Raw genomic sequence first — 71,849 nt, 5'->3', positions numbered from 1 at the left:
GAACTGCCTCAGTTTACCCTGTGGCTGTGGGCTCTGATGTCTTACTTTGGGCAGCTTCCAGCAGAAAAAGGAGCCTCCACACCCACCCCATGCTGTATGAATTTGGGGATCTGTAGTTTTCTGAGACTAATCAGGCTCTCCCTTGCTCAGTGAGGGAGATGAGCCTCAGATTTCTACTCTAAAGGTTTTGCATAGAGCACATTTGAATATTACCAAGTCCTAAACAAAACTGAATGCAAATCTAATATACAAGGCTCCAAGACTCCAGGTGGCTAACACCATGTCTTCCAGCATCTGGTGTTTATGATTTCACACTGGCTCTGTTGACCCCCAAGGCTTCTGTTTATGCTGGGTCTGCACAGGGACATCTCCACCTGGGCATCTCACAGTCTCACTGCTTGATTCCATTCAACAGGGCAGCAGTGGTCTTTGTCTTCTATTCATCACGTCCCCGTCCTATTGAGAGTCAGCAACCTTAACCTTTCCAAGGGAGACGGTGTCTGCTCACTGAGACCTCTGCATTTCTCCTTCCCTGACTCACATCACTTCTAAATGTGTGCTATTCTTGGACTCTGTGGCCCTCGGCACTCCCATGTCAGTGTCTGCCAGTATTGATGAAGAGATTGGAAATAAAGTTCATTTGTATTCAAAACTATGAATTCTGTGCTCTCTTTTTACATATGTCATGTAATAAATATTATAAATATTAAAAATTGTAAGAAGTTCCATGGGGGTTTGGAGGAAATGATGTACCTGTATTAATATAAAAAAAATTTAAAAATATTGTAATAAAAATAGTGAAGCAGATTCATAACACAGAACAGTTTAGATATCTGATGAGAGGATCAGCAGTTAAACAAATGTACTGACTTTCAAAAAACCTGAGTTTTATTTCTAGAACATCAAGTAGCTCAACATACAAAGAATTCTTACTCCTTAGGAGCCAACTCTTTTGGTTTCTTGGGGCAACTACAGTCTTGATCATGTACTCATACAAAGACATTGACAAATAGCAAGAATTATAATAATTTGATTATAGACTACTTTAATAATAAATCAACTCATGTGAAAAATGTCACCCTTAAATAAAATTTCTGGATTCATTTCTTGTAGTTTTGTAACAGACAATAAAGAATCCAATGAAGAAACTGCAGCAGAGACCATATACACTGGATAATTTGAAATCCCATGAGAAGACTTGCTCATGTCAAACTCATTTCTGTTCTTTTCTAATCCCAAAATAACAAGACTGCTTGACATTAAAGGAATCTGACTCAACCTACTTCCCACATTTGATGCTTGTAATGAGACACAAAGAGCAACAGTACATTGACCAATAGAAACATACAGGGCCTGGAGTCATCAAGAAGCTTTGCAATGAACAGGCATCTGAGAAAGTAGAGATACTAGGGGTGTCTCACAAATGAGGTAAAGTGAATCAGAAGTGAAGAAACCAGTGGTGTTTGAATGTGCATGTGGTCTGTGCTGATAGTGTGGCCTCAGGACAAGCAATTATAACATAGTGCAAAACATTAACTGTGGGAGTGAGACAGGAAACAAAAAAATGCGAACCAGAGTGCTGTGTACATAAACCTGACGTTTGTACTGTGTGGGGTCCTGCCAGCTCCAAGGTCCTGCAGTTTCTTCTGCACACTGGGCTGGAAGAGGAAGCCAGGGCTCACAGGAAGTGCTTTCTGGCCTTCTGTGCATCTGCTCAAGGATACAGTTGAAACCACGGAGTTTGGCGCCCCCTGATGGAACACTGTCTCCCTGCAGCATGCTGGTCACTGGCTGATGGTCAGAGCATCATGGTGGCTCCCTGTGCCCAGAACAAAGACCTGTCTCAGAGACACTCCACAATTTGGATTTGGGAAATGTTATGAGCACTCCTTCCTGACAGCCTGGTCCCAAATGAACACTCAGACATCATATTAATTATAAACGGTTGGCTTATTGGCTAGTTTTGTCTTTATTATTAACCCATTTATATTAATTGAAGAATTTCTACATGGTCTTATCTTAGTGGAGAACGACTCACTCATGTCCTCATCTCCCTGGGATCACAAGATGACCGTTCTCTGTCTACACTTCCCAGAATCCTCCACATCTCCTAAACCTGCCTATCTTGCTGCTCTGTTGGCCACAGTGTTTTATTCATCAACCAATAAGACAAACATATTTACAAAATGACATCTCCCATCATCTCCTCTTTTCTGTCTAAATAAAAAAAGGTTTAAACTTTACAGAGTCAAATTATATATAACAAAACACTTATGAAGCAAGAACTATAATTTTAGTATCTCGTCCATTAACATTTAGCAAGATTTAAAGAAAGTATTCTATCATTTATCCTGCCTTTGTGAGTCTAAAGTCTTTTATGCAACTTATCTTTTATCATAACTAAGGAAAACCATAACTATCTGTCTTCAACCCCTTCAAAGACCATAGAAGAATAGTTTATAAACTCTAGAACTGACAAAGACATCTCATAATCTGGACATGCCTCTGTAATGTTGGGGCATCCATTTCCTGCCCATAGGCCACATTGTGTCTGGCAGACTTCTTAGTGAATCAGGAAATTTTGAGCTGTCTGCCTGTATTGGTAGTTTGTCATTCATTTTTCTCTGTGTCCTTCAGAATGTCTGACAGACTTTTCCACGAAGCAGGAACCCTGCAGCAATGTCTCATCTGATTTCAGCAGTCACTTTCCTGTGGATCCTGTATGTCAAGTTTACACAGAACACAGTCAAACAATCTGGCAAGAGCAGTTTTTTTTTTGCCCAAATGGCTAGTCTTACCATATTGAAAGTAATTCTGTAAGGCGTCTCTTTGATGCCCTCCTTCCTTTCTCATGCAGTTGGTATTGCCAGGAGCAGTTGTGTCTCACTGTCATGAAAAACCCTAAACCACTTTAAATGCCATATACTGTAGGTCTTTGAAAGGTTTGAAAAGTGCATATCCATTTGAAATATAACTCTATATATGTAGAAAACCTAGATAACCTAACTATAAGTTTTGAATATTATAGGTAACCATCTAATTCTACTTATTTGTACATTACATTTTTAAATGAGCTATACAAACACAATATCCAAACAAGAGGAGAAATATATATCTATCAAAATTGATGCTAAATTTGTATCAATAAATGAAAACCCATACCAATACAAAGTGTTCATTCCTATATAATATTTCCCCATTTTTTAAGAGATTGGTTATGACCTTAACCATTTACAACCAATCACATTTCAGTGAAAACAAACGTTTATAAACCATATTTGGGAATTTGGCACCTTTCAGTACAAATTGTTTCTGTTGGTTGGTGACATGAAAGCAGTCTAATGAGCACCCACCCCAGGGCTGCTGCTGATAGAATTAATCCTCTTACATTCTGAGCTGGGGATCCCACTACCCTTTCCCCATTGCCACCTGAGTAGGAGCCCAGCTTGTTGTCAAAGCAGCTGTGACTCCAACAATTGATTGTAAAGTGTAAGCATATTGTCATCCTTCTTTGGGTGCTTTTGGCCCAGTTAATGTTAGAGTTGGTCACAGATAATCTAGAGGCAGCACATTTGAGGGACAGGGCCCGTGGGGGGTTCACCAGGACAAATATGACTCCTGTAGCTACACCTGGACAGGAAACTCGAGAACAGTGAACATCACCATCGGTCACACACACTATGAGAACAGTGAACAACACCATGGGTCACACACACTATGAGAACAGTGAACGTCACCATCAGTCACACACACTATGAGAACAGTGAACATCACCATCGGTCACACACACAATGAGAACAGTGAACGTCACCATCGGTCAAACACACAATGAGAACAGTGAACGTCACCATCAGTCACACACACTATGAGAACAGTGAACATCACCATCGGTCACTCACACTATGAGAACCGTGAACATCACCATCAGTCACACACACTATGAGAACAGTGAACATCACCATCAGTCACACACACTATGAGAACAGTGAACGTCACCATCAGTCACACACACTATGAGAACAGTGAACATCACAATCGGTCACACACACTATGAGAACAGTGAACGTCATCATCGGTCACACACACTATGAGAACAGTGAACATCACCATCAGTCACACACACTAAGAGAACAGTGAACGTCACCATCGGTCACACACACTATGAGAACAGTGAACATCACCATCGGTCACACACACTATGAGAACAGTGAACGTCACCATCGGTCACACACACTATGAGAACAGTGAACATCACCATCGGTCACACACACTATGAGAACAGTGAACGTCATCATCGGTCACACACACTATGAGAACAGTGAACATCACCATCGGTCACACACACAATGAGAACAGTGAACGTCACCATCAGTCACACACACTATGAGAACAGTGAACATCACCATCGGTCACACACACAATGAGAACAGTGAACGTCACCATCGGTCAAACACACAATGAGAACAGTGAACGTCACCATCAGTCACACACACTATGAGAACAGTGAACATCACCATCGGTCACTCACACTATGAGAACCGTGAACATCACCATCAGTCACACACACTATGAGAACAGTGAACATCACCATCAGTCACACACACTATGAGAACAGTGAACGTCACCATCGGTCACACACACAATGAGCCACATGCCCAGTTGCCTTTCCTTAAACCCTGTTACTGTCACTTCTGAGAACAGCCTTGAGCAGAGAAGCAGTCCTGGACACACCCACTTTAATGGAGCTCCTGTGAGAAGGAGATTGGGGTCAAAGGTCCGAGATGGGCTATGCGCCTGAGGCTATGACTTGAGGCTGCTCTCAGTGGTTGAGTCTGCAGAGGAGACAAGAGGGGAGAACACTGAATGTCAACCGTGCCTCATGGACAGGATGATTCACCCTGAGTTTCCTAGAGGAAACAGAGGCACAGACCTCAGGGGTATGTTCTTTGTATATACTTTATTTGTTCTTTTAAATTTCATTTAACATTCCAACCACATTTTTTCACTCCCACACCTCCTCCTACCCCATCCTCATCCCCCCAGATCATCCTCAATCCACTCTCCTCACGGGTAAGGGCTCTCATGGGGAGTCAACAAATTCTGACACAATGGTTTGGGGCAGAGCCATGTCCTTCTACAATGCATTAAGGCTGAGCTTGGAATCCTATCATGGTGACTGGGCTCCAACAAGCCAGCTCATGTACCAGGATTCTATCATGATTCTAATGTGCTCCTGCTGCCACTGAGCATGGCATCCACCATAGGGAATGGCCTCTAAGGAGCTAGTTCATATACCAGGTTGGTATCATGGTCCTACTGCCAGGAGACCCTCTGATGGTTCAGGCTTCCCAACTGTCTCCCATTTACAGAGGGCCTAGCTTTGTCACCTGGAGTCTCTATAGTTTTAGGTCTAGAGTTCATTGGTTTTCACAAGCTTGGTTCAGCTGTCTCTGTGGATATCTCCATCATGATCTTGACCTCTTTGCTCATATTTTCCCTCCTACCTCTCTTCAGCTGTATTCCCAGAGCTTGGCCTGGTTCTTGGTTATGGATCTCAGTGCCTGGTTCCATCAATTACTGGATGAAGGCTCTATGGTGAGACTTGGGTTATTCAGCAATCTGGTTACAGAGGTAGGCAATTTCTGGCATCCTCTCTACTATTGCTAGGAGTCTTAGCTGAGGAAACCCTTGTGAAATCTTGGGAAGAACTCTGGCACCAGTTTCTCCCTAACCCCATAGTGGCTCTCTCTACTAAGATATCTCTTCCCTTGCTCTTTACTGCATCCCTTCCGGCTTCCTTGACCACGCTGCTCTCTCATGTGCTCATCCTCCCTCCCTTCTCTCTAACCACCCTCTCCCATCCCCAGTTCACCCATAGATCTCACCTAATTTCCCTTCTGGATACTTTCTTGATCCCAACCTATTTGCCTGCTCCCACACAAATGGGACACGAGGAGGATCATACCGTCCTGACCCTGCTCTGTGAAAATGAAGATGACCAACTATCCTTTGTTCATAGAACAAGCTGCACCGTCCTTCCATGACCACTCTGCACTATCGACCCCCTTATCACTCTGTGTCTCATTCTGTAGGCATCCCTTCAACTGCTGTGTGTGAGCAGGCTAGGGTGAGCTGTAACACACAGATGTTACTGAGAGTGGAGTGCGCGAGCAATCAAAGTGGAATCAGATTTTTATGTGAAAAGTACTGCCGTGTGAGATCAGCAGAGTTCTAATAAGTTGTTTTCATCAAAACATATTCCTAAACACAGAGAGAGATACTTCAGCTGGTAAAGACTTTGTCCACATTCAAAATGACAAGAAATATTACTGTACAACATGTCCTGAGAATCACAGTGAGACACAAACAAATGTTACTTCACATAAACACAGCATTTCAACATCAGAGAGAGAAAAGACCCCTGTCCTTCTCTCTGCATAGAGGAAAAGTGGAAAGCAAAGGCAGAGGAAATCATGCGTTTTTCTTTCCCTGCTCTAAAGACTTACAGTTCCTGTGCTTCCTTAGGCCTCAGCGACCCCTGCTGGCCAAGAGGTCCAATGCAGGGAGGTTTTTGTCTGGGCTCATGCTGAAGTCCACTCACTGTGTGTCTTGCACAGAAATATGTGGCTGTGTCCTCAGTGGTCACAGAGTTCAGCTGCAGGAAGAACTGGTTCTTGATTGTGTCTCTGGTGATGGAGATGCGGCTCTTGAGGGATGGGTTGTAGTAGGTGCTACCATCATAATATATGTACCCCATCCACTCCAGCTTCTTCCCTGGGAACTGCCTGATCCAGTTCCAGTTATAACCACTGGTGGTGATGGAGAAACCAGTGACAGAGCAAGTGAGGGACAGCGACTGTGAGGGCTTCACCAGGCCAGGTCCTGACTCCTGAAGCTGGATCTGGGACAGGACACCTGCAGACAGGAAGAGTCAATTCTGTCAATCACATGTTGTCACATCCCCTCATGGACACATGTATGAAATGGTCACACTCACCAGGAAGGGCTGTCACCAGGTACAGAAGACCCAACAGTCTCATCTTCTAGGCTACACCCCCTTTTCTCAGAGGTCAGCCTCCTGTGAAAGAGATGTGAGCTCCCACAGCTCAGGAGGGGATTTAACTTAGAGCTAGAAGATGCATTTGCATGTGGGGAGTCAGCCTTGTCTTTATATATGAGGAAGGTGGATTCCACTCCATTCCCTTCTTTCAATATGGCCATCATTGCCTCTGACTTCCTAAAGTGTGAGTCTGGATGAGAGAGCATGGGGACTGCAGGGATCATAGGAAACACATCTTGGCATGACCCCACCTCCACTCTCTAGCCCAACCTCTCACCAAATTATTCTCCTGATTTTTTTTTTAGTTTCTTCATGCGTTTATTTCTTAACATTTTATATATTTATTTTAATTAATTAATTTAATTTTTACATTCCAACCCCAGTTCCCCCTCTCTCTTAACATCATGGTCCTCCACTGCCCCCCATCTCCCATCATCTCCTAGAGCGGGTAAAGACTCCCATTGGAATTCTAATAATTTTGTCCCATCATCTTGTTGAGGCAGGACCTCGGCACCTCCCCACCACCCCATATGTCTGTGTCTAGACCACGCAAGGTACCTCTCCATATCTAATGGGTTCCATGATGTCAGTGCATTAGAGTTAGATCTTGAACCCACGCCTGTGACCTCATATATTGTCCCAGCTGGACCATTATCACCTATATTAAGGGAGTCTAGATGGATCTCATACAGGTTTTCCATTTGTCAGACCGAAGTCAGTAATCTCTCACTAGTTTGTGTCTGCTGATTCTGTAGATTTCCCCACCATGGTCTTGACTCCTCTGTTTGTAATATGGGTCCACCCTCACTTTGATTGTACTCCAGGAGCTCAGCCCAATGTCTCGTGGGGGTTTCTGCATCTACTTTCATCTGTTTCTGGAAGAGGGTTCTAACTTCTCTGGGGTTGTGGATTGTAGGCTGTGTATCTTTTGCTTTATGTCTGGTATCCACTTATGACTAAGTACATACTGTTTTTGTCTTTCATGGTATGGGTTACCACACTCAGGATGTGTTTTTCTAGTTCTGTCCATTTGACTTCATTGTTTCTGACAGCTGAGTAGAATTCCATTATGTAAATTTACCACATTTAGTTTGTCCATTCTTTGGTTGAGAGGCATCCAGTTTGTTTCCAAGTTCTGGATTTTATAAATAATTCGGCTAGGAATGTAGTTACTGCTCCTGTATTTTTAAGGTGTCACATCACTGCTAACCATTTTTTCACACTTGGGTTACCAAGTTTTTCATTTCTGATCAGGAAGTCCACACTGCTCAGGTTTTTCTTCCCCTTTCCACCCACGTGATGTGATTCCGTATATCCCAGAAAGTCAGCTCGCTGTCATCTTGTTGTAGCACAGGGTCCACACCCACTGTTTGCTCCATCAGGCTGTGGAATGTAGAGGAAACACCAGCTGATGTAAGCAGCTGCATCCCGCACTCCCTCCTCCTGACTCAACTCACAAGGCTTCACTATCCTCACACACCAACTTACTGTTTTCGTTTTATTACTAACAAGCTTTTAGTGAATAAAATACAATAAAGTACAATGAAGTCAAAGAAAAACTAACACCTTGGAACCAGAAAAAACAAATATATTCTGAAGAAAAAGAGCCCAAGAAAAGTCACAAGAAACAGGTGTGGATGCAGAGACCACCTGAATCCCATAGACACACAAAATTAGAAGCTGTAGTATATAGTCAAAGAAAATGCGGGATAAAATAATAAATAAATAAATAAATAAATAAATGTTAATAAAACTATGTGATCTTATGAGACAGGGAAATCCCAATTGCATTTGAATGGGTTCCTGATGACCTCAGGAGATGTACCCCAGCCTATGCTGAGTGTGTTTCCTTTCCTCAATTAGACTCCCTTAGAGGAATCTCATTTTTCATTTGAATATATTATAATTGGAGACAGGTTCTGGTTACATGTAAACTTCTCCTTCCTGCTCTTGAACCCCATATGCTGTTGACCATGCAGGTCCAGTTTTCCAACAGAGAAACTTATTCCACTATGAGATAAATTGTCTTCATGATGATGGTGAGAGTCTTTGAACTGGGTCATTTCTGTTATTGTAGCATTCCCAGGAGAGCGACACAGACACTAGGAACTAACTGATCTTGTGTCCTTCTAAGGGAGGGTTCTAACTGCCATAGGAAATGGTCTCCTGGGCCTTGTATGTGGTTAACTGAGGAATAAACTCTGAGTAGAGTCAGGAAACACCTTTGCTGGCCTCTCTGCACCAGTTCCTCAGGCTCTGCATGAATGATTTATTTAGGTTTTCGTTTTCGCTGTCTCATGCATGAATATTTAACAATGTTAGTGATCATACACACTAAACATCACACTCTGTCCCACTGTGTTTATTTGAAAGAAAATAGTCTCCAATAGGTTAAACTCATTCCCATGTTGGATTGCTCTGAAATGTTCATAGACAGATTTATAATGTCTCCACATGACGCCCAGGTCAGGAAGATTGTCCTAGGAATCTTCTGTGACTGTGAGGCATCAGGGAAGCCACCAGATGGAGTTCTGCAGAGGATGAAACCTGCACAGCTCCTTGAGAAATCCATTCTGTCCCCATAGAAGTCAGCCCTAGGAACCTTGCATGAGTCCAGCTAGTTCACATCTAACAACAACCCAACATTCATGCTAATTTTAATCTTTCTCTTGACTGTTCCCGAGAATTCACATATAAAGGAAACACTCTTTCCTTTCTGTCCTCACTCTGTGGTTTATATTAGAACAAGACTGTTCATGATGGTGTTGATATTTTACTTTGCAAAACTGGAGGAGGAGGGCACTATGGCTTGGAGGACAAGGAGATTCTGTCCACCTTTACCTGGTGCAGGAGACACTTCCTGAGTATCATGTGATCTGATGGAATAGGTCCAGAGGATAAAGAAGAATAATGATGAACTTTGAGAAGAAATTCTAGGAGGAAAATAAATACACGGGCAGGAAAACAGACAACCAAATCAACTCTCAACCTGAGAGTGCTCATGTTTGTGCAAGGAGCCAGGTCATACGGAAAAAGAAAGTGAATTTGCTAGCAACAGAGTTTGGTTTAGACAGCTTGTTGACTCTATATGAGTTAAAAAATTGTAAAAGCCAGAGAATCCCACTTTGAAGTTGTTTTTGTTATTTTTCTCTTAATATAGTCAGATTGTTGCCATGATATCAAGACAGAATTATTTGTGTTCCTGATATTCATTGTTTGTAAAGTCAAGGTTTATGTGCATTCTCCTAGGTTAAAAAACAAAACAAGATCAAAAAAAGCATTCATAGACAGAAATGATTGGATTCAGACATGTCAGAGTTACAATAAAGCAAAGATCAAGAGATGTCTTAAGTGTTCCTTGTTGCTTCGTAGAATAGAAATATTGTGTATGGGAGGGGTATTGTGCACCATACAAGCATGTCCAATATATGTCAATTAATGTCAATCTATACCCCGTGTCAAAGACTATCCATTTTCATGAAACAGGGGAGTGAGTATGCTGAACTCCTGATGACGTGAACTCATCTCTTACATTGTCAGCTTGGAATCCGACAACTCTGGCCCCAGTGTCATCTGAGAAGGAGCTCAAAGTAACAAAAGCCACACCCCGAGGACTCCACAGGATGACAATCATCTCCGTCTGTAATACTAAAACAATAAGAAAATTGATTATTACTACCAAAAACATTTCAATTAGACTTACTTATGAATAAATGTCTAAAATTAGATTCATGAGGAAAGGTAAAATGACTCCCAATGTAGGATTTTCTTGGTGGTTGTGGAATCAGTCTCAAGTGGCACCCTAAAATAGTCACTCTGTGTTCGAAAGGAGACTTGAGAGGTAATTGTTTAATTAAGTTAGTTAATTAATTGATTAATTGATTGATTACTACAACTGTCAGAGAATCATTGTTATGGCTAAGAGATCTTATGGACTATGACATTATTGTTTCTTTGGCACTTGCAGAAAATTGGCTTCATTTAAAGTAAGTAAATGCAGTGAGTTGATGATCTGGAGTCATTTCTGCTTTGAGTCCCTTGATGACCAAATTATTTCTCTGACAGTTTTCACTAATTTAGCTTGGTTATTTGTGGGTAAGCAACAGGAAGAAACTCCTAACAGATGTGGTGACCACCCCCCCCAGCTGTTCTGTCTTTGCATCTGTTTCTTAGGACCCTGAATGGCTGAGGTGTGGCCATCCCTGCCGCCTGTGCTCCACATTCATCAGGTTGATCTCTATGGGAGTTGCTTCTGATCATGAGTAGGGCTGATCTATAGGATTCATCTCTGTCTAGAATGTGGATATCAGACATCTGCTACGTGGTCTTTGTTCATCTCAGTGGGTTTCTTCTCACAAGACCAACTGGACAACACAACACTCACAGATTCTCATAGATATGATCCAGCAGTGGCTTATGCAACACAACACTCACGGATTCTCATAGATATGATCCAGCAGTGGCTTATGATTTGGCTCAGGTTCCCCTATTGTTTTTAACATTTGCACACTGGATTTTTGGATTTAGTGGACCATAAAAAACTTCGTAATAATTACTGTTTTTCATGCAATACATTTTTATCATATACCACATCAATCTCTTGCCAGATATTTCTCCCCAATATCCAGTCATCTTTAAGTTCTCTGTCTCTCTGTCTCTCTGACTCTCTTTGTCTCTATGTATATAACTCTCTTTCCATCACGATCTCCCCGATGCTTCTTCTCTGTTCTTCTTGTTCCCGATAGATGCTGATCCACTCTTACAACATCTCCCAAACTCTTACCCTGCCTAACATGCATTCATGCAAATTCTATGAAGACTGGAGTGAGAATACAGATGCGGGGATGGGAAGAGGGACAGGGAGAGAGGTGGAAAGAGAAAAAGACAGAGACAGAGACAGAGAGACTCCAGTATCTGCATATTTTCCTTCTCACACAATGACAGCAGTATAGTTTGTTGATTCCAAGTGGCCCTAGGCGACTTTTAACTTTAATAGCATCCTAACAAGCCATATTCCAAAGGAGACTCCATTGTCATTTAATGTTTCCCATGTTTGATTTGTAGAGTTGAAGTTTAGCTTATACTTCAATTGAGGGGCAATGAGAATCTTGTCATATCTGTTGCTCAAGTTGGAAAAGGAGATCAAATGATATTTGATGAAGACAAAGTTCCAACTCATTATCTCCATCCCATCTACAAAAATAATGACATTGTTTTCTTATGGCCTTTACTGCCACCTGAGGATATGTGAAAGCAGAGCCACAAAGCCAAGGAAGTAATGTGCCTAGGGGACAGCATGTAGTTGGTGGATAAAAAACTCCCCAGCCCACAGGAAGTGGGTGGTCCTTCTTCACTGTCCATGCTTCTGGGCTGAGACCAGACTGCATGAAAACTCAGTGCCCGCTGTCACAGAGGCACTGCTGTCCCCTGCAGGAAGGCTTGTTTATGTGCAGGCTCACACTGAAGTTCCATCACTGTGCCTCTTTGCACAGCAATACACAGCTGTGCCTACAGTGGTCACAGAGCTCAGCCTCAGGGAAAACTGATTCCACGATAAGTCTACTGTCATGATTATTCGGCTCTTGAGAGACGGGTTGTAGTAGGTGTCTCCATCGTTATAAATCTGACCCATCCACTCCAGCCCTATCCCTGGACGCTGACGAATCCAACTCCACCAGTTACCACTGCTAATGCCGTAATCAGTGACAGTACAGGTGAGGGACAGTGACTGCGAGGGCTTCAGCAGACCAGGCCCTGACTCCTGCAGCTGCACCTGGGACAGGACACCTGTGAACAAAGAACAACAGTGAGTCAGGAGCTCAGAACCAGCAGAACAAGGTTCTCCACTGCTTCCCTGTGGAACTCACAGCTGGGAGCAGGAAAATGAAGACCCACAAGTATTTCATGTCCATTGTGGTGAATTCAATGCCTCCCAGAAAATATTCTCCAGGGTGTAGGAGGCTCTGAATTTAAGCAGGTGCTTGACTTCTGGTAGCATTGCTACAAATTTGCATGTGGGATGTTCCTCTAAGTAAATGTAGGAGAGCATGCTGCATGACCACTTTCACCACACGTGTGAGAAGGCTGCACGCTTGTCTCTCTGAGAGCCCAGCTCTCTCTCACTCAGCAACTCTCACAAGCTACTGACATGAAAGGGTGGAATGTGCACAGTGGGATTATCTGGGGCCAGAGTGGTCACTGACACACACAATAAATAAATGCATGAAATTTCACCATTCACCTGAGGTCTCCCAGAGTGGCCACTGGATGACCACATTTGAATCACCAGTTGAACTATTAATACTATTGTCTCTTTTGGGAAATAGCAGTGACTTTAGTCTCAGCTCTGAGTGGATGGCCCTGCTTCTGCTCATATCATAACTCACTATAAGGAAAGTGACATCAATACCATTATCCCAGAGACATACTTAAAACATGCCCTTATCTGTGCTCAGTCCTCTGAAGTTCCATGTTCATACATGTTCCTACCCTCTACAGTGCAGCCAGCCCGTAAATAATATGCATCATGTGTACTAAATTAGAGAGAGAGAGAGAGAGAGAGAGAGACAGAGACAGAGACAGAGAGACAGAGACAGAGAGAAAACCTGAGAGTGGAGAGCCAATCAGATCAGTTGAAGTGGAGAGAAGTAGAGAACAGTGTAATTCAGGACAATAAATTACTCATGTATGAAATCTCCCTAAAATTAAATAAAACAAAATGTTATGCTATTTGAAACAGAATAAAAGGAGGAGAGAGGGTGAGCAGAGGCATTTTCATAAGCTATTGTATATATAATTGATTGTCTTGTTTCCAGATCTGTTACCTGTAATTCTATTGCCCTGGTTACCCTTTGTAAGAAGTCCTGGAACTTTTCTGTAGGTTGCTGTTCTATTCTGGTATAAGCTTCTAGGCATTCTCCTGGCTCACGAACCTTATCCCAGTCATTTAATGCTGATTTCCTGCATACGGAAAGTATATGGATGTCATATTCAGTGTGAGCCTGTGGGTTAGCATAAATACCCTCACCATGAATATTATCTAAGAGGGCTTCAAAACCTACCTTTATGCCTTGACGCTCAAGGAGCTATGCTCCCTCCCTGACAAATACCCTCCATTGGATTTGGCATGAATTCTCAAGTACAGCTGCCACCAATCATTTTCAATTTGTGGGTGTCACCCTGTTAAAAGTTGCCCATGAATGTAATAGCTGATTTACATATGGGCTATGGAGACCATATGAGACTGGTTCTTTAATATTCTTAAGATCCTTCAGCTGTATAGGTTGCCATACATAAGTAATCTTTCCCCAAGGGTGTTTCTTAGAAGACGACTTTTCTACCATGGTGGCTGGGTAGACTAATGGTGTACGAGTAACAACCTTAGGAGAATAGTTATGATACCTGGGTGGAGTAGGTGCCTCAGATTGGAGTGATTCTGCCTCTGATGTATCCCGATGATATTTAAGCCTAGTAATGATATCCTCATGAAAAGTTTCAATTCCCTGCATCATAAAGATTCCAAGCATGTTAGTGAATCTGTAAATTGCTCTAACTGCTCGTCTACACGTTTTGCTAGGTCTTTAATTGTGTTATCCATAGACAGCATCTGGATGGTATGGAAACTGCCTTCTAGGTATTGGAGTCTAGATTCAAGGTCATCATTAGCTGATTTTGAGACCTCAGCAATCGACTGTATGGACCTATGTAATCTGTCAGCCCTGTACTCGAAATTATCTTCTAAACATTCAAATCTAGATTCAAATTTGTGATCTGCTACCTTAGATGCTTCAATAATTGATTGAATGGCATTGTCCAATTCTTCAACCCTATCCTGGGTATTTTGCACCTTTGCATCTAGTTTCTGGGTCACAGAGACTATCTGAGTTTCTAGCTGGCTACAGATATTCTTTAGTTCATCATGGTCCTCTGACAACCTAGCCTCTAATGCCTCAGACAAGGAGGATCTCTCTGTGTTTATCTTATCATAAATAATCTGCATCTCATCTTGGGTAACAGACAGCTCTGTCTTTAGTGTATTGGACACAGAGCCAAGCTTATCATCCAATTTCTGTTCCACTTGCTGCACAATTGTGGCCTGACCTAATCTGTTCTCTAAAACCTCATTTGGTAAAGCTGTTATTTTCTGCAAGCAGGTGGTGAGGTTATCTGTCCCTGTTCCTGAGGACTCTGGCAAGTAATATTATTTGTACCAGCAAGCTAACTGCCATTACTGCATATAGGCCAGTAATTGACAGATTACCATCCTCCACAAACACTGAATTCATGTAATAAGCAAAAAACATTACCAATTTTAGCAAATGGTAAGTATTCTGCCGTGATTTTACCTGATTATTTCTACTCCAGATACAGTAACTATCTTTGACCAGCAGGTGGCACAGGTGTACAGTAAGTCCGCATGGCTTTTGAGAGCGGTCGGTCAGGCAGGATGGCAACAATGGTGGAGCTGAGGTCACACAGGTGGCTGCGCTTAGCTTAGAGAGTGTATGGCCTTGTGGCCTCAACCACTGAAAAAGACTTTCGCTGCCTGGGGAAGCCGCAGACCCTGCTGAAAGCTGAGGCCTACTCCTGAGGCCCACTCGGCTCAAGGGCAGGAGGCCTCCAGGCCTGGATAGGCTATAGTCCAAACTGTTTCCATGCAAGAAGCTAGAAACAGTGACAGTAACCATGGGGAGGTCTGTGGAAGTCTCCCAGCTGGGCGGGCTGGGAGTCGGGAGCAGCTGTGGAGACAGGAATGCTTTCCCAGCCTAGTCTGCTGTCCTGGTGGAACCTGCAGGCTGAACCAAATGGGGCCTAGGTTTACAATATCCCCCTTCTGACAACCACATAATGTGGAAAATTACCAATACAGAGTCAGGTAAAAATACAAGGGAATTTAATAGGGAAAAGCCTTACTGACAGAGTGACCTAGCCAGCCTGCAGGCAGCAGTAAGTACAGCAAGGCAAAGATGAAAGAGAAAGCAGGGCCCATGTAAGCATCCTCATTCTTAAACTTTCCCTATGTCACCCTAACCACACCCCCGCAGGCGTGGTCAGGCACACATGTAGCGGGCCCCTAAGCAGGCATGGCTACAGCATCCCATCCCCTACAGGCTGTGCTGGAGGATGTGTCTCTAGTCAGTGTGACTTTGCCATGGTACTTCTGTGCGGTGAGGACCTGTGTGCTCAGTGACTGTGGAGAGGACACTGATCGTGTGTAGTTGGTGGTGTGGACATCCCTGTATTTACCACATAGACTCACATGATTTGCATATTCATGAGCAGGGCACTTAAGATAATGACCTAGTGCGGTTGTAGAAGAAGATAGAGGACACCTGGGTCAGGCAGCAGGAACCTGAGGTCCCAGTCCTCATCCTCTCTGAGGATATGTATAGCATCCTTCTTCTGTGGACTCTCTGCAGATGCTGAGGAAGTAACATCAGGACCTAAGACTTCTGTAGATTTCAGGCCTGAGACAGTGGCTCCAATGTGTGACAAAGTTATAAGACTGATTTACAGGTGGTGGCTGCGATGACGATGGCAGTGATGGGAAATTTAAAACTTGCTAAGTTTGAAGGTTACAACCTCCTTTCAGATATATCCAATTAATATTTGCCTTTCCAACAAATTATATACAAAAACCTGTCCCCAATGAACCAAAGCAAATATATATCAGAAATATTTGCACCACAGTGATTATTTGAGCAATGTCAAAATAACTAAATTATGCACATAAACTATGTATCTGTCAACAGAGCATCTCATCAAGAAGTCATGTTTATATAGAGGACACAACACAAGTTTTTCATCCACAGGGAATTTGGAAATTACATCAGTTATAGAAAATGAATGCAACTGGAGATAAATGTATTAATTAAGTCCATCTCAGAAGTCAGACATTAAATGAGACTCTCATTTAATAGAGTTTTTAGATATTGCATGCTTACAAACAAGTATGGATACAAATAGATGATGAAGCATGAGGGAAACCATCTAGCAGAATAAAAGTTAGTAGGAGGGAAATGAAAATGAAGGGTACAGATTATGGGTGAAATACCCAAGTGTATGAGGTACACGTTTATGAAAATTCTAAAAATATAAATAAGTCGACATTTTTACCTTTTATATTTTATATTCCTTGAATTTTATTCCATGGATAAAATATAGTATGATCATATCTATACCCAATGTGTCCCACTGGTTCACATTGGAACCTTCCAATGAGTCTCTGCCACATGTTGTGAGCTTTTTCTTATTTGAATACCTAATAGCAAGGTGACTCCAATCAGTTCTATCTGTGTACACATAGACAGAGTCTTTTTTAACAGTAACCTCCAGAAATTATACAAAGAAAACTGATCATATTTTCCTCATCAGAGATTCTCAGCTGGGTGTGGGTCCTCAGGAGTTTCTCTCCTTCCATGTAATAGTTTTAAAAATTATTATACTATCTCTAGTGGTGTGCACAGGAGAGAGAGACACCAAGGTGTATGTGTGATCCTCAGAGGACAACTTATAGAATTCAGTTCTTGTATCCTAGCATAGGGGTCCAAGCAAGCAAACTGATGTTGCCAAGTTTGCCAGTAGACACCATTACCTCCACAGCTACTTCACAGGCTCTGACAAAACAAAATGTACTCAAAGCTATTTTTAAAAATGTTTCCTCTTATATCAAAATTTTTCTGTTTCACTTGGCTTTTGACTATATATCATGGTTATAGAGTTCTGTTTGTATTTTAGTGTGCTGTTGTGTAAGAGTATTTACTGTATTATTTTTGTTTGTGTTAATCCCTGTCCTAAAATATTTTTGTCTATTTGTATTTTTCCATGATAGAGAAGGACAGGGTGTAGAGGTAGATAGGAGAGGACACATGAAAGATCTAGGAGGAGTGCAGGGAGGGGAATCAGCGATCAGAATGCATTATAAAAACTTTTCCAGAAAACTGTAAAATGTAAATGCAAATAGAATAAAATCAGCAAGAAAATATGTCACCCATAAAAAGTTTGACAAGGAATCTTTACTGTGTTTGAGCATGGAAACATCACACCTCAACCACAGCAGGTCCAGGTCAACTAGTAGACTCAAGAAAGGAAACCATAGAGGATACAGAGTCCATTCCACACCAACCTCATCTCTGTGCTGGGGATTCTTGGTTTCACTGTGCCCCCTGCTATTTCTGAGCTCCTTTGCTGGTTGATTTGTCATTGCTTACACTAAAGCAGCACTGTCAGTTTTGATCAGTAACACATCCCTGAAACTTCAGTGCTCACAGAGCTCAACTGCAGGGATAGATGGCTTTGTTTTCTGGGAGATGCAGATGAGATGTTTCAGAGATGGATTTCATGTTGTGCCAATATTACTGTCAGTGTCCCCCTCAAGCCAGGCTCCTCCCATGTTTCAGTAGTATCCAGCTCTAGCAGTTCCCAATATAATAAATGACAAGACCATAGATCAGGTCCTTTTCTGCCTTCATCAAACTATACCTTGGTCTGAGCACCTGAAGTCAGAGACACACGGTAAGCCTTCAGGTAATATGGAGCCCCTGTATTCATTTATGAATTTCTGAAACATTCAGATACAGGAGTCAACAGGAGGAGGCAGTACCTTGGAACTCACAGATCAGTTAACAACACTAAAAATATATTAAATTGAGAAGGAAGAAGAAATCAAGCAAATGTACACTGAATATCAAGTTATTTTCCATCCTCCATTTGGGGGAGGAGAGGACATTTCAAGATTCCTCAAGGATGAAGGTCCATGTCCTTAGACAGATCTCTCTATTTTTCTCTCAATTGGGCTTTCTCTCTCTCTCTCTCTCTCTCTCTCTCTCTCTCTCTCTCTCTCTCTCTCTCTCTGTCTCTCTCTCTCTCTCTCTCTCTCTCTCTGTGTGAGTGTGTGTCTCTCTCTCTCCTATTCCATGTCAATTGTCCTCTTATTCATGGACAGGGCATGTGTCATTAAAGCTCTCCAGGAGTTGACAGTGTTCATTCATGAAGGATGGATTTGGAAGGTGCTCCCAGGAATGAGAAAAGCTAATATAACAGTGTATAATGTTGTTTCCAATTCAGTATGAATCTCTGAATTATTGTTACACACATTAATACAATAATATATGCTACAGAGAGTCAGATAACTCTTGTCTGTTTAGCTCTATCTTCAATATCATAAATCAGATGGACTTAATGTTGAAGGAGAGAAGCAGCTGGAGTCAGTCGATTGCATGGCTTCTGTTCTATCAACACCGCAGTCTCTGAATGTGATAATTCTGGCAATGAAATCCACAAAGGCTGCTAGAATCCCCTCTGTTATGATAAATCTTTCTGCCAAAGCCACCTGAGCCCCACCACCACGTGTGACCTTTATGCCAGCCGCCTGCCTGAGTTAGGGCCCAAATGAATACACAGAAACTTGTATTAGGTTCAAAGCTGCTTGGCCAATGACTAGGATTCTCATCTGCTAGCTCAGTCTTAACTATCATAAATCTATATATAAGACTTATCTTATCCGAAGCCTTATTGGTGTCCATCCTTGCTGGTGGATCACATCCCGCCGCTGGAGAAGGAAGAGGAAAAAAGGGCCCTCCCTGTTTCTCCTCTTAAATATGAGTCTCCTTGCTATGTCACTTCCCACCTGGATCACCACTTCTCTACTACATTTCCCAGAATCCTCTTTGACTCCTGGTCCCATCTAAATTGCTGTCTCATTGGCCAAACAGTATTTTACTTAACAATCAATAAGATAAACATACACAGTACATTCCCCATCATCTCCTCTTTTCTCTCTAAATAAAAGAAGAAAAACTTATCTTTCATAATAACTGAAGAAAACTATAACCCTAACTATCTGTCTTTAACTCTATCAAAGACCACAGAAGGATAATATATAAACTCTAGAATTGACAGAGACATCTGCTACCTGGACAGTCACCCAAAGTTCCTCTGTAACGTTGGGGCAACCCTCTTCAGCCCATAGGACAACTCAAGGTGACTGCTGAGACTGAGCCTGGCTCCCCTTTCACTTGGTTCCCTCTGATTTAGTAAAACTGTTCCTGTCAAGGGTCTGTTCTAACCTCAGGATGAGGCAAAAGTCCATCTGAGGTTCCCAAGCTTCCCCAGCAGCTGATCCTGGTGACCACAGAGAATCACTCTTCCTCATAGACACTTTCTGTATTAGGTTCAAGTAGGACTAGCTGACATATTTGTTTTAAAAATTGCATCAAAATAGGACTTGTTTATCTTTAAAGACATAATCAATTCCTAGATTCTATAATTGTTAAGAGGATGGTCAGAAAAGTGTCAGATGGAGAAGGCATCTTCATAACACAGAAAACAAGCCATTATGTCTGAACCTGGGCTTTATGGATGCTGAGCGCCCCCTGCTGGTCATGGGTATCTGCCAGGGAGGTTTTTGTCTGGGCTCACACTGAAGACTCCTCAGTGTGTTGCTTGTACAGTAATAAGTGGCCGTGTCATCAGTTCTCAGGTTGTTCATTTGCAGGTCGGCCATGCTTCGGGAATCATCTCTGGAGATGGTGAATCTGCCTTTCACCGAATCAGCATAAGAGGTTGCATAATTGTTACTTTCAGTGCTTACATAAGCAACCCACTCCAGCCCCTTCCATGGAGCCTGGCGGACCCAGTGCATGTTATAGTCAGTGAAGGTGAATCCAGAGGCCGCACAGGAGGGTTTCAGTGACCCTGCAGGCTTCACCAATCCTCCACCAGACTCAACCAGCTGCACCTCACAGTGGACACCTGCAAACAGAGAGGATCCTGATGAAGAAACTGTCACAAAGTCTACTGTTTCTCTCACTCGTGTCTCCTCACACACAGTATCCTGCGTTATCTACCTTTTAAAAGAGCAACAAAGAAAACCCAGTGCAGCCACATTCCCATGTTGAATGTCGTGTTTTCAGTGCTGATCTCTGAATGAGAAGACAGGGCTAGAGTCCTCTGCCTGACCTGCGGGGTCAGGACAGGTCTTGTTTTATGAGCACAGAGAGGCCGTATTTGCATATCTTCCTGATATATCTAATTCTCTGGGTGTGAGCCTTAGAGGCAGCAGCAATGGTGCAAATGTCTGAGAGAAAATGAAATAGTGACTATCAAGTTTTCATTGAACTATTATTCATTATTTGTTTGCAAAAAGCTTCAACATCTTTAATTTATTTATTTTTACATGCATTCTTTAATTCTTAACTCACCAGATACCACACAATAAGTTCATCGAAGTTTAAACATTCAAAATTACAATTCTATGATTCAAGGGGGACTAATGTAAACATCAATGAATAGTGAGGTATGCATGAATTTACTATAGTAAAACTGGACAGCATGGGGGAAATTTAACATGAGCCAGGACACACCTTTGTCCTCATTATAGAATACATATGAATGTATATATAATAAATATACATATTAAATAAACATTAATGATATAGAGGCTATTCCTTGAGAAATCCTATAGACATCACAATCTGCTATTACACCTCGGGACAAATGTTTGTGATTGGCATATGTTAGTTAACACCTTTGGCATCTGTACCATTATTTTTCCACAAAATGAATAGGCTCCTTGTGTGTGGTTACAACAGGAAGGAGAGGAGTCTGTTACCTGGTCTGTAGTGCCATGGTTTATATCTTCCCATCTCTTCCACCCTCTGAGGATGTAGGGCTGCCATAGTGGTTGTGGGATCACTCTTTAGAGACCCCTTTGAATGGCCATCCCTGTAATGGAGAGTTTAGAATTAATTGATTAATGAAGTCATGTTTTAGAGAAAGTTTGCTATGGCTAAGAGTCCTTATGGACCATGATTTTATTGTTTCTGTGGCACTTGCAGGAAAGTGACTTCATTTAAAGCAACTAAATGCAGTGAGCTGCTGATCTGAAGTCACTTCTGTTCTGTGTTCCTTGATGACCAAATCATTTCTCTGCCAGGTTTCACTTATTTAGCCTGGTTATGTGTGGATAAGCAAAAGGAAGAAACTCTAGACAGATGTGGTGACCTCCCTTGCTGTTCCATCTTTGCACCTGTTCCTTAGGGCTCTGATTGACTGAGGTGTGGTCAGACCCTGCTGGCCTGTGCTTCAAATGCATCAGGTTGATCTGTTGTGGGAGTTGCTTCTGATCAGGAGTATGGATGATCTATAGGATCCATCAAGTCTGGAATGTGGACATTAGATTCTGCTGCATTGTCTTTGTTCATTTCTATGCCCTTTTCACAGTGAGACAGTGACATCTCAGTGGGTTTCTTCTCACAAGAACTGCTGGAGGATACTCACACACAGTTTCTCATAGTCAGGATCTAGTAATATTTCTTGCAGCAGACTGGAACAAAAATAAATGCACATGAAAGTAAGCATGAATTTTAGGATCGGCCTCATCACATTTCTAAGAAATTGAAGGTATATAAAATATTATATTGATTCCATAACTACAGGAAGAGTTGCATAAAATGACATGATCACTCTTTGCTATTAGCTAGCAGAGTGGTTATAAGAGCAAAGCATTAGGGGAAATTTCAGCAGATGTTTCCCCAGAATGATTTCAGGGTCCTAGTGCCCAGTTGTTCTACAAAAAGAACCGTGTTCTCAGCCCAGACACCTGATGATCCAGGACTGTGTTTTGTATCCAAAAGACTGAAGAAAACTAATTAAATAAATATAGTTTATTGATAATATAAACAATTGGAAAAACTACTTGCAAATATTTTTGATGTTTCTGTATGTAGTATGTTTGTGTAAACATCCTCATTAATCAAGTTACTATTTATTGTCTTCAACATAAACACAGGACTTATGCCTGCCATCATCACATGATGGAGAGCAGTCTGCCACCTGGACACTAGGGAGGCCATGTATTGGCTGCTTGTGAGGAAGACTTCCTTATTAAGGGATGAAATAGGGACACACACTCATGAATACAGAGGGACGTGACACTGTTGCCTCTTCCTATGCCAGGGAAGGATGGAGCAAAGCACATGACCAGGTGCATGTTGAAGCCTTCAGCTTCCAAGGTAGAGAGAGCACAGGATTCCTGACCTCAGGATTTATCTGGTCACTAAGCAGAGAGAACCACGCCCATAGAGGGAAAACCCCAAGTGTCATTGGCTAATCAGACTGAGCTCCCACAACAGCCATGCTCTAATGTTCCCACATTCTCATGTCTACCTGATGACATGACATTTGAAGTGTTTGGGCACTTCATGGTGACTCAGCAGCATGTAACAGACAACCCCTTGTATCAATGTCTTACAGCAACCTGACAAATGCCTTCCGAGTACATTGAAGTTTTGTTCGGTTCAGAGACCAGAATGGGAAGATTCCCTTGCCTTCTTATCATTCCCCAGTTACCACTGCAGAAGAGAGGAGGTGCTTTATGAAGTCTTCAGTATTTCAAACAGTATTTTAAATTCACCACAGATCTGAAAGGTCTCTAACACAGAATTGGCACAGGTGATTTATGCCTGCCAACAAAATTTTATCATATGAGGCTTCATCCATATTCAGCTCATGGCATTCAAATTTCAAGGTTAAGTGTGTTTGCTACAGGAACATGCAAAATTAAGACTCTCTGCTACAGAGACTTCTTACTGCATCCAAACATTGAGATTATCAAGTACTTAAGGCCTCCATGCTGCTCATTATATAAAACCAAACACATTATAGAGCAAGGGTGACTTCAAGATATCCAGGACGGTGAAGTATGTGGGTGTAACAGAGTAAGGCGGTGTTCTGTAAATGCTTGAGACTGTGGGTCAGGGTACAGGGACTGGAAAGGCAGTAAACTTGAGACCAGATTATTATGAATAATTTTAAACCTATTCTTAATTAGCATGTATATACATTGTGTTTGATGAAAACTAATTTAAGATACACTTGTTCAACTTACAATAATTACACTTTTGTGGCAATGCATAATGACCCAAATATTTCATTCATTGTAAGAGACCAAATATTTCATCTTCTGGATGACACAGGCTGAGATAAAAACACACATTCATGTTACTCAAGACTCTGAGAAGAAGACATAAGGGACCAGGAATGTGGTGTAGGGAGAAGAATAGAGAAGACTGAAATAAGAGATTCCATCAGTTAGGGGGCCAGTATAGGTTTAAGAAATCAGGCACTAGGGAAATTTCCAGATCTACAAGGATGACACCAACTAACAGTCTAAGCAACAGAGGAGAGGCTACCTTAAATGCCCTCCCCTGATAATTAGATAGATGAGTAACTTATATGCCATCCTAGAGCCTTCATCCAGCACCTAATGGAAGTAGAAGCAGACACCCACAGCTAAACACTGAACTGAACTGGAATCCAGTTGCAGAGAAGGTGGAGTGATGAACAAAGGAGTTAAGACCAGGCTGATGAAACCCACATAATCAGCTGAACAAGGGTGAATGCTTGCTCCCCCCAGACTGATCATTGGGAAGCCATCATGGAAATGAAAAAGACCCCATAAATGTGGGTGTCAGTGAGGAGGCCTCAGAAATCTATGAGGCCTCTTGTAGTAGATCAATACTTATTCCTAGCACAGGAATGAATTTTGGGAGCCCATTTCACATAGAGGGACACACCCTTAGCCGAGACACACAGTGGAGGGCCTAGGCCCTATCCCAAAGGATATGACAGACTTTGAAGACCCACCATGGAAGGCCTCACTGTCTCTGTGGAGCAAAAATGATATGGGATATGTAGGGTGTTGGTTTGGGGTAGGGGAGGAGACAAGGGAGAGGGAACCGGGATTGACATGTAAAACAATATTGTTTCTAATTTAAATAAAAAAGACTATGAGAGGATATTTGGCTTGGTGTGATATCATTTATTTGTACTTTACAGGTAAAAAATTTTATTCAAAGCTACTACAACAAAGCTCCAGTCTCTGAGAGCCCAAAGATATTATTGTCACTATGCATTACCACAGTTTTCCCTTTAGTGTTTTATTACAGAAGGAACATGTACATGGAGATGGTCACTGGACCTCATTCAGCATCGTTTTATTACAGTTGAAACTTAGAAAACTTGACAAAGACTATTGAGACTGTGATGGAGGGTCAGAAAAGTCGCCACTCAAGTGATTATTTCTGAGCAAGTCTCCAGGCTGATCTTCTTTGTCATCTCAGTCCCAGGGAACTTTCCTGCCACTCCACGGTTTCTGACACACTCAGGCTGTGGTTGCAACACTGTGTGTCTTGCACAGTAATAGACTGAAGAGTCCTCAGATGTCGGGCTGCTGAGCTCCTTGTTGGCTGTCCTGGAGGGTTTGTCTGCAGTCAGTGTGGACACTCCCTGGAACTTCTGATGGTAGCTAGTACTGCCATCTCCAGGAAAAAATCTCCAATCCACTCCAGGAACTGTCCAAACCTCTTCTTCACCCAGCTCATAACATAGCTAGTGAAGGTGTAGCCTGAAGCCTTGCAAGACAGCTTCACTGAAGACCCAGGCCTCCTCAACTCAGCTCCAGACTGCTACAGCTAGACCTGGGAGTGGACACCTGTGGGGAGAAAGGCAGAGTGGATGTCATTGTCACCTGAGTAAATGGCCCCTCCTCAAGTCTGGGACTTAAGCACTTACCTGTAGCTGCTGTCACTAGGAAGAGGATGATCCAGCTCCATCCCATGGTGTGGACCTGTGTACTCAGTGACTGTGGAGAGGACATTGATCATGTGTTGTTTGTGTGGACATCCCTGTATTTACCAGCACAGATTTCATGATTTGCATATTCATGAGCAAAGAATTACTTTAAATAAGGACCTACTCAAGTTTGAGGAGGTGGAGGACACCTGGATCAGGCAAAGGATGCTGATGTCCAAATCCTAACGTTGTCTGAGGAAATGCATTCTTTGTCTTAGCTCAGGGCTGTACCGATTCTGTGGGTGAAACACCAGGACCTAAACTCTCAGTAGATTTCAGGCCTGAGAGAGTTGCTCTGCTTTGTGACAAGGTTGTCAGATTTATTTAAAGATGGTTGTGATGATGATGGTGATGAATGGAAATTTCAAAATATGATAAATTTTGAGAATTTGCATGCTCCTGTCAGATGTATAGAACTAGTATTTGTCCTTCAAGTAGGCTACATACAAACTGAATTGACTTCTGAATTGGCCTAAAGGGAACATATCTCAGAAACATTTGCACATTGATATTTATTGCAGCACTGTCAGCAATAAATTATTGAGCTTTACTTCACGTCTGTCAGCAGATGACTGCAGCAAGAAGACACGGTTATATGTGAGACACAATGGGAATATTTCATTTGAATGAATACAGAAATTATATCATTGAGGAAAATAAACATGACCTGAGATAACTGTATTAATTAATATCATCTCTGAAACATATTGTATGAGACTCTAAGTAGGTTATAGGTATTGAATAGGAACACAGAACCATGTATGGAAATTTGTAACAACTTATAAGTGAAACTGTCCAGCAGAATACAGCATAAAGCTGATATTTGTTCTATGATTAAATTGGAGAATATCTGACATTGTCTCAATGAGATTCCAGGATCATCACACACATCCTCATTGAAAGGAAAACATCCTGGAATGGATGATACAGAGGCAGAGTCATCACGTTTGGGTGAAGGGGCCAGAGGGTCAGAGATGCAAGGACCGGTGGTTCCTGTTGCAGGGAAGGCAGGTGACAGACTCTTCTCAAGAGAGAACTTCATTTCTAACCAGGAACACTCACGTTGTGTTTCAGAGACTTGTTCATGCAGGACTTAAAACAGTGGTGTTCTGTCTGAAATCTGTGATATGAGCTGCAGCAGATACAGACGTAATTCCTAAGCTTTTCACATGTACTTAAAGTACTTCTGTTTCCAAAGCAAAAAGCAAAAACAAAACAAAACAAAAAAACAAACAAACAAAAAACATGAAGAAAAGTGTGGACTATGAAGTGCCAAAATTTAAATGCAGGAATTTATTCTAACAAAAACATATGTAAATGTTGACTAATGCTCCCTGCCATTAAGATATTTAAAATTACAATGTATTGCTGTAACGTCGTTTCAGAGTAACTCATGTACTCAGACAATTTTCTGAACTACTTCATGAAAATCAAAATTCCAGACCTCAGATATAGTCAACTTGAGAGTCTATCTAATATATTTACAATCAGTGCTGTAGGCATGTGTCAGTCTTCCTATTTATTACTGTAACATGTGAATGAAAAGCACTTTAGAGAGAATGTGTGTTAGGTAAATTGCAACTACCAATTCATTAACCCCTCAGAAATTCTCAAGCACTTGGACTGAAAATGACGGTACAGTTGTGTGATTCATGTGAGGAGAGCATGTTATATGTTGATGATGTGACTGGTGGGATTTAAGATCTGCACAGAGTTGAGCAGCAAGCAAACCTGCATTTAGTTGATGTGTAAAGTCTTCTACCAGAGGCCGGATCTAATCTCATGAGGTGCAAACGTCATCCAGCCAAGGGAAAGAAAGTGAATGCCTCAGGAGAAATTATCAGCAATCTCCCCAGTAAGCTGAAGTTCTAAAACTCTAACAGTGGATAGGTGGTTCTTTGCCATATAATGAAAATCTGGAGTAAATCTGAACACGAGGATGGGTGCAGTACACACACCTGGACATCACCCCAGACTGAAGGACACTAATCCCTTAAACATAAGGCTGGAAAGAGAAGAAGTTGCCCCCACCTGAGCTCCAGAGTGCTGTGAAGAGATAAAGATGGCCTTAAACCCAGGATGTTGGAGAGAACATTATCTAAATTCACAAGCTGGGTAGAGATATCTGTAAGTTGTGAAAACATCAGTTCTAAACTTTCAGGATCCTAAATGTTTAAATGGACAGTCTGTAATTAATTTACTCTCTTCTCTTTTCCCAGTTCACACAAAAAAACATGCATTAAGGTTTAGTATTCCAAGTTTACCTAATAATCTTTCATTTTAGGGGAAACATTCACACAACAATTATGCCATCTTCCCACCTTCTCTTTCTCTCCTTCCTCTGAGCTGAGGGCTTCACAGGACAGTGGACGATGCCTTGGGACCAGGGCTCCTACACTTGCCTATCAGAAATGCCTGGGCTCAACACTGTGGGAGGAACATCATGGTCTGAGATCCCAGGTCACAGTCATATACTCCAGCTGAGAAAACCCCTCCTGACAGTGGAAAGATGTTACAGATAGGTTTACAGAAGCTACTGCTCGTGGTTCTGATGACTATAAGTCATGTTTGAAATTTTCATCATTCTTTCTGTATATGCAATTGATTTTGTCTTCTCAATTAGGTTCATATGTAATGACTAAAACTTTTATGTGCAATATTCCTTAGCAAATACTTTTTATTCTACTAAGTTTGGAGTCTTGTCATAGTAACTGCATCATGTGTATCACGTGGTCTCTGCAGTTATTTGAGGTCAGGACAGGAAACCTTAGGGTCCCTGAGGACTTCCTCACTCTCCAGATGTTTTTCTCACCTACTATGTTTTCTTTCCTGGTAAAAGTTGGGTCTACAGCGCCCCCTGCTGGTCCCGAGCATCCTCAGATTGAGGTTGTTTCTGGGCACTCAGGGAACCAGCTCACTGTGTCTGCTGCAGTGTAAGGCAGGGCTGTGTCTTCAGTGGGAGCAGAGCTCAGCTTCAGGGAGAACTGGTTCTTGTATGTATCCACTCACACACTGAAGGACTTCTCAGTGACAGTTTCTACCGAGAACTGATCCTGATGAGAGAATTTGGGTTAAAAATTGGTCTCCGAATTCTTTTGGAAAAGAAAAATGTATAGTTGTTATTTTCTTTCTTTGTTCCTAAAAATTGAAGTTGGTTTCCAAAAATTACATACATGTTTATGGCACAAACCTTTGTTACCTTCCTCTTGTCATTGTCAAATCTCCTTTCTCCCTCAAGACCCTTCTATGTGTTCATTTAAATTTGATTTGTTATATGACCCATTAATTTTAATAAGGGAAGTCTAAGTAGACCTGGTATTAAAACTAATGGAGCCTGGTGGGTATACCATTAAGTATACATCTGAATATGATATCCTGTTCAAAAATATAAATGAAAATGAAAAATGAATATAATAAAAAAATAATTCCCTGTTTACCCAGAATATGGCAGGATTCATTAGTTCATGAGGGAGGTAGTAGGTAGTAGGTAATACTAAAATATAAAATTATTTTGTTGCTCCTTCATAACGAGAATTTTTCCACTATGATTCATAACGTAAATATCTGACATCCAGGACATCTGATATGTGGCCGCTGTAGAAGAGTCCTAGGACTCTGTGGAAGAGTTGTTCAGTTCCCAACTTGGTAGCAGCCCCAGGTTGAAAATCACTGCTTTAGCAGAATATTTGTTTTTCCCATAAGCCCAAGGCCTACCTGTGTCAGATTCCAGAACATTCTAGTAGTTTCAGGCATGGGCCACATTCACAGAGTGGGCTGTAAATACAATCTCACCAGCAGGTCACCATTGTAGTTCACAGTGTGCTGTTAGGGTGATTCTCCTCTGAGAACAGGCCAAGTACGTTCCACTGCTATGAACAGAAGTCGGTGGGGCTGAGGCCTGCAGTTAGGCACCAACTCACATTCTCCATATTCTGTGAGATATGTGTTTTCTTCAGCACAAGGATGTCACCATCAGTTTGTGGAGAGCAACCAAATGCCTGAGGCCATAGCTTGAATTATCTTGTAGTTTCCATGGGAACACTTTGGTCAATGACTCAATCATAAATGCTTATCCAGAAATGTCAGTCTTCTCCATATCCAGGTGTTTACTAAAGGTGAATGTTACAATGATTTGGAACCTGCAGTTCTGGAGTTTTGAGGCCAAAAACAGAGGGAACCCACAGCCCTGAACCACCTGGATAAAGAACCAGACACCCCTAATCTTTACAAAACAAAACAGACAGATTTTCATTTCTGAACAATAGGTATAAGAGACCACATTTGTATAACAGGGAACCAGGTATCTGAAAATCAGAGTGAACAGGAAACCCCACAGGCTAGCCGGAAATGTTTGCCCACTCCCAACCTCATGGTTGTAGGAGGAAGACACAGAGCTGAAAACCAGCCTGAGATACTGTACAGCTGTCAGCCCAGGCTGTGTCTCTGTGTGCTCTCCGAGCACAGTAGTATGTGGCAGTATCTGCAGTGTCCACACTGGCGATCTTCAGGGTTACCCGGTTGTTGGAGGTGTCCTTGGAGATTGTGAGCCGGCTCTTCAGGGATGGGTTGTAGTATTTATCATCATTCCACCAAATGTCTGACAGCCACTCCAGACCCTTCCCTGAGGGCTGCCGGATCCAGCCCACACCCATACCAGAAGTGCTCAGTGAAAACCCAGAGAAAGAGCAGGTCAGACTGAGAGTCTGGGATGGCTGCAACAGCCCAGGGCCAGACTCCTTCAGGGTAACCTGGGACAGGACATCTGTGGAGGAAAAAGTAGAAGGTAAGGTTGGCTCAGAGTGAATTATGGGAGATCATGCAGTAGGAATCCTTGTCACTCACATGCAGGCACAATCAGCAGCAGGAATGAGGAGGCAAACAGGGCCATGGCTGCACACCAGTGAGTGCCCAGGCCCAGCTTTGGCTTTTCAACCTATGCTTGGGTGGAGTCAGGAGAGATTTGCATTCCCTTTCCAGGAGCTGACTCTGAAGGAGGGAGTATTTAAACTTTGGGTCTTAGGGGGAGCCAGGCTCTGATAAGGTACAAAGAATGACTCAGGGAAGTTCACATCTGTTCCCGATAGAGACTGGGTAACACATAAGCCCAGGGTCCTCAGGACCATTACCCTGCATGTTCACATGGAGAATGCATGAAGAGTTCAAAGAGTTGATGTTTCTCCTGCCTTCATGATGCACTGTGACTGGGGCCCCATGAGGCGTCCTATGTGAGTCTTACCAGTGCATTTTTTGTCAAAAAAGTACAGAGATTGTAGACTTTTTGTGCAGTGAGCAAGTATATGCCATCTGTAGATTGGCAACTATGAAATCTGCAATTGCATTGAAGAGAGTGATATTTTATTGACTTTATTAATCTGTCAATTTCCTGCCTTGAGTATTTGTGATTTTGTGTATACAATTGTCAGGGTCTTCATCTATATAACTGCACTCTATTTCTGATGAGTCTGAAAATAACAGCAGGAAATAGACACTGTAGGCAGAGACCTTGTTTGTTCACTCAGTTCTCTGAAATGCTGAGCTTCCTGGAAGAGGGCACAGCAGGACTCATGTCTCACACACCACATGGATTTTCTTCACTGCTTCAGAGATTTTCAAACAGCATATTTTCTTCTTTGTTCTTATCACTACTGAAGCTTTAGAACTAAGAAAGATTATGATTTGACTAACTTTAGACAAATTATGCAGTAACTTTCAATACATGGAAAGAAGTTTGAACAGATCATATTAAAGAAAGCCACACCAAACACAATCAACTCATTTTTATGAATGAAACATCTTCATCTTTTAAAACTTTTAAAAGATAAAGATACTAATATCTGTGTAAACCATGAATACGTACTTACCCCAGCTGTGGATACTCTGTCAAAAGGGACCAAATACACCATGCTGAGTGTGGGCTGAGGCTCTAAACCCTTAGGGTAGGATGGGCAATGAGAGCTGCACTTAATTTGGGTTCCTTTGCCAGGGCTGTCAGCATTACAATGGCTTTTGATCTGTGATTAAAATGTGTGTCTTGAAATAGGAGAATCTCTGATATTGTCTCCAAGAGAGTCAAAGGACTCACACACTTCCTCATCAAAGACAAGCAGTAGGAAGGGTCCACAAGCAGAAAAAGATCCTGAATTGGATTACACAGAAGTGAAATTTCAGGTTTTTCAAAGAGATCAGAGGGGCAGAGAAGCAAGGACTGCTGGTTCCTGAATATGGGAAAGACAGACACCAGACTCTTCTGAAGAGGGAACTTCATTTCTAACCAGTAAGATTAGATGCTTTGTACATGGAGGAAATAAAAGTGTGAAGCTCTGAGTTAACTCTGTGATAAGAGCTGCAGTAGACATAGACATTTTCCCTGAATCTGTCAGATTTGCACACAGAACTCCTATGCCTGAGTCTAAAGAATTGCAGACAAGTGTGCACTGGGCAGTCCAAAAGTTAAATGCATGAATTTAATCCAACAAGACTTTATATAAATGTAGATGCTAAGCAAGCTGCCAATGAGAGATCAAAAGAAGATATTACTCTACAGTTGGAGCAGATTAACTCATCCATTTGGAACATTTCAATGAACTGCAATACAGTGTAACAATAAGTCTTTATGACAAAGCCACTTGAGTCCTGCCGCCACTCGGACACTTCTAGTCAGCCACCCAAGTTCCTTCAGCCTGCTGCCACGTTAAGGTCCCAAGTAATATACACAGATTTATATTAGGTACAAATGCTGCTTGGCCAATGATTAGGATTTCCCATCTGGTAGCTCAGTCTTAATTATCAACCATAATCATCAGACTTATTGAGGACGCCAGCAGTAAGTGCCCTCTCTTCATGTCATTTTACAATGGTGGCTCCAGGGGCAGAAAGCAGGAGAAAAGGAACGACTTCCTGTTTGTTCCTGCTTATATATGTCTGCCTGCTATGTCCCTTCCTGCCTGTATCACAAGACTTCTTTTTACTACATTTCCCAGAATCCTCCTCGCCTCCAAGTCAAATATACTGGGGCACAACAATTAATGCATACCGCAAAGGAGTCAGAGCAAGTTTGATGAACAGATATTTTAATAGGAGAGTACTCACACCATGGGGTCAGTCCCTTACAACCAGGTGAACCATGGAACAGAGAGAGCTGCCTGTGTGCAACCCTCATATTTAAGGTCTTGCTATGTCACTGACCATGCCCTAGTGTTCGTGGTCTGCATCACCTGTGCCATCCCCCAAGAGGGCATGGCTGATATTTCCCCTACATTACAGCTTTGAAAATCCCAAGCCTGGTCATATACAAGTCAAGAGTTTGTTTAGTATATTTCTAGTATGTGCTGTAGGCGTGACTGGCTCTCCTCTTTTCACCCCAGTGATATGTGAAGTGAGAAGCACTGCAGAGGGAACAATCGTTAGATAAAATGGAACCACAAACTCATCCTTCAGAAATTCTCTTTTACCTGGATTGTGGATGGTGGTGCTATTTTGTGATTCATTTTGGCAGAACATGCTACATCCTGATGATGTGAGTAAGGGGATCCCACACATGCATGGAGAAGAGCAGTGTGCAGACATTCCTTTAGGTGACATATAAACTCTGCTACTACAGCCAGGATCTAATATCTCAAGCTACAATATCATCCGGCCATGAATAGTTGGATCTGGAAAGAAAGGAAAGAAAGTGAAACCCTTATGGAAATCATCATTAACCTCAGGAATTTCCATAGAAACCTGAAATTTTACAAAGCCAACATTGGAATTGGTTCTTAACCAGGAATGAAATGTTCTGGGAGTAAATCTGAACACCAGGACAGGTACAGTACATACAACTGGGATGTTACAACTGACTGGAGGACACTATTCCTTTAAATATAACAAAGGGCCTTTCTGCTGACCTGATCCATAACCAGCCACATTCACCTGGATCTCTCTGGGCCTGTGCCTTCTTGGGTTAGACACGCCCAGGCAGGGAGGAGCTCCCTGAATCTGGAAACCACACCCTTCCTGTTCTTCGGACCTGATCCATAAAGAGGTGAGTGACCCTCTGCTCTTACCCAACTCCCATTCAAAGCCCCATTAACCCTGATCTTCCAGGGCCTGCACCTGCTTGGGGTAGACATGCCCAGGCAGGGGGGAGCTCCCTGAATCTGGAAACACCCCACTCTTCCTTCCTGTTCCCCTACAGAGGCCTAACACCTTCAGAATGAGGAGACTACCAGGAGAGGCAAGACCATCCAGAGCTGTGGACATTGAATTCCTGGCCCACACACACCACTGGTTCACAAGAGGAGATAGAGAGACCGCACCTGCACCCACTGGAAGAAAATATGGGAAGAAGACAGAATAAGAACTCACTCAACAACAGAAAGATCAATATGACACCATCAGAATCTAGGGACTCCACACCAGCAAGATCTGAAAAGCCCAACAAAGAGCATGAAGAAGAGATGGACCTCAAAAATTATCTCGGCAAGATGATAGAGACCTTTAAAGAGGAAACAAGAAAATCCCTTGAAGAAATAGAAGAAAAAGCAAGCCAAATATTACAGGAAATGGAGGAAAAGACAAACCAAAAAATTCAAGAAATAAATCTCTTAACGAATCTAAAGAAACCCAATGGAAAAAAAAAAACAACCAAACAAGTGAAGGAAGCTCTTGAAACAGTTCAGAGCATGAAAGCTGAAATAGACACAATAAAGAAAACACAGAATGAGGCAATGCTGGAAATGGAAAGGCTGGATAAACGATCAGGAACTAAAGATGTGAGTATAACTAATAGAATTCTAGAGATGGAAGAGAGAATCTCAGCTATTGAAGACTCACTAGAGGATATAAATTCATCAACCAAAGAAAACCTCAAGTCCAACAAATCCCTAACACAAAATACCCAGGAAATATGGGACACCATGAAAAGACCAAACTTAAGAATAATAGGTATAGAAGAAGGTGAAGAAACACTGCTCAAAGGTATGGAAAACATATTCAACAAAATCATAGAAGAAAATTTCCCCAACCTACAGAAGGATATGCCTATGAAAGTACAATATGCTTACAGAACACCAAACAGACTGGAAAAAAAACATAACAAAGGACCATGATGAAGCTGATCCCCGCTGAGTTCCAGAGAGCTGAGAACAGATGGAGGCAGCCCGTGCATCAGGATATCACATGAAACACTGTCAGAACTCCCGTGTGAGGGACAGTGGAGAGGTGTAGGTATGAGGATGTCTCATCTTCTCCACTTTAGGGACACTGACTGTGAACAGGGACAGTCTAGATTTAATGGACTTTCTTCTAAACTCTTCCCAAGTCACAAAATCATATATATTACATTTGGTATTACTAATTGGACTAAAATCTTTCCTTTTAGAAAAAATATATGCAGAGAAAAATGTGAGATGAAATCCAAATAGCAATGAGTGACAGATTGTGTGATTATCCCCAGCTTCTCCCTCTCTCATTACCTGAGCTGAGGGCTGCACAGGGCAGTGCATCACACCTGAGACCAGGTCTCCCACAGCAGAGCTACAGGGACTCAGCACTGTGACTGGAGCATCCAGGCCTGAGATCCCAGGACACAGTCAAATATTCCAGCTGAGAAAACCCCTCCCCCAGGGGACAGAAGTTACAGACAGAATTACAGATGCTGCTGCTGCTGGCTGTGATGAGGATGACTGGGTGTCTGACACCTCATGTGTGAAAATGTGTGGCCTTGTTAGATGTGTGTCCATTGGATGTTGACCTTCCAATAAGGTTCCCATGTAATAAACAAAACATATATGTGCAATACGACTTAACAAAGAACTTTTCCTCTACTAATTTTGGAGTCTTGTCACAGTAACTACATAACGAGTATCACGTGGTCTCTGCTGTTATTTGAGGTCAGGACAGGAAACCTTAGGGTCCCTGAGGACTCCCTCACTCTCCAGATGTCTCTTGCACCTACTACATTTTCTTTCCCGGTGAAAGTTGGGTCTACAGCGCCCCCTGCTGGTCCTGAGCATCCTCAGCTTGAGGTTGTTTCTGGGCACACAGGGATCCTGCTCACTGTGTCTGCTGCAGTGTAAGGCAGGACTGTATCTTCAGTGGGAGCAGAGCTCAGCTTCTGGGAGAACTGGTTCTTGAATCTGTCCACTGACACACTGAGGGGCTTCCCAGTGACTGCAAACTTTCTGCAGACCTTTATCCTCCATTCTCTCCCATCGTGCAGTCCCTTCCTGAAGGGGAACAGCCAGAGGATGATCTCAGCTCTAAAGACCAAGGTGTTTTGTTTTGTGACCCACTGAATTTATCCAGGACCCTGGAAGTAATCCTGAGAGTAAGAATGTTTAATGGAGCTTCGTGTTTTCCTTTTGTTCCTACTTGAGGCAGGGTCTCAAATGGTCACAAGTGCTCTGGATCCAGCTGTGTCCTGAGACTACCCTTGACCTGCTAATCTTCCTTGTTTACACTTCCTGTGTGTTCAGATTGTGAGCTTCATACTAATAAAACAGATGATCCCAGGAAATGACATTTTCTTTATTAACTTGTAATTCATTTTGAGTTTGGGGGTGCCTGTTTTCTTCTACCTATTTACCCATATCTTCCATTTGCAAGTAAATATGAGAATTTCCACATGTTCAAAATATTTTCTCCAAAATATTTACCCAATACTGGTAAAAGCATACACTCACATTATTACCAAGATGGGATCATTTGGGTCAGTGTTGTCAACTTAGTACTGCTCTGTCTCTGAATCTTTCAGGCAGATTGACTAGGAAACTTCTGAGTATAGTCAGAATGGATTCATAACCAAAGGCAACCAGATCAGGATCTGAGAATCCTCAGCAGAAGCTCACAGGAAGGACACTGCCCAGACCACACAGCAGGCATCCCTTGGCTCCAGATGAGCATTGAGCTCTGAGTTACTGCAGAGAGGTCAAAACTAGAATTATCTAATTTAACCCATCCCTTAGCTCCAGATGAGCGCTGAGCTCTGAGTTGGTGCACAGAAGTGAGAACTAGAATTATCTAATTTAACACAGAAGCAGAAGACAGCATGTTGAATGCAGTAATGAAAATAATTTAATTAAAAAATCAATGCTATCACCTCTTAGCCTTATATATACAGCCGTGCAGAAGAGGAGAGGGGTTTGGACAACACAAGGTGCTTACTGCGACGGACCCGGCTCCCCTTCCCCTTGGTTCTCTCTGATGTAGTAACTCTGTTCCACCCGAGGGTCTTCCCTAACCTCACGATGAGAGAAAAGTCCATCTGAGGTTCCTGAGCTTCCCCAGCAGCTGATCGTGGTGACCACAGGGAATCACTCTTGTCCTCAGACTCTTTCTGCATTTTGTTCAGGTAGAAATAGGTGACATATTTGGTTATTTTTTCCAGGATTGCTTTTTTATTCATTTTCTTATTTTTTAATTATGTGCCTGTGTCTATGGGGAGGATCAGTGCACATCCCAGTGCAGGTGCTGGTGGTGTCCAGAAGTGGATGTCGGGTCTCCTGGAGCTGGAATTATGGGTAGTTGTCAGCTGCCTGAGTGGGAAGCTGAGAGCCAAATCAGGTTCCGTTTAAACGTTACAAACTCTTAAGCGCTGAACTAGCTGCTGGGAGTTTTCTTGGCTGTGACTCGTTCATGGTTCCAAAATACATGCATTCGTGCATGATGTGTTTTTTGTCGATTTCAAACTAAATGCTTAAAATACAAAAACTCAACACTATTTGGGGACAGTTTTAATTTTGTTTTTGCCTATTTGACAAAAACCTGTCCCTCTTGGCATCCTTTTGTTCCCATTCTCCCCCTTTCTTCCTTGCTTGGTGTCTTGTGCATCCTTGTCAGACTCTGTGACATAAGAGCAGGTAGATGGGAATGTCCTGCTCAGGAAACAGGATGGATTTCAGTTGAAAACAGCTAAGAGAAAGCAGGGGCAGGGTGAGCTCCCTGCCTGTACTGGGCTGCTGAAAACACACCATGGTCCCCTGCAGAAGGTTTTCTCATGACCTCACATTCCCAAAGAGAAGCTAGAGGAGGCACTGGCACCTGTCCTGATGGCCCTAGTGATCATTTACCCTCCCTGTGCTGCAACCCTGCTACAGTTTTCTACCTGGAGAGGCACAAAGATTTCATTCCTTTTCTAAATAGTTGAGAAAGCTCTACGGAAACACATCTCTATAGAATTTACTGCTCTTCCTGTGAAACTTCATGTGAAACTATTTTATTTTCTTCATGGGTGCTGGGAATGATACCAGGGCCTCCTTCTCTATGCCAGGCAGATGCTCTACCACTACTCTTCCCTGGGAGATTTTTTTTTTGCTTTCTTTTTTTAAGACCTTACATATTTAATATAGTGCGATACCCCTGTACAAAGGAAAAAAATAAGTTTAACATTTCTAGACCAATATAGCTGTTAATTTCTGTACAATGCCAACTCAACATGGTAAAATGGGATACTTTATTCCAAAGTTGACAGCACAGCTAGAGTTTCCAAAAATTCAAATAATATATATATATATATATATATATATATATATATATATGGAGAAAGAGAGAGAGAGAGAGAGAGAGAGAGAGAGAGAGAGAGAGACCAATAATAGCAGTATGTTATGCATCAATAGCAGCAACAGCTTTTCCAGGTTCTGCAGTGTTTAAGAACATTCATCAAAGCAAAGTCATCAATTTTAGAGGCATGATCAAATCCTAGAGTCTATAATTATAAAAGTTTCCCATTGTAAAATCATGTTTTACAGGGCAGCCAGATAAAACAGGAAAAAAATCAATTATGTGTGAACCTGGGCTTTATGTGTGCTGAGCGCCCCCTGCTGGTCATGGAAACCCAGCAGGGAGGTTTTTGTCTGGGCTCACACTGGAGACTCCTCACTGTGTCAGTTGTACAGTAATAAGTGGCCGTGTCCTCAGTTCTCAGGTTGTTCATTTGCAGGTAAGCCATGCTTTGGGAATTATCTCTGGAGATGGTGAATCTGCCCGTCACTGAATCGGCATAATTTGTTGCATAATTATAACTTTTACTTCTTATGCGACCAACCTACTCCAGTCCCTTTCCCGGAGACTGGCGGACCCAGTGCATGGCAGCATCAATGAAAGTGAATCCAGAGGCCGCACAGGAGAGTTTCAGTGACCCTGCAGGCTTCACCAATCCTCCACCAGACTCAACCAGCTGCACCTCACAGTGGACACCTGCAAACAGAGAGGATTCTGATGAAGAAACTGTCACAAAGTCTACTGTCTCTCTCACTCGTGTCTCCTCACACACTCAGCATCCCGTGTTATCTACTTTTTAAAAGAGCAACAAAGAAAACCCAGTGCAGCACCAACCCCATGTTGAATGTCGTGTTTTCAGTGCTGATCTCTGAATGGGAAGACAGGGCTAGAGTCCTCTGCCTGACCTGTGGGGTGTGGGCAGGGCTGGTTTTTATGAGCAGATGGAGGCCTTATTTGCATATCTTCTTTCTATATCTCATGCTCTGTTGTGTGAGCCCTTGGGGCAGCAGTTAATGGTGTAAATACCTGAGAGAAAATGAAGTAACATTGTAAGCATGATTTCACTAAAATGTTATTCATATTGTATTTGTAATAAAACTTCATGCGCGTTAATTTATTTTTCATTATGCTTTCTGTGTAATGTCTGTTAGGAAAGGCAGTACAGAGTACATGTGTCTCAGGAAGGAGAAGAGTCTGTTACCTGCTCTCTACTGACATGACTGTGTGTCCTCCCATGTCTCCAGTTCCCCTGAGAAAGTAGGATTTCCTTGGTGGCTGTGGGATCAGTCCAGGCTCAAGAGGACCCTTGGAATAGCCACCCCTGATTAGAAGAGATAATTGGGTCCCAATTGTCCAATGGATTAATTAAATATACTGTTAGAGAAACTGTGTTTCTTATGGCTAAGAGGGTTGGAGGATTATGGCATATTCATTTTTGTGGCATTATCAGTGAAAGGAACCCCATTAAAGCAACTAAGTGTAGTGAACAGGTGATCTGAAGTCATTTATGATCTGGCCCTTAAATGATCACACCTTTTCTCTTTTGGATTTCATATACTTAACAGGGTTATATGTATGTAAGTGAAAGGAGGAAACTCTGGGTCGATGCAGTAACCTCCCTTGCTGTCCCTTGATGGCACCTGCTCATCAGGGCCTCTCATGTCTGAGAGGCCAGAATCACCTGCTGACCTGCATTTCCTTTGCATCAGGTTGATCTTGTCTGGATTTACTCCTGAACCAGAGTCTAGGTGATGTGTAGAACTCACCAGGGTCCACAGTGTGGATATGGACTTCTGTCTGCTGCCTGGCTCCCCTGGAGCTCCCTGCCCCTGTGCATAGTAGGTGTTGCCCTGTCAGTGACTTTCTTATCACAGGAACATCTGGACAATTCTCCAGGGATGATTATAACAGATGTGTAACAGGGTGGAAGGGAACCATGTGCACATAAAAATGAAGGTGCAGGTCTAGTTTGGCTTCATCATGTCTCTGAGGAGTAGAAGGGATTCGGATACATCTATTTAATAACCCCAGGAATGACTGTATAAAACAAAATGTCCGATTTCACTTCAGCTAACAGAGAAGTGATAAGAGCAAAGCCTTGGGGGGATTTCCAGTTGTTGTTTCCCCAGCTGATTTCAGGGTCCTGGTGCCCAGGTGTTCTATAGAGAGAACCTTGTTCTCAGCCCAGACACCTGATGATCCAGAACTGTGCTTTGTATACAGTGATGACTTGAATCAAATGAGGCTCCTGATGAACTAAGGGCTGACAAATCCTTGGCAAGAAATTTGTTTCCTGAATGTTTGTGTCTCAAGTACCAACAAAGCAAATAGTTTTTTCCAGTCCCATGGACTTCTATATATTTTATTTTATTTTTGTCTGTTTTTTAAATTGCCATACGATGTATTTTGATCTTTCCCACACCTATCACACAATGCTGTGCCCTCCCAGCCCCTCCTCACTTCCTCTGTCCCTCCCTCCTGGTTCTTCCTGTCTATTCTTCCTCCTCACTGTTCCTGCTGTAGACTCCAAGTTTCTGGGGATGACGATTCTGGACTTAAGAAGAAACACTCTTCAGACTTAGTACCTGGTAATTGGTCTTTTGTGCTAATTGGGTCTATAAGGAGGCTTCTGTGTGGACAGGAGTGGTGGCAAGAGCAGAAATCTGAAAGTTCACATCTTCTATGTAAACACAAAGCAGAGAGCCAATCTGTGGAGGGGTTTATGTAAGAGCTCACATGGAGGTCCCCTTTCTGTAACTCTAGCTCAGTAAAACACAGGAGTGTCCTCAAATCTTGAATGTTTATTGGAGGTAGACAGTGTTGTTGGGATTGTCTCAGGAATCAGTGAGTATATCCTTCAGAGTCTGGTTGTTGATTCCTTTCTTAAGATATTCTTTATCTATTTTGTTGTTGTTGTTGTTCCTTGAGAGGCAAAGAGAGGTGTAGATTTGGCTAGGAGGAGATACATGAAATTCCTAGGAAGAATAGGTGGAGAGTACTCAGTGATCAGAATTCATTGTACAATTTTTTTTGAAAAAGTCAATGTCAGTGAAAACAGAATACTATTAACAAGAAAATATGAACCCATAAATAGTTTGACAAAGAATCCTTACTGTGTTTGATAATGGAAACATCACATGTCAACAACAGCAGGTGCAGGTCAACTAGTAGACTCAAAAAAGGAAACCACAGAGGATACAGTGTCTCCTCCACACCAACTTGATCTCTCCTGTGGATTTTGGCTCCATTGCGCCCTCTGATGGTCTGAGCTCCCCTGCACGACGGTATGTCACAGCAACTGAAGTTGCACTGTCTCCCTTGAGCAGTAACTTATCCCTGCAGCTTCAGTGCTGAAGGAGCTTAACTGCAGGGAGAAAGGCCTAGTGTTTGTCTGGAGATGCTGACCAGAGGTTTCAGTGACTGATTTTAAGTTGTCTCTGTACTATCATCAATGCCCCTTATTCTTGGACAGGGCATGTGTTAGTTAAGCTTCTCAGAAACTGAACATTTTCATGGAAGAAGGATGGATTTTGAATATGCTCCCCAAATGGGACAATCCAATAGCACTACTGAGGACTATGTGTGCATGTGTCTTTAAATGTCTGAAGAGTAGATACTATATTAAAACAAACATACATACTACATAAATTCAGGCTATTAATACACCTTTCTCTCTAATATCAGGTCATGAATCAGACGCACCTAATGTTGCTGGATATAAGGAGCTGGGAACCCTGTGGTGCACGTCTCCTCATCTGTCACTGCTCAGGATCAATGTGATGAGGTCTTGAGATCTGTCAGATCAGGTCTATTCATTATAGAGGAACACTCATCCCTACAGTTCAGGGTGCTGGATGGGTTTATCCTGGTATTCCACTATCTCTGTTTATAAACCTGCATTTCATACTCCAGTACATGGGATGCTGATGGCTATCATAGGTTTCAGTGGACAAGAGTACATGCCATCTTAATTAATATTGAGACAGGTCTTCTTACAATTCACAAAATTCTGGGACATGTGAGAATATAAACAGATACTATTCGCTTAACCTCTTGAATTAAAGTCATATTAGGATTAGAATATGTGCAGATCCAGTGCAATAAATGTGAAAGTGAGCAGGAGGTTTCCAGGAACACATCACACATTGATTTCTAGCTTTTTTTCTGTTCTTCCTCCTTCATACCAACACCTGTGTGGACAGAGCTCTTCCATCCCAGTGAGAATCCAGTCACCACATCCAAGTTCAGTAAAGTGAATCACACTTCAAGAGTTCAAGGGTCACCTGAATCTCCTTGTGGTCAACCATATGTGTGATGCTGAGGAGTTGCATTGACCATCCTACGCCCATCAGACACTGGCACAGAGCTTTGGAGGCTGCTGTCCATTCAACACCTGTGACCAGAAGGAATGTGCTCAACTCTGGTGTCAGCTGGGAACTCCTAGGACACTTTTCCCAAAATGTGGCCAGTGTCCTGGAGCTCAGATACCCTTGTGATTTACTGATAATTCTTTCATGAACTATTGTCCTATCCAGCAGCTGTATGAATCCATTCTGGATACTGGTAACCACACTATGAATTTTATTTAATTAATAACCCCTCCAGTGTTGCAGCATGGAGATTGCACATGTCAGCTACATCATGGTCTCTGAATGTACTGAGACTGGCAATGAAATTCACAGGTTTGGTGAAATCTCCTCAATGTACAACATCTATACCTGCTTCTGTTGCCCTGTACTTTTTAAAGAATTGAAGGATCCACAATGCCTATTGCTGGTTCTGAGAAGAGGCTTGGTTGAGTTCTCACACACAGATTACAGTACCCCTCCTTCTACAGTTCCTGGGCCCTTCCTACCAATCCCATTAAGATCCACTCCCTTTGTGTTTCTCATTAGAAATTAAGAGACTTCTCAAAGTAAAAATATTAACAACGCAAAACAAATTGGCAAAGCTAAAACAAATAAACAAACAAAAACAACGCACTGAAAGTGGACAAAGCAAATCAAAAAAGTTAATAGAAGAGAATCCGAAGAAACTTAGACCAACTCATTCACACACTCATGAGTCCCGTGAAGATAGATGGTAACAAATACAGAAACATAAGATGGACATTTTGTAGAAAGAAGGGCCTTGAATGCCACAGCTATACATGAGATTTCTACATAAAATCCCACCCCTCGGAGCTCAGAGCACCTCACCGAATATTTGACTGGAAGAATGTAAGAGACACAGTAGACAGAGGACATCAGGAAAGACACTCTAAATCATCTGAGGAGAGTCCATATAAACTCAAAGAGACTGAATCAGCAAACTGCTTTAAAGTCAACATAGTTTTGAGCAGTCTCTAACAGAATTTTCCAAGGGATTCATGCTTGCCACAAAATACTCAGCACATAACTTTCCTCCATTTCAAGTACATGGCATTAATAATTTTAAGGGGAAAGAACATGCAAAATTAATTTTTTGAGTCAAAATGTCATCTTACTAAATCAAACCTGTGAGATCTCAAAATACCACAGGTGTCTCTGTGCTGGTCCATATTCAGCCATTTATGCACAATTAAATGCTCTGTAGAATAAGGTGACCTCTATGTATCCAGTGGGCTATGAGAGAGAACTCTGTGTCAGTGTAGGCCAATGTTCTTTAAAGGAAGGCTTGAGAATGTAGGTCAGCAGACTAGGATTAGGAAGGCAGTAAATTAAAGAATTATGTATAATCTTAAACCTATTCTCACATAATATATATATATATATATATGTGTGTGTGTGTGTGTGTGTGTGTGTGTGTGTGTTTGTATACATATACATATATGCTGTGTTGATAAATGAGTTTACTAAAGGAAATTCAATAATAATTTTGATCAAACTGAAAGATTTACACTTATGTGACTGTGCATTTTGATATGAATATCTCTTATATTCATTGAGACCAGAACTTCTGCTGGAGGACCCAGTCTGAGATGAAAAACAAACAGATCACTTAAGACTTAAGACTATGAGAGGAGTCTCGGTGTGGTCTGATGTTATTTCTGTAGTTTTGAATAGTAAAAGTCATATTATAGTGTATTCAAAGCTACTCCATCAAAACTTCCAGTCTCTCAGAATCAAGATACATTTTTGTCACTGTGCAGTATCAGAGTTTTATTTTGTGCATTGATTTAATAAGGAGAAAATATTCCATTGGGGTTGGTCACTGTCAGGATAGTGTGGGGACACCTTGTATTACAGTGGTGAACTCAATTCATGTCACTTTATTCACAGTTGTAATTTTGAAAATTACACATAGAACCCATACGACCAGAGGGATGAGGCTCACAAAGAGACACTAGGAATGATTATTTCTGAGCAAGTCGCCAGGCTGATCCTCTTTGTCATCTCAGTCCCAGGGCGGCTTCCTGTTCCTCCAGGGTTTCTGACACACTCAGGATGTGGTTGCAACACTGTGTGTTGCACAGTAATAGACTGCAGAGTCCTCAGATGTCAGGCTGCTGAGCTCCATGAAGACTCTGCTGGATATTTTTGTTGAAGTTACTGTGGCCTTTCCCTGGAACTTTGGATTGTACTTAGTTTCACCATTATAAGGAAAAACATATCCAATCCACTCCATGCTCTGTCCAGGCCTCTGCTTCACCCAGTGTATATAGTAGTTTGAGAAGATGTGTACTGAAACCTTGCAGGACAACTTCACTGAGGCTCCAGGCCTCACCAGCTCAGCCCCAGACTGCTGCAACTCATCCTGGGAGTGGACACCTGTGGAGAGAAAGGCAGAGTGGATGTCACTGTCACCTGAGTGCATGGCCCCTCCTCATGTCTGGAACTTGGAGCCATTACCTGTAGCTGCTGTCACCAGGAAGAGGATGATCCAGCTCCATCCCATGGTGAGGACCTGTGTGCTCAGTGACTGTGGAGAGGACACTGATCATGTGTTGTTGGTGGTGTGGACATCCCTGTATTTACCACATAGACTCACATGATTTGCATATTCATGAGCAGGGTGCTTCTTAGATAAGAAGCTAGTCCAGCTGGAGAGGAAGGAGGTGGAGGACACCTGGGTCAGTCAGCAGGATGCTGAGGTCCAAATCCTCATCCTGTCTGTGGAAGCAGCCATTCCTGAGACCTGTGCAGACCCTGTGGATATGTCTTGAACTAAACCCTATACTTAGAAATAGAATGCCAACATCACATACTTAGTATTCTTGGTTAAAAATATTGGTTTCAGATGGGTTTAATAATTGTGATTAGATATTTCAAAAGCTCCTCATTTGGGAGAATTTGTGTTATTCTCTGATGAACTAACAATATTTGGTTTTCCAGCTTGTTAACACTGTGTGTTTCCTCTGTGTGTGTGTGTGTGTGTGTGTGTGTGTGTGTGTATCTGTCAGTCTGTCTGTCTGTCTGTGTATGTATGGTGTTTTATCCTTTTCTTTTCTGTCTGTGTGCTGACTTTTTATAGAAACATTGTAAAGTTGAGTGGTAAGGATTAAAGATCAGGGAGGAATTGGGTAGTGAAATTGTGATCTAAAAATAATATAGGAAAGATATTTTTCAAACACCAACAACAAATCTTAATAAATCATGCAGTATTTACTGTGTTTGAATATTGGAGATGTCACTTACCAACTGCAAATTGTGTTATTCAGCTAACAGACATTTAAAAGGAGTCGACAGAGAGAGTGATGTCCCCTCCTGCCCTCATCTCATTTCTATCCTGCTGATGTGTGGCTACACTGTGACCCCTGCTGGTCTTGATGTGCCTTGGCTTGCAATAAAGTTTCAAAGTGTAGCTTGAGCAGCAACATATTCCAACTACTTCAATCTTCACAGAGCTCATCTTCAGGAAAATAGGCTCTTGTTTTCCTGGAAGCACTGAATGATGTGTCAAAGATTGATTGTAAGCGGTGCCTCTATCATTACTAATAATTCTCTCAACACCATCGACTTCCCTGCTGGCAGCTGGATCCAGCTCATCACTACACACTGTTACTGCAGAGTGACTACAGAGAATTATGGCATGCTAAGTCACTGAACCTTTGAAAATTCATCTTCTTGTTACCTCTTTACCTGTCACATTTTACCAGGAATCATGGAGTTTTTCCAGTCCTGCTACATTGAGAGGCACATGTCATAGGTTACCAGGTCAGAGTCCTTGGCCCCTGGGACACTGTGTGCCTTCCAGTTCCTGATAAACCAAAGCACTCCCTCAGTAAGAGATGCTTTCAGGCCACCTCTGCTTCTCTGTGTTCCCTAATATTCCTGCTTACTTTCCCTACTCCTGAGGGTGGGATGTCCTTCACTCTGTATCTCACTGTCTCTGTCTCTGTCCCTGTCCCCTGCTCTTGGCCCCCTCTCTGTGAATCACAAGGTCCATGGAACTAAAAAAGTTTCAAATGTACACACAGACAAAAAATCCCCCAAACTTCTGATTTTACCCTTTCTGCCTAGTCTATTTGTTGCATCAGATTTAAAATATATTGCAGACTGTTCCAGCAACTAGCTCCAGGTATTCTCTCAACTCTGAAACTTGGGACAAGGTTAAAGTGGCTCAACTTAGGTGGTCCTGCCTCACAAATTGCTCCAACAAGTGTCCATATGTCCATAGTCCTAGAATTTACCTCAGAGCCTGGTCAGCCTGGACAGGGTCAGCATTCCAGCTTCTTTGTTCCCACACTGCTGTGGGAACTCATCCATCCAATAGTCTTTGAGGTAGTAGCTCCTTTCTGTTGGAGTCTCAGGTTCTGCATGCAGACTGGGAGGGGAGCTCTTGTCTTGGGTGGTGTTTGCAGATCAGGTCTCAGCTTCCGCGCCTCTGGGTAGAAGACTGAGGTGGTTCTCTACCTTATTACATTTATCCCTGAGTGATTCTTAAATAAATGCCTGGCTAACCATTACCCAGGCTGGCATGGACTTTATTACAATCAAACATTACCCCACCCAACAATGATGCCTCAGTGTCAGCAGGAAGTAGTTGTAGAGAAGATTACACATAGCTCCTAATCATTTGTTTATCATCAATAATAGACTGGGATACAGGTTTCAAACCTGGGACAAATGGATGAGGTGCCTACTTAACATATCAAGGCAGTAAATGGACACCATATTCTTCCCGTATTCCTCAGACCCTACCGGTTACAGGCTCCTCCTGGCTGGCAAGTCCTTCCACCTTCCCTAAACATTGCAGCCCTGGGCTGGGCTTCCCTACCTGAGCTGCTCCTCTGTATTTAATCCTACTGTTTCAGTTACCTGGTCCTTTTCATCTCTCCTTTGTGCCCGGTGGCAGCTTCACCTGGTTCCTCTGTCTTCCCTCCCCAACCCTCCCCCATTCCTCACATGACCCAGGGTAATGTCCACTCTGGACTCTCCCAGATGTCCATGCCTCTGGCTATGCTCTCCTATATGTCTATAATAAACAAAGTTCTCCTCCACCATACCTGCGAACACTCATGGCCATAAAACTTTCTTTTCCTTCTTTTTAATTCACTAACCATGTTCCCAGAGTCCCATAGAGTGACAGCCTAAGCCTCAGCTGAGTTTCATGTAACTGGCTCATGTCTGTTTTGAACAAAGACGAGGAGTTAGAAGAACAAAATGTAACGGGAGACACTATGATGAAAGTTACAGGTGAAGTAACTGCATCAGGGAAAATACAAACCAGTTACTTCTGTGTCTGATGTGCACAGTGCTCAGGGAAACAGAAGACCTGAGACCTGTTAGGGTGTGGGGGTCACTGAGTGTGGTCTCACCTCCCTTGTGACTCCCCTAACCCCAAGCACTGTCCTAACTGGATAGCACTGAGCCTTACCTGAATCTGATGAGGGAAAATCATCACCAATACTGCAGACATCACTCAGCATTTGATCCTGAGTCATCACCAGAGTCATTTCTGCTATCAGAGGTGAGATATTTCCATGTAATTCACGTTAGACTGCGTGGTGTGTATATTGTAAATTGTGGCAGAAGAGAACTCTGTTATTGCAGACCCCAAAGAACATAAACACAGAGAGCATCCTGAGAAATCAGTAGATGGGGCGACAGCTGTGACCACATAAACCAGCACTCAGTCATGTCTGCACCTGTTCCTGCCCTGTCCCTCCCTCCATGTGTGACCTGCGCCCCCTGCTGGTCCTGAGCGCTCCTGCAGGGAGGTTTGTGTCAGGTTCACACTGAAGTCCTGTCACTGTGTCTGCAGCACAGTAATAAATGGCGGTGCCATCAGCTTTTAAGTTGTTAATTTGCAGGTAGACGCTGCTTTTGGAGTCGTCTCTTGAGATGGTGAATCTGCCACTCACAGACTCCGCATATTCTGTTGCATAATTGTAATCTATGTTTCTAATTTGTGCAACCTATTCCAACCCCTTCCCTGGAACCTGGCGGACCCAGTGAGTGCAACCAGGCATCATTGAAGGTGAATCCAGAGGCTGCACAGGAGAGTTTCACGGACTTTCCAGGCTGCACCAAGCCTCCCCCTGACTCCACCAGCTTCACCTCACACTGGACACCTGTGAAATGAGAATCTTGTCAGTAAACTCTCACAAATGTCCACGTCCCTCTCACTCAAGTCCACTCACACAGTGTCTTTTCTTATACATAAATTACCTTTCAAAAGAGCAACAAGGAAAACCCCGCTCAGTCTCAACTCCATGCTGTGTGTTGCGTGTTTAGTGATGACCACAGGATGGGAGGACCAGGGAGTCCAGTGCTGGGTCCCTCTGTCAGAGCTGCAGTATCAGGGCTGCATTTCATTGGCAGAGGAGGGCATTATTTGCATGTCTTCCTGTTATATCCTGAACTCAGAGGCAGGAACCTTAGTGAAGACAAATAATGGTACAACTGTGTGAGATGAAATTAGGAACCACTTGCTGTTTATAACATCAAAGCATCAATCATTTTCCCAGCCATGTAGCTTAGCTGCTAGAGTATTGTTTTGCATGCCTGAAGCCCTGTGTTCATCTCCACCATTACATGATAGGCAATAGTTTGGAGTAGGAGAATTTTAGATTTTACTTATGCTTGGTCTATACGAAACTGTTTGCCAACAGAGAAAGAAAGAAGGAAGAAAGGAAAAATAGACTATTAAGAATGAATTCTTAGATTTACATAAAAATATGTTTTTAGACTTTCTTTATTGTGCTCTCTAATTGTAAACTTCTCTGCTCTCTTTGTATAAATTATTCAATTGATTCCTAGGAACTTTAATAAGAAAAAACAACATATAATAATTTAATAAACATTGTATAAGGTTCAGTAAATAATGAATGCCTACCTTTAACTGGATTAACAACATGTAGTTGAGGCCAGAACAAAGTGCTATACAATTTCATGCATAAAGCTTGGAGATTGATCCTCAAAAAATAAAAGAAATGTTATGTAAATATAAATACTATTTGAGATCATTCTTTAACAATGATTAAAACACATTTTGGTGACCCATATTTTGCATTTAGCTCCTCAAGGGAAGAACTTCTCCATCTAACAGACCTGCTCTTCTCCATCAAAAGATACTTCCAGCTCTTCTGTGACCTCCCAAAACACCCAGTAGGACTATTTCCTTCCATGCCATTTCCTTCTGCTCTCTTATTCTACAATGATTTGCCTTTCTCTCTCCATCAGCTAGGCCTGCTGTTTCTCACCTGGACCTTGAGAGACTTGCCTGCATCTGCATGGGACCACAAGGTAATCCACCTCCTTCCTCTCCCATAGCCTACTGTCTCCCTGTGACCTTCCTCCCCATGCCATCATGTTATCTTTGCTCTCTCCCACATCTTAGTCAGGGTTAACCATGGTCTTGCCTCTCTGAAGTGCTGGGTAGACATTGTTCTTACTTTGCATGCAAACCTCCTATTTCTCAAGGTTTTTGGTTCTCAGTGCTGTCAGGTGGACTGTGTTTTTCAGAATCTTTCCTCCTCAAGCCATCTTTAACAGAACAGTACTTTTTGTTTTCTCCGAGTTCTCAGTGATATCTAATATCATTTTTCTTGCCCACCTGAGCTGTGTCAGAAATAGGTACACTATCTCATGGAGTAGTCCTTAATTAAATCAGATATTGACATTTTACTGCAACAAAATGTATTCTGCCTGCATTGTTCCAAAGCAAAATATTAAACACCAACCCAGCTATAAACACTTTGACCTTCAATGGGACTCTGCTTGTAACTCTCTCTCTCTCTCTCTCTCTCTCTCTCTCTCTCTCTCTCTCTGTGTGTGTGTGTGTGTGTGTGTGTGTCTCTAACTTTATTTTTAAATGTATCCTTATGTCTTCAGATAAAAGCTCTCCCTCCCTCATCAATGATGTTCTCATTTTTGTAATTGCAGATGGAGACTATTACAGAGATGCATATCAGGAAAACTTGCAGAGAACAAGTGACCCAGGGATGCACACCTACACTGGATACATCTTCAATATTAACACAACACCAAAAGATTAGGAAAATCCCAGAAAAAGTACAAGGTCTAGAGGACCAGGATGCCACCATGAGATGGTATTTTCTAGAGAAAAGAGGATGCTGATCCCATGAAATCTTGACAATATAGAGGTGGAAACTGGACACCCAGAGTATAGGGTTGCATCTCACAGTTTCCAACCTATAAATGAGGAACTACTGGTAATCAGTGGCTCCTGAGAGAGGGAGAATCAGTTTTCATCAAGGACAAGCTCTGTTATAATTATTCAATTCCAAGTTCACTGCTCTAAACAAAGGTACATGTACATAGTATAACTGTACTCAAAGTGTCACACACACACACACACACACACACACACACTGGTAAAAATTTTACTAAGTTGAAGAACTCAAGAGTTTGTTGGAGAAAATGAAAGTTGGATATGGGAGGATTTTGAGTGAATATGTTGATACTTATAATACTCAGGTTAAGAAATTCTGAAAACTTTTTATTTAAGAAGCAACAAGGATATCTCCTCTTACGCACAACTCCTTGGTAGGTGCTGTGTGTTCAGTGCTGAACACTGAATGTGACCAGGGTGGGGCTCCTCAGCCAGAGCTGCATGGTTAGGGTTGGGGTGTTTTGTGAGCAGAGGGAGAGCTTTTCTGCAGTTCTTGCTACTGTAGAATGAATTCTCTGGTGAATGTATTGGATATATATTTGCCTTGAGAAAATGATAGAGATGAAACTGGGTTATAGGGAAAGGATGAAAGAATTACCTATTATTTATTTTGTATTTGTGATAGAAGTCAAAGTCTCACTTCATTGTGCTCTGCCAGAGGCCATTATAATAAAATTTTGATCATTTCAAAATGAATAACAAATTTTATGAATGTTGAATCTTGATATTAAAATGAAGTAATTGGTTTCAAGGACTTAGTGTAGTTCAGATTCATGCAAAATGATTGGTGTGTGATACCCAGATTGAAAAACAATGACACGCTTGACAGTGGTGGAGCACACCTTTAATCCCAGTAGTTGGGAGGCAGAGGCAGACAGATCTCTGTGAGTTCAAGGAAATTCTGTTCTACAGAGCAATTTCCAGGACAGGTTCCAAAGCTACAGAGAGAAACCCTGTTTCAAAAAAAGGAAAACAATGGATTTTAAATTCTATAGAGCATTATTTATCTGAAAAAACTCTTCTAAAATGTGAACATTTTTGTGTTTCTTATTAGTCTGTGGTAGGCTGTGTGGGACATAGCATTCCTGTACAGCAGGCTACTATTGCTAATCTTTCTTAAATAATGAAGGGATCATTTGTGTGAGAACAAAAATTTGGAGAGAAATCTAGATCCTCCACTCTGGGACACTGCTCAGGTGTTTGTCCATCAGTCCAGTCCCGTCTCCTCCCCAGGACATGACACTCTATTCTGATTAGGTGAGACTCAGCATGAAGAGCCATTAGATGGCCTCACCACCAGACAAGACTGTCTAGTCCTGTTTTCCAACTGAGGAATTCATTCTAATATGAAGTGTACTGTCTTTGTGGTGATAGAAATTGTCTTTGCATTGTGTCATTTCTGTTTTTGTAGCATTCCCAGGGGAGTGACAGAGTCTAGGGACTACCTGAACTTCTCCATGTCACAGCTTGTATCCTTCTACACATGGAATGTAACTGACACAGAAGATGGTCTCCTGAGTCTTCTATGTGGTTAACTTAGTGGAATAAACTCTGGATAGAATCAGGAAAAACCCTTGATGGTTTCTCTGCACTTACTCCCCAGGCTTTGCTTAACTACTATATCTAGGTTTTCCCTTTTGCTGTCTCATGGCAACAATATTTAGCAATGTTCTTGATTATACAAACTTGATGTCATTTTACAATCCTATCTTAAATATCAAAATGTTACCCTTTGTGTTTTCTTTGACAGAACATGGTCTCCAAGAGACTAAACTTATTCTCGTGTAGGGATTGCTCTGTAATGTTTTTAGACAGATTTATGATGTTTTCACACCATGTGCAGGTCAAGAATGTTGTCCCAGTAATCATGTGTGACTGAGAGACATCATGGCAGCCATGAGGTGGAATTCTGTGTAGCAAGCTTTGTCTGTACTTGAGAAATCCAATCTGTCTCCATAGAAGTCAGCCCTATGAACCTTGCATGAGCCCAGCAAGATCACATATAGCAATGACTGGACCCATCATTCATATAACTTTTAATCTTTCATTTGATGGTTCCTGGAATTCACCAATAAGGTAACCCCTCTTGACTTTCAATCCTGACACTGAGGTTTATATTTGAACAAGATTTTTCATGATGTTGTAGACACTTTATCTAGCATAGCCTAGAGCAGGTAGACACTATGCCTTGGAGAATGAGGGAATTCTGTCCACCTTTAACTGGTTCAGTGTACACTTCCTGAGTATCATGACATCTACTGGCAAAGGCCCAGAGGATAAGGAGGGATAATGATGGAATTTGAGAAGAAATTCCAGGAGTAAAATAACTTTACTGGTAGGAAATCAGACATCCCAATCAACTCTCAACCTGAGAGTTGTGTGTGAAAGGATCTAGTCAGATGGGAAAGAAAATGATTTTCTAGCCCTAGGTTCTTGTTTATGCAACTTTTTGGCTTCATGTGAGTGAATAATAATAAATAAATAAAACAATTTGTGCCAGAGAATCTCACTATCTACTGTGTTGTTTTCTTTTTTTCTTTTTCTTATTATTCTTTCAATAGAAATAATCAGTTAGTGGTCATGGTACCAATGGCAGTATTAATTCTGTTATTGACAGTAAGCCATTGTAAAGTCAAGCTGCATATGCATTCTCCTTATTTAAAATAAAAACAAAACATGAAAAAGCAAACACAGACATAAATAATTGTATTCAGACAAGTCAAAGTTATAACAGAGCCAAGAATGACGAGAAGTCTTAAGTGGGCCTCTAACAACAGAAAACTGCATGTGAGTGTGTATGTGTGTGTAGAGGCTCTGTGCACTGGACACTGATGTCCATTCAGCATCAATCATTGTCAGTGTAGACTTGAGAAAAACACAATCCAGCTTCAGGAAACAGGGCAGTGAGCATGCAGGGCTCCTGATAACAGGCACTGGTGTCTTACATTCCCAGTGTGGAATCCCACAGTTCTGTCCTAAATGTTACCTGAACAGGATGATAAAGGACGCCAATTGGAGGAGTATTCCTCTTTCTCCACATCCTCTCCAGCTTAGACTGTCAGTGGTGTTATTGAGTTTAGCCATTCTGACAGGAGTAATATGGTATCTCAGAGTGGTTTTGACTTGCATTTCCCTGATGACTAAGGACACTTTCTCAAGGGTCTTCAGCATTTTAGATTCTTCTGTTGAGAATTCTCTATTTAATTCTGCACTCCAATTTTTAATTGAATTGTTTTGTGTTTTGGTGGTTAGTTTCTTGAGTTCATTGTATATTTTGGTGATCAGCCCTCTGTCAGATGTGGGGCTGCCATTGCAGGTGGGAGTGCAAACTTGTACAACCACTTTGGAAATCAGTATGATGGTTTCTCAGGAAAATGGGAATCAGTCTAACCTCAAGGTCCAGCAATTCCACTCTTGGGCATAAACCCAAAGAATACACATTCATACAATAAGGACATATGTTCAACTATATTCATAACAGCATTATTTGGAATAGCCGGACCTGGAAGCAACCTAGATGCCCCTCAACTGAAGGATGGATAGAGAAATTGTGGTACATTCCCACAATGGAGTACTACTCAGCGGGGGAAAAAAAAACAAAGGAATATTGAATTTGCACGCAAATGGATGGAACTAGAAGAAACCATCCTGAGTGAGGTAACCAGTCACAAAAAGATAAGCATGGTATGTACTCACTCATATATGATATTTAGACATAGAGCAAAGGATTGCCAGTCTACAATCCACACTGCCAGAGGAGCTAGGAAACAAGGAGGACCCCAAAGGAAGATTGCATAGTTCCTTGAAGAATGGGAGGGGGACAAGAACCCTGAACAAAGTGGGAGCACATGGGGAGAGGAAGAATGTGGGAAGGGAAGAAGGCAAGGGGGAGGAGAACAAGAGGACTGAGACAGGGGAGGAATAGAGGAGGGCAAGAATGGAGATGTCTTGATAGAGGGAGACAGTACAGGTATGGAGAGAGGTCTGACTCAGAGGAAATGTTAGCAGATCCACAGGGATGGCCCCAATAAGAATCCAGGCAGTGGTGGAGAGGATGCCACTGATGCCCTTCCCCTATAATGAGATTGATGTCTACCTTGGTTACCATTCCTTCATCCAGTAGCCGTTCCAAGCACAGACAGGCACCCACAGCTAAGCACTGAACCATACTCCTGCAATCCAGTTATGGAGAGGAAGGAGGATGAACAAAGGAGCCAAGACAGCGATGCAGAAACTGGCAGAAACATTTGGCCTGACCTATTGAGAGCATGGAGTCCTAGTCATAAAGCTGGGGAAACAGCACTGGATCAAACTAGTCCCTCTGAATGTGGGTGCCAGCTAGGAGGCCAAAGCAGTCTATGTGAACTCTAACAGTGGAGCCAGTGTTTATCTGTAGAGCACAAATGGACTTTGTATGTCCATTCTCTATGGAGGGATACTATTGTAGCCCAGATACAATGAGGTCCTAGGCCCACTCCTGAATGATATGATGGAATTTGAAGGTCCCCTGTGGAGGGCCTCACTATCCCTGGGGAGGAGTTGGTGGATTGTTTGGGGGTGTTGTTGGGGAACATGGAAGGATGGAAGGGTGAGGGAATGGGGGGATGGATATGTTAATATGTAATTAAATAATTTAAATAAAAATAACAAGGAAGCCAACTGGGGTCACTAGGGTTTATTAACTGATGAATCAGAATCAGTATACTACAATCCAGGAGAGAACAAAACTGCTACACTGCTCTGGGTCCAGTTCAAAGCTGCTACTCCATCTGTTCTGCCTTGTTCCTCTCTTTCTGTCTCTCTGTCTCTCTGTCTCCCTGTCTCTCTCTCTCTCTCTCTCTCTCTCTCTCTCTCTCTCTCTCTCTCTCTCTCTCTCTCTCTCTCTCTCTCTCTCTCGTCCCTCTCCATCCCCAAGCGCTAAGACTACTCTTACTCAGGCAGGTCATGACCGGTAAATGTTTCAGAGGCTTGAATGTATTTTCTATAAGCTTAGCAAATGACCATTCTGGAGTAGAAAAACTATGAGCCCCAGGGACATGACTCCTGTGTTTGTCTTGGGCACACACACTTGTGACTTGTAGGCTCATGGCAACATCTAAATATATGCCACATTCAGAGTGTAGATGCATTTGTTTGGATGTAAGTTGCATGATTATGGGTTGAATGTATTTCCTTCCACTGAAATTTGTCATAGGGTTAAAGTTTCAAATATGTTGTGATACTTCATTTTATGTTTCTTTATGTGAATTGCTTTGACTTCGTATATATTCAAGGCTTCCTACCAGGAGGGATTGTTGAAGTCAAGATCCCATACTCAATAAATGTTGTTTTTGGTAGATGTTTTTGCTAACATGGTTTCTCTTCCTAGCATTGCTGAAATAGGCACTTGCCTGTCAAGTTATCCCAGAGTAAAATGAACATTTAGGTGACTACCTGGGCCCAAAGATTCTCTGCTTGTTGAAGAACTCTTAGGAACATGAACTTGTGTCTGATGAGAAAACAGCAATTTTAAGGACCTTGATGAATTGACTAGGTGCTGTAGAAACTGGTTACCAGCTAAAACTAGTTAAATTACATTGATCACAATTCTTGTTCACCAATTGTGTATTTTAAATCATTTAAAATTTTTCATTACATTAGAAGAAAAAATAATTATAATTGAAAACCTTTTGCATAGCGAATTTTTTTGCAAAAGCAATGAAATCACTGTCACCTTAGGTATTTCCTTTTAAAAATTATGTTCTCTTGAATGACTGACCCAATATCTCACACATCCAAGAAGAGTTTTCTATCATCAGTCACCATGTCGCCATGGTGTCACCATGGCTGTGACACAAGCACCATTTTGCTCTGAGCTCCAAAAGGGCCACACAACCTTCCTGCACTGCCTTTTCTTCCCAAGTCCACTGTTTCTCTAGTCTTGAGTCCACCAAGGACTCTACAATCCATTCCAGGCAGCTGAATTTGAACCCTGACTCCGATCCAAATGCTCTATTATTGGACAATGGACAACGGACCACAACACAAACAAAATTACTTGAACATATAATACCATATTCTGAATTATAAGCATGCCTCCCCAGTACATTTAAATAGATGTCAAGAAGCAGGCCTGCTTGAATAACTTTTGGAATACATTTCATACATATATGAAAATTTCACAATGAAATCTATTATTTTATACAGTTGATATAATCAAAATTAAGTTGCTTTAAGGAAAAAATATATTCACTGACAAATTTCACATTCAGATAATCTTGATAAAGTTGATTGTCATTATTTGATTATACAATCATTTAAATATTTAAATATACTCAATGCAGTCTCCTTTCTAAGCATTACACTCCCACTAATACTATAATTTTACTAATTTCACAAATAAAACCAAATGTCAAGTTTGCATATACAGGACAAGATCAATCTGTTCTTCATACAAATCATTCCTCAGCCCAACTGATTGAATGACATACAGCATAAAGGAAAAGAGCACCACCATTCTCCAGTTAACACAGACTCTGGTTCTGCCTTGACAACTATTACCATCCTATACTGGAAATGGCCTACCTAACCCAAACTGATGGTGTTATCTAGGCATATTGCTTATTATAAGAAAGAGATGAATACTTACACATGGTTTCCTATCTCATGTGTTCTGGTCCCTGGATCTCAGCACATAGGAACAGTGTGGCTAACACTTAGGTTGGTCTTCCTAACTCAATTAACCTACTGTAGAACTACTGTCACAGGAACATCCAGGGACAAAGCTAGTCCAAATACTCCACTAAAGGCATGCCCAAGACTCATTACCCAGGTGACTGTAGGTGCTGGAAATTTAGCAGTCTATATAAATACAGACCACAAAGTTCAGAAATTGCTTTTAATTGTTGAATAAAGTGATGTGGGAAATGCAAGAATGATCCATGTTTAAAAAAGGCATGTGATAAAAGTCAAATTGTTCAACTCTGAGCCCAGTATGTACCCTGGAAAGAGGAAGGGAGAATTTAGATTTCTTAAGATTCTGGGGTACAGGAGATTGATCCTGCCTTTTTCTGAATCTCTAACATGATCCTACTAAGGAAATCCCATGGATAATCTGCTAATGATCACACAAATGAAAGCTCTATGCGTTCCTGATTGGCAAATTTAATTCACTTTTGTTTCTGGTAGATTACTCACTCTGCATTGTTTTACTTATGCAATAAAAATACTTAATGACTTTACAAAAGAGTGAGAATATTGATCAAAATGATTAAATATTGAAACAGCTCAAGACCTGGGTGACATTTGAACTTAGTGCTAAAACCATTTTGAACTTAGTGCTAAAACGGGTCAGTATTTCTCAGAACAGATTATTAGTGACAAATCTGCTTAGAGATAATGAAAACTGACCAACTCTAGGAAGTCTGAACCTTAGAGATCTGCAATGGGAATGAAACCAGAATTACAGCGGAGACATGGTTCATGAAGACAGTCTTGGTGATGTCATGGAGGACAATGACAAATGAGCTGATGGAAAATGAAATATTATTTCGTATCTCTGATGACTCGGCACATACTCTGAGAAAATGTCTGAACAATGACATTTAGAAAACTCCATAGATTCCTACCTGATTAACATCAGTGCAGGAGGATTGAAATTATAAGAGAGGGAAGAGTAATGCAGTTAAGCAACTGGCTGGAAATTGTTGCAAACTCTCCAACCAGGTTGCACATGTACATGCAAGAATAAAAAATAAATTTGTTTTCACTACCCAAATGGTATAATATATTTAACATCCATAGTTACATAACTGATTGGCAGTGACTCTAGTCTGTTTTATTTAAAATTGCTTCTTTGAGAAAAGTATTTCTAAACAATATATTACCCCTCTGTCACATACTCCCAGACTTCTCCCCTCCCTATCAACACAACTCTAAAGCCTTTATTTCTCTCACTCCTTAAACAAATGAGCAAAAAAACAAAAAACTATCATCAATCTATGTATCTCATAAACACACACATACTTTCAAAGATACAAAATCAGAAGCCAAAATATGCACACATACAAAATTATTAATGAAACAAAAAAGCCTAAATAAAGTTATATAAGACAAAAGCTGTCCAAAATTTCATTGGTCAAGTTTTCTTTTTGCTAATTCCTGGTCATGGGGTATAATTAATATAGCCAGTGAAGTGTGATTAATATACCAGTGAGACTAATTGAATTGGGCCAATTTTTCTCCTTTGCTAGTGGTTATAAATTGCAGATAGTTTCTTGGTTAATTGTGGGAGCTCTTGTCCACTTGTAAGCCTTCTGGCTTGAATTTGTGCAAGCCTTGTTCTTGCCACCACAGTCTCTGAGAGTTCATGTGTGCATCAGTCCCGCTGTGAGTGCAGGAAACTGTTTCCTTGGAGTCATTTATCACTTCTCACTCTTACGATCTTTCCACCTCCTTCCCTGAATTGTTTGCACAATCCTGAGGTTAAGGTTTGATGAAGACTACCAATTTATAGCGAGTGCCCAAATATACATCACTCTCTACATATTGTCCCTTTCTGTCTAAATCAGTTTCCAATTACGGAAAAAGAGAATGTTCTCTGCTGATGCCTGACTTAGGCCCTGACTTATGTGTCTATGAGGGAACATGATTAAGAATAATTTTATTGATATGTTTCTTTATGAGAAAATAGCATTTGGTTTCACCTGGGGCCATGGTGTATCTAGACCCAGTTTCTTGGCCTTCTTGGCAGTGTCCGAAATGGGTTTCATCTCATGGACAGGACATGAAATCCAAACAGACAATGATTGATTACATCCACAACAATTGCAACAACATTTCTCATGGGATGGTCACCATTATAACTCACAGCATTTGTATCTAGGTTGGTTATTGCCCTTCTCCTTCTCATGGAAAAATATCTTCAATAGCTATGAATGCCAGTCAGTAGAAGAGAAAACATCTAGTTAAATATCAGTGTCCACTGTGATACACAAGTGTTGTCCTCAGCATTATGACCTTATCACCAGTTTGTGGAGAAACCAAGAGCCTTGGCAATAGACTGAGATATCTCAGAGGTTCCTTAGCAAACCTTTCACCAGAGTCTCAGTTTATGAGTGCTTACCCAGGAAAGCCCATCTCACCAGTATGGAGTTATTCACTGAAGGAGAAATTACAGTACTTTAGAAATTCCTGCTGTGGGAATTTGAGAGAAAGTACAGAGTGATACAATGGCTTTGAATCACCTGGCTTGAGCACCAGACTTCCTTAATCATTGTATAACCTAACACAGACAGACTAATTTCTAAACATCTTAAAAATGACTGATGGGGTATAACAGTAAGCCAGGGCTCTGAAGTTAGCAGTGAAGAGGAAACCCCAGAGGCTCGCAGGAAAGATGTAACTCTCTCCCCGTATTAGGAACGGAAAGAGATGAGAAGCTTCCTGAAATTTTGTACAGATATCAAATGAGGCTGTGTCTCTGTGGTGCTCAATACTCGAGCACAGTAGTATGTGGCAGTGTCTTCAGTGTCCACACTGGCGATCTTCAGTGTTACTCGGTTGTTGGAGGTGTCCTTGGATATTGTGAGGCGGCTCTTCAGGGATGGGTTGTAGTATTTATCATCATTCCACCAAATGTATGCCAGCCAATCCAGACCCTTCCCTGAGGGCTGGCGGATCCAGCCCACACCCATATTAGAAGTGCTCAGTGAAAACCCCGAGAAAGAGCAGGTCAGACTGAGAGTCTGGGAAGGCTGCAACAGCCCAGGGCCAGACTCCTTCAGGCTAACCTGTGACAGGACATCTGTGGGGGAAAAAGTAGAAGGTAAGGTTGGTACAAAGTGAATTATGGCAGTTCATGTGGTAGAAATCCATGGCACTCACATGCAGGCACAATCAGCAGCAGGAATGAGGAAGCAAACAGGGCCATGACTGAACACCAGTGAGTGCCCAGGCCCAGCTTTGGCTTTTCAACCTATGCTTGGGTGGAGCCAGGAGAGATTTGCATTCAGTCACTGGGATCTCACTCTGAAGGAGGACTTAAATTATGTGTCTCAGGAGGAGCCAGTCTGAGATGAGAAACAGAGGATACCTCAGGGAAGTTCACCTCATCGTAGAAAGGAGCCCACATGAGAAGACCAGGTCCTCAGATCACAACACATCTGATGAGAACTGTGTGAATGGAGCATGGGAGAATGTTCCATCTCCAGGCTGGCAGTTATGCAGTCTATAACTGCATGGAAGAGAGTTGTATTCATTGACTTTACTAATCTGTCAATTTCCTGCCTCACTATTTGATATTTCACTTTATTCAGCACTAGTAGCTTCATGTTGATACTGCCATCTATTTCTGAAACTTTAATAAACAGCAGCTTTAGAAAAAAATAAACTGTAGCCAGAGACGCTGAGCATCCTGGAGAAAGGGAAGAAGGACAGAGAATTGTGAAAGTCACAGCTCACAGGACCCAGGGATTTCTTCACAGGTTCAGTGATGTTAAAATCAATGCAGTCTGCTTTTTTCTTGTGAATATTGATGATTTAAGACCTACAAAGTAAATTATTCGCTTGTCTTTGGTCAACATTCACAGTGACTTTGTGATATGATCATGAATGAAAACATGGAAAGTAAGGAGTGAACTTCTGGATGTACATCAAATATTGTTTATTTTTATGAATATACTATCTTCCTATTTAAATTTTTAAAATAAATTTTGAAACATAAAGCTACCAAGATGTATCTGAACCATGAATATGAACTTATAATAAGTTTGTACTAACACTGTAAAAAGAAACAAAGCCAAAAATGCTGAGTGTGATCTGAGAGCTTTGTGTTTGTGTTTTTTTTTTAATGGAAACTGTTATGTTTAGGGGAAGCTAAAAATCCCATAGGAAACAAAATCTTAGCCACCCTCTGTACCTGGTCCCGGGCTGAGCCTGAGTTCTATTGTGCAATGTGACTTCTGCTGGAGATGAGCTCTAATGTTCTTCCCGACCACAGCAGGGAGCGATGTGTGCCTGACCATGGTGACCCTCAGTGTGTTCATCACACTGTATGTGGCTGTCACTTCTACTAACACAGAAGTCAGTCTTGAAGGCAACTCTTCCTTAGGCTGGTTTCTAGAGGTGAAGATTAAGCTGAAGAAGTATGAGTTATCTTCTGTGACTCCATGATAACCTCATTGTCCCAAGAGTACAGACTCTTCTCTGGGGCAAACCCGGCCCCAGTATGTATCAGAGTGTGATGGAGTAACCAGGGCCAATGCAGGTAACAACCAGGTCTCTCAGGGCTTCAACAGGCCAAGTGTTGACATCTGAAGTGGTACCTAAGGTCAAGGAGAATTGACCTCTGTCAGTAACAACCAGTGACTATTTCGGCAGGTTTCCCCACAATACCAAAACATCCAACCCTGATGACAAAGGCAGAGTCATTTCTGGTATTATAAGTCATAATTTGCCTTTGTAAATAGACATCAACATATGTCCCCAATAATCAAAACATGCACAGAATCGATTTATATCAGGACACGTCACTGCATAATTTTAAGCAGACCCATGAGTGACCCATGAATGACAAAGAGATGCTGATACTGAGACCCTGTCACCTGGCTCAGGAGTTGACCCGACAGTCTTATGTTCCACCCCAGTTTTCCCCAGAGACTTTAAGCCTGTGTGAGTATATTGCTGTGCTCAGCCATGTAGGGTGTCTCCAATTTCCCCTGGAGATCAGGACCATATTTTCAATTTGGGAGCCCCGTAATTACAGGTGGGAGGGGACAGAACACAGTTTTTCCTGGTGCTTTATCTTGTCAGAGGACATCTGTTGGGCTTCCATAGGAAACTTCAAGCAGCATTTCTAATTAACAAGGCTTCTGTATCATAATTGGCCAAGAGAAACCACTCTCACCAGAAGTCTTACCTAGTGGGGGGTCATCCATATCAGTCACTCAACATCATATGTGTAGGTGGAGGGATGGTCTGCTAAAGGATCTTGAGTGACTGCTGTCCAGGAAAGAGACAGCTCACAGTTATAAATCTATGGGGACTCCCTAGTGCCAGATCCCACCTCGTTTCTGTGCCTCAATTTATCCAAAACCAAGTGCTCTAGAGCACCAGGCTGAACCCCAGGGATCCCGTGGCTGACAGAGGTGATGGCTGTCACTGCAGGTCTGTGCTCTGTGACAGGCTTGAACTGAACACAGGGTATGGGGAAGGCTGTGAATAATAGGACAGGGATTAAATGTCATATTCCAAACACTCTTTCAATCCTGCCATAGAAATGAATCAGATTTTCGAATAAGTTATGTGAAATATAAATGGCAGAGCAAATCAGCTGTCCTACAAGAATTGTATTTAGAAAATATTTTTCAGATTTTCCTTTGTATTTTCTTCTATTGTTGAAATAGATATTTTCACACTGTCATGAATCCCATGAAAACCTAAAATTGGAAGCCAATATGTATAAACAAAAAGACTGTATGATAAAACAAATTAATGAACCAAAACAATGCTCTTATTTAACATTACAAGACAAAGAACCACCAAAGATGTCATGGAGTTTTTTTGTGTTGGGCACCTACTACTCAACATGGACCTATCACTGAGAGGATTCTGTTTGACCAGTGAGACTATATTACAGATGACTAAATTTCATTTGCAAAGAGCTATCAGAATTTCCACAAGATCAAAATATTTCTCAAAAATGTTTATTCAATAGTCTTAGAAGCATATACTCAAATTATCACCAACATGAGGACATTGGGGTCTTTGTTGTAAACTTAAACTGCTCACTCTCTGAGTCTTGGAGCCAGATTTACCAAGAAACTTGTTAGTATAGTGAGAATGGATTCCTAAACAAAGGCAAACACATCAGGATCTGAATCTCCACAGTAGAAGCTCACAAGAAGGACACTGCCCAGACCACACAGCAGCCATCCCTCGGCTCCAGATGTGTGGCTGAACTCTGAGTTAGGGTACAGAGATAGAACCAGACTTATCTAATTCAAGACAGAAGCCGAAGACACCGTGATGAATGCAGTAATGAAAATAATTTAAATAAAATTTCAATGCTACCAATTCTTAGCCTTATGTCTACAGCCCTCCTTAAGAGGAGAATGGGTTGGGCAACTCAAGGTGCTTACTGTGACTGAGCCTAGCGCCCCTTCAACTTGGTTTCCTCTGAATTAATAATATTGTGCAGTCATGGGTTGGCCCTAACCACAGTGTGAGGGAAAAGTCCACCTGAGTATCCAGAGCTTCCCCAACAGCTGATCCTGGTGACCACAGAGCATGACTCTTTCCTCATAGAAACTTTCTGCGTTGTGTTCAGTAGGAGTAGGTGTCATAGTTGTATTAAGAATGTTTGTCAAAGTAGAAGTCATAATTTTTAGAGGCATGATCAATTCCTAGAGTCTTTGATTACAAAATGGATCCCCATAAAATCAGAAGATAGAGAGGTCACCTAGATAACACAGAAAAAATATCAATTATGTCTGAACCTGGGCTTTATGTGTGCTCAACGCCCCCTGCTGGCTAAATGATCCTGGCAAGGAGGTTTTTGTCTGGGCTCACACTGCAGACTCCTCACTGTGTCAGCTGTACAGTAATAAGTGGCCGTGTCCTCAGTTCTCAGGTTGTTCATTTGCAGGTAGACCATGCTTTGGGAATCATCTCTGGAGATGGTGAATCTGCCTTTCACCGAATCCGGATAATAGGTTGCATAATTATAACTTTTAGTGTCTATGCTAGCGACCCACTCTAGACCCTTTCCTGGAGCCTCGCGGACCCAAAACATGGCATAGTCAGTGAAGGTGAATCCAGAGGCCTAACAGGAGAGTTTCAGTGATCCTGAAGGCTTCACCAATCCTCCACCAGACTCAACCAGCTTCACCTCACAGTGGACACCTGCAAACAGAGAGGATCCTGATGAAGAAACTGTCACAAAGTCTACTGTCTCTCTCACTCATGTCTCCTCACACACTCAGAATCCCGTGTTATCTACCTTTTAAAAGAGCAACAAAGAAAACCCAGTGCAGCCCCAAACCCATGTTGATTGTCGTGTTCTCAGTGCTGCTCACTGAATGGGAAGACAGGGCTAGAGTCCTCTGCCTGACCTGCGGGGTGAGGGCAGGGATGGTTTTCATAAGGAGAGGGAGGCCATATTTGCATATCTTCCTGATATATATTATTCTTTCGTGTGTGGGGGCCTTAGAGGCAGCAGGAAATGGTGCAAATATCTGAGAGATAATGATAAATGATGACCGTGATTTCATTAAAATATTATTCATTTTTATAAAAAGCTTCCATATCCAAATTTAAATTTTCTCTCTTTTACATGGTGTCTTTACTGATTATCTTACCAGATATTATACAATTAGTTCATAGATGCTTTAAAAATTAAAAATTACAATTTGATAATTCAAGAGGAACTGATGGAAAGATCAATGATTAGTGAAGCATACATTAAATTACTGTAATGAAACTGGGATAGGGACAGCACGTGTGAAAATTTACCCTGCACACATATTAAACAAACAGTAACAGTACAGAGGCCACACCTTGTGAAATAGTAAACACATCACAAACTGCTTTTACATATATGCCACATGATTGTATTTGATGTGTGTTAGTCAACATCTTTGAATTTTGTGCCATTATTTTTCCTCAAACTAAATATAGGTTCCTATGTGTGGTTACCACAGGAAGGAAAGGAGTCTGTTACATGGTCTGTAGTTCCATGATTTTAATGCATTCCTGTATATCCTGAGTATCTAGGACTTTCTTAGTGGCTGTGGGATGAGTCTCAAGAGGCCATTGGATAGCCACCCCTGTATTAGAAAGGAGAGTTGGGAAGAAATTGTTTAATTGATTTATTAATTCATTTATTAGAGAAACATTGGTGTGCCTAAGAGTTCTTATGGACTATGACATTGTTGTTTCTGTGGCACTTGTAGAAATGAGCTGCATTTAAGGCAGCTAAATTCAGTGAGCTCATGATCTGAAGTCATTTCTGCTTTGAGTCCTTTGATGACCAAATCATTGCTCTGACAGGTTTCACTCAGTCAGCCCTGTTATGTGTAGATAAGCAAAGGAAGAAACTCCAGACAGAGGCGGTGACCTCCTTGTTGTTCCTCCTTTGCATCTGTCCCACAGACTCCACCACACAGCAAGTCTCAACAGCAACAAGAAAATAAAAATAGTTTCCTATGATCTAACAGACCAACATGGAATAAAGTCGGATATCAACAACTACAGAGAAACAGAAGGCTACAAACTCCTGTAAACTCAACAACTTCATCCTGAATAATTGCTGGGTCAAGGAAGAAAGAAAAAAGAAACAAATGAGAGACCTCCTAGCCTTCAATGACAATGAATGCACAAGATATACAAACACTGGACACTATGAAAGGAGTGACGAGAGGAAAGTTCACAGCACTTCTTGCCTGCATAAAGAAATTGGACAATTCTCATACAATAGACTTTACTGAAAACCACAGAGCATGAGTGGGTTTGACCTAGGGTCTCTGCATATATGTGCCAGATGTGTAGTATGCATGGTCTTCTTTTGGGACACATAAAGTGGGAGCAGGGGTTGTCTCTGACTCCTCTGCTGATGTTTGGACCGTTTTTCCTCATACTGAGTTGCCTCATAGACCTGACATGTCATGTTTTGTTGATATCCATTGGGGGACTGCCATCCAATGAAGAGAAATGGAGGACTGGATGGAGAGTCAAGGGATAATGGGAGGGGATTTGGAGGAGAGGACAGAAGCAAAACAGCAGTTAGTTGGATAAATTACTGAATAAATATAAATACATACATATTTTATAAAGCTGTATTGAAATAAGGATCCTGAAATGTAAGTAATCATACAACTGTAGAGAATATAGAATCCATATAGCACAACAAATCAAAGCAAGGGTAACATGAGTTTAATCAAAGGGAACTATGGAGTCAGAGAATCAAAAATATGATGCTATTTTTTAAAAGTCTGGATAATAACATTTCATAGATTCCTAGTTTTGTATTTCAGAAAGATTCTTCTGTTGAGGGAACTATTTTGTATTCATATTTGGGTGTGGTTTTATGGCTCTGAAGATATATTATTATTATAAAAGATAATAGACTTTTAAAATTTGCATGAATAATTAGTGAGACATAGATAAACTGGTCTTGCAATTATTAGTGTTGTCCCCTTGGTTGTTCTGATCATGCTCTATCGTTATCTGAGATATGTGCCTTCAGAAAGATGATTTGAAAGAATGTGGATGAGATTTCTGTCTTAGAACAGAGGTATCTGCATGGGTGGACAGTGCTACTCACAGAAGATCTGAGTTATTAACTACATACCACTGTGCTGGGCACGTGAAAACTCTTTATAAGGTAATGGTCAGAGTGGGCACACAGTTGATGAGAACCTTGGGAGGTGTTGCATTGCTCTTACTTCACCACAATAATTCCAGATATGTCTTGTTTTCTAAAAAGAATTTTAAAACTGAATGGATTGTAAGAGCCAGAAGAGGCAGATGACCCCAAGGAAGCAGTGTCTTCTAGGGAAATCAGGATTGATTGATACACATGGGAACTCACAGTTACTGTGAACGCCTGCACAGAGCCCGAGTCAAGTCAAGCCGGATGAGGCCCCAGTGTTGAGACAGGGACATGGACACAGGCTCTCACACCTAACCAGGAAGGTTCTACAATTGATGTGTGTAAAGGAAAAACTATTGTTCTGCACTGGCATCTCTTTGGGCATATTAACCACACTTATGTGTGGACACAAGTGCAGCAGTAGATAATATATGCTACTTTTTAAAGATATTTTGTCTCAGATCACATGTTTGTGCATTTTCTTTTTGTCTCCCTGTCCTTTTACCCATATCTCAAGGTGCCATAGATGTGTGTTTTTATGAGTGTTGTGTGAATGTGTTTCTTATTTTCTTATTTTTAATGCCTTATATTTTGATCCTTCTTTTTGCCTCTCTTTTGCTTTCTACAAAGAGAAACTGTGTGGTGTTCAGTGGATGGGGAGATAGGAAGAAACTGGAAGGAGTTGAAAATAGACAATCAATGACCAGACTAACTCGTGTTAATTTTCTTTAGAAACGTTATAAAAAGTAAATAAAACCTGATTAAAATACACATGGATATACAAACCTTCGAAGTGTTTAACAAATTATCAGCACTAAATTGGAACATGAAAACATCACATGTCAACAACAGCAGGTGCAGGTCAACTAGTCGACTCAAGGAAGGAAACCACAGAGGATATAGAGTCCCCTCCACACCAACCTCATCTCTCTACTGGGGATTCTTGGCTTCATTGTGCCCCCTGCTGTTTCTGAGCTCACTGCTGGTTGGTTTGCCATTGCTTAACAATGAATCTGCACTGTCTGTCTTTATTAGGAACACATCCATGAAACTTCAGTGCTCACAGAGCTCAGCTACAATAATAAGTGGCTTTCTTTACTTTAAGATGCTGAGTGGATGTTTCAGCATGGATATAATGTTGTGCCTATATTACCATAAATGTCCCTCTCAATCTAGGCTCTTCTAATTTGTCATTAAGACCCAGATCTAGCAGTTCCCAATATAATAATATGACAATAGGATAGAGCAGGAACTTTGCTTCCTTCATCAGGCTGTACCTGGAGCAGCACCTGAGGTCAGAGAAACACAGTAAGTCTTCAGCTGTATCCCCAGTATCCATGTATGACCCATTCAGTTACAGAACTCAGGAGAATGAGGAGACAACAAATTTGTACTCATAGATCAGTTAACAGCAATAAAAAATATATTACATTGGAAAGGAAGCAGAAATCAAGCAAAATTACACCATAAGTCAATCTAATTCCTGTCCTCCAGTTGGGGGTAGAGAGAAAATTACTTTAACAAGATTCCTCATGGATGGAGTTTCATGTCAGTAGAAACATCTGTCTCTCTCTCAGTTTGGGTACCAAATGCCCAATGGAGTAATTAACTCTACTTTTAGAGAAACTGTCCTTCTTGGGCTAAGAGGGTTGGTGGATTATGCATTATCATTTTTGTGGCATTCCTAGGAACAGGAACCTCATTAAAGCAAATAAATGTACTGAACTGGTGATCTGAAGTCATTTATGATTTGGCCCTTAAATGATCAAACCTTTTCTCTTTTGGATTTCATATGCTTAACAGGGTTATATGTAGGTAAGTGAAAGGAGGAAACTCTGGGTAGATGCCGTAACCTCCCTTGCTGTCCCTTGTTGGCACCTGCTCCTTGAGGCCCTGAGTGTCTGAGATGCCAGCATCCCCAGCTGACCTCCATTCCCTTTGCATCATGTTGATCTTGTGTGGATTTGTTCCTGCACCAGAGTTTAAATGATATGTAGGACTCATCAGTGTCTACAGTGTTAATATGTACTTCTGCTGCCTGGCTCCCCTTAAGCTCTATGTCCCTGTGCACAGTAGGTGTTGCCATATAAGTGACTTTCTTCACATGGAAACAGCTGGACAATTCTCTAGTAATAATTGTCAACAGGGGCTGCTCTGCAGGCCAGCGCTTCCCAGCAGAGCTCTCTTCTCCTTATTTGCACTCTCATTTGTAAGCATGTAGAACACTGGACAGTTTATCTCTCTGACAGCATGACAGAGACTGAGGTTACTGTTTCAACACATGGAATCATTATTGCTTGTCAAAAATTTCCTGCATTTATATGGGGCTTTGTTATAATAACTGTAGGCTTTTATTTTTGTTTTCTGTTTTTTTTTATATTGAGACAGGGATTCTCTGTGTAGCTTTGGAGCCTATCCTGGCACTCTCTCTATAGACGAGGCTGGCCTCAATCTCACAGACATCTGCCTGCCTCTGCCTCCTGAGTGCTGTGATTAAAGGCATGAATACCAAGGCCTGGCCAACTATAGGTTTTATCCCGAGTTAATGATGCTATCCTATGTGCTCTTTCCTATGCATGTGGCTTGATTGCCAAGACACAACTGTGAAGAGTCTACCAAAGAACAGAGATCAATTTCCTGGTGTCTAATTACTAACTTCATAATCATAGTCATGGAGGAGGCAGATATTTCCTCTGTTGCTGTCTGGGCACAGAAGAACCACTTCCCTGAGGTTTTCTGACACCCTCAGGATGTGATTTTCACACTGTCTCTCGCACAGTAATACATGGCTGTGTCTTCATCCTTGAGGCTGCTGATCTGCAGATATGCAGTGCTGACAGACGTGTCCAAGGAGAAGACAAACCGTCCTGTGAAGTCATCAGCATATGTTGGATTCCCAGTGTTGGTATTGATCCAGCCCATATACTTTAGACCCTGTCCTGGTGCCGGCTTCACCCAGCGCATTCCATATTGTGTGAAGGTGTACCCTGAAGCCTTGCAGGAGATCTTGACCAACTGTCCAGGCTGCTTCAGCTCAGCTCCTGACTGCACCAGCTGGACCTGTGTTTCGACACCTGTGGAGAGAACTTGGGGAAGTGAGAGGTCATGGAGATGCCTCAGTTTACCCTGCGGCTGTGGGCTCTGATGTCTTACTTTGGGCAGCTGCCAGCAGGAAAAGGAGCCTCCACACCCACTCCATGCTGTATGAGTTTGGGGATCTGTAGTTTTCTGAGACTAATCAGGCTCTCCCTTGCTGGGTGAGGGAGATGAGCCTCAGATTTCTACTCTAAAGCTTTTGCATAGAGCACATTTGAATATTACCAGGACCTAAAAAAAATTGAATGTAATCTAATATGCAAGGCTCCAAGACTCCAGGTGGCTAACACCATGTCTTCCAGCATCTGGTGTTTATGTTTTCACACTGGCTCTGTTGACCCCCAAGGCTTCTGTTTATGCTGGGTCTGCACAGGGACAGCTCCACCTGGACATCTCACAGTCTCACTGCTTGATTCCATTCAACAGGGCAGCAGTGGCCTTTGTCTTCTATTCATCACGTCCCCATCCTATTGAGAGTCAGCAACCTTAACCTTTCCAATGGAGACGGTGTCTGCACACTGAGACCTCTGCATTTCTCACATGGCTCTAAATGTGTACCTCACTTGGCTTCTAAATGTGTGCTATTCTTGGAATCTTGTGATCCTCTGCACTCCCATGTCAGTGTCTACCAGTATTGATGAAGAGATTGGAAATAAGGTGCATTTGCATTTAAAACTAGAAAATCTGTGCTCTCCTTGTACATAATTCATGTAATAAATATTATAAATATTAAAGATTGCCAGAAGTTCCATGGAGTTTTGGAGGGAATGATGTACCTATATTAATATAAAAATTAAAAATTATCACAATAAAAATAGTGAACCAGACTCATAAAAAGAAGAGTTTAGATATCTGATGAGAGGATAGGCAGCTAGACAAAAGCACTGACTTTCAAAAAATGTTCTATCATCTATTCTATCTTTGTGAGTCTAAAGACTAACATGCAACTCAACTTTTATCATAACTAAGGAAAACTATAACCATAGCTATCTGTCTTCAACTCCATCAAAGACCATAGAAAATAGTATATAAAATCTAGAATTGACAAAGACATCTCATTACATGGACAGCCACCCGAATTTCCACTGTAATTTTGGGACATCCATTTTCTCCTCATAGGCCACAGTGTGTCTGACAGACTTCCCAGTGAAGCAGGGATTCTGCAGCAAAGTTCCATCTTGTTTCAGCAGTCACTTTCCTGTGGGTCCTGGATGCCCACTTTACACAGCACACAAACAAACAGTCAAGACAAGAGCAGTTTCTTGCCCAAAAGGCTAGTCTCACCATATTGAAAGCAATTCCATAACAAGTTTCTTTGATGCCCATCTTCCTTACTGCATCTTTGCTGTTGCCAGGAGCAGTTGTGTCTCAATATCATGAAAAACCCTAAACTATTTTAAATGCCATTTTCTGTAGGTCTGTGAAAGGTTTGAAAATTGCCTATCCATTTGAAATATATCTCTATATATCTAGAAAACCTAGCTAACCTAACTATAAGTTTTGACTAATATAGGTAACTATCAATAATCTGTACTTAAATATACAATACCGAAACAAGAGGAGAAATATACATACATCAAAATTGATCTTAATTTTGGATCAACAAATGAAAATCCATACCAATACAAAGTATTCATTTCTATATCATATTTCCCCATTTTAGAGAAAGTGAAA

The 71,849-nt window shown here is 41.7% G+C and overlaps 2 pseudogenes and 7 gene segments (V, D, J or C); all 9 read right to left on the bottom strand.

Moving 5' to 3' along the window:
• Positions 1 to 6,502: 6,502 nt before the first annotated feature.
• Positions 6,503 to 7,040, bottom strand: LOC118239001. The segment is given in 2 exon segments: positions 6,503 to 6,915; positions 6,998 to 7,040. Coding segments are annotated over 2 exon segments (456 nt in total).
• A 5,475-nt stretch (positions 7,041 to 12,515) lies between these two features.
• LOC113838552 lies at positions 12,516 to 20,953 on the bottom strand. The segment is given in 3 exon segments: positions 12,516 to 12,847; positions 20,480 to 20,812; positions 20,908 to 20,953. Coding segments are annotated over 3 exon segments (711 nt in total).
• A 9,107-nt stretch (positions 20,954 to 30,060) lies between these two features.
• On the bottom strand, positions 30,061 to 30,581 carry LOC113838553. The segment is given in 2 exon segments: positions 30,061 to 30,455; positions 30,536 to 30,581. Coding segments are annotated over 2 exon segments (441 nt in total).
• A 5,109-nt stretch (positions 30,582 to 35,690) lies between these two features.
• On the bottom strand, positions 35,691 to 41,421 carry LOC113838554. The segment is given in 3 exon segments: positions 35,691 to 35,901; positions 38,722 to 38,869; positions 41,373 to 41,421. Coding segments are annotated over 3 exon segments (408 nt in total).
• A 3,172-nt stretch (positions 41,422 to 44,593) lies between these two features.
• LOC113838559 lies at positions 44,594 to 45,049 on the bottom strand. The segment is given in 2 exon segments: positions 44,594 to 44,922; positions 45,004 to 45,049. Coding segments are annotated over 2 exon segments (375 nt in total).
• A 3,181-nt stretch (positions 45,050 to 48,230) lies between these two features.
• Positions 48,231 to 48,811, bottom strand: LOC113838555 (annotated as a pseudogene).
• Positions 48,812 to 60,126: 11,315 nt separating this feature from the next.
• LOC113838556 lies at positions 60,127 to 60,641 on the bottom strand. The segment is given in 2 exon segments: positions 60,127 to 60,515; positions 60,596 to 60,641. Coding segments are annotated over 2 exon segments (435 nt in total).
• Positions 60,642 to 64,223: 3,582 nt separating this feature from the next.
• Positions 64,224 to 64,755, bottom strand: LOC113838557 (annotated as a pseudogene).
• Positions 64,756 to 69,824: 5,069 nt separating this feature from the next.
• On the bottom strand, positions 69,825 to 70,278 carry LOC113831234. The segment is given in 2 exon segments: positions 69,825 to 70,153; positions 70,233 to 70,278. Coding segments are annotated over 2 exon segments (375 nt in total).
• Between the last annotated feature and the right edge of the window lie 1,571 nt (positions 70,279 to 71,849).

Source organism: Cricetulus griseus, chromosome 5, assembly GCF_003668045.3.
Source record: "Cricetulus griseus strain 17A/GY chromosome 5, alternate assembly CriGri-PICRH-1.0, whole genome shotgun sequence".
Taxonomy (NCBI): domain Eukaryota; kingdom Metazoa; phylum Chordata; class Mammalia; order Rodentia; family Cricetidae; genus Cricetulus; species Cricetulus griseus.
This window is presented reverse-complemented; position numbering and strand designations above follow the sequence as displayed.